This window comes from Dermacentor albipictus, chromosome 7, assembly GCF_038994185.2.
Source record: "Dermacentor albipictus isolate Rhodes 1998 colony chromosome 7, USDA_Dalb.pri_finalv2, whole genome shotgun sequence".
Classification (NCBI taxonomy): domain Eukaryota; kingdom Metazoa; phylum Arthropoda; class Arachnida; order Ixodida; family Ixodidae; genus Dermacentor; species Dermacentor albipictus.
The window spans coordinates 72054474-72123469 of NC_091827.1; the positions used below are offsets into that span (position 1 = coordinate 72054474).

General features: G+C 46.1%; 1 protein-coding gene across 1 annotated transcript; it reads left to right on the top strand.

Moving 5' to 3' along the window:
- Positions 1-806: 806 nt before the first annotated feature.
- On the top strand, positions 807-23250 carry LOC135916079 (tabkunin 1-like). Its single transcript, XM_065449315.1, has 5 exons — positions 807-937; positions 6776-6961; positions 18256-18345; positions 19299-19344; positions 22998-23250. The coding sequence occupies exons 1-4, from the start codon at positions 889-891 to the stop codon at positions 19322-19324; spliced, it is 351 nt and encodes a 116-aa protein (XP_065305387.1). The 5' UTR covers positions 807-888; the 3' UTR covers positions 19325-19344; positions 22998-23250.
- Positions 23251-68996: the final 45746 nt, after the last annotated feature.

Here is a 68996-nt window from a genome sequence, read left to right on the forward strand (position 1 = left end):
CAACTCCAATCTTGAGGCGCTGAAACAGGGCTAGCGCAATACATATTAGAGCGCAAGTCCCGTAATTATTGTTGGAATAGTTTACTAAGAATTGTCTGCATGATTATTCGTTATATCATACACATCAAACGCATTTGTTTGATTTATTTAGTTGTTTTTTTTTTGTTGACCAAGTCAAAACTTTAGTCCTGGTACCAGTTCCAAGAAGAACATTTCGAGGAAACTGTGAACGTTCGTCCGAAGTGTAGAGTCAATAGCATAAGAAGAGTGAGAGTCTAAAAACCTAAATCAGGAAAACTTAGCAGGAACAGTACTTCTAAAGCCACCCCCTATACCCCCTAATTGCACGTTGGACTTAAGAAAAAAATGGCACTGGTGGTGTGCGAAGAAAATAAGGACAGAAGCCACGTGTGCAGGCTATTCGAACCTTATAGTTGTCAAAGTAAGAAATGGTCATCACAGAAAACGTCACACAGCTTTCACTGCGTCGTTTTTGTACGAACGCGTTGAAACAAAGGTTGATTTAAGGGGAAACTACAAGACGTTCCAAGTCGGAAGCTAACTTCAGCGCGACAGAGTTACTGCAAATGGAAAAAGCTGGGTCTCCGGGTACGCATGCCGGCAATGACAGAACACTGAATAACTTGTTGATAGGACGCGTACTCGAGCTGAATCAATGGCTTCCGTGTAAACATTGAAAAGAAACATCATGCCATCGAACCGTAACAGGCGGCGTTTGTGTGGGCTAGCATGAACGAGAACGAAAGAGAACACCTGCAAACGCAACGTATAATTTACGGCACGGACGACTGCCTACTTAAGTGACAGCTGGCGTTCACGTAGGTTCCGAGATCGTAACGCGGACGCCCGCTACGTCCCAACAGCAAAATGAAGTGGGAAGTCTGTGTTTTTCTCCTCTTCCTGGTCATCGTCCCATGTAAGGCATCCCTATTGTACACAATTACGGCTACTTTGATATGTGATTGTTTCTTTTTTTTCAAATTTTGTTGAAGAATGCACTTTTCCTTCAAACTGCACGTTGCTGCCAATAAGCAGATTCATGCTTCTGTTAAAACGCTCAACTTAAATTTGATACCGATTCAGCTGCTCAAAATTTGGAAAATTGTGGTTGCGATATGCAAGCTGTCGAGAACTTCTTTGCACCTTGTGTATATGGCTTTGTTAGCAGTATTATTGCAGCCCTGGAATAAGCAAAAAGTGGCATTTGCTTGAAGCAGCGGCACTGAAGTGATAATAGGAGAAAGCAGGAAGTTATTTTTTGTTAAAGTTTAGTGTTTTATTAAAGTGACAAGGCGGATTCGCCTACCGAGCAAATAAACACGCTATGAAATGTAACTATAGGTATGTCTGTCAGTAAACAGCAGACGAAGATGAATTTAACATGTTTATTAATTACTATTTCACTCGTGACTCCGGCCTGGCGTTCGGCTTTCTTTCGAGGTTAAAGGCTTGCTAAAAAGTCAGCACCCTAAATTCTCGACAGAACTCTGGTTAGCCCCTGCTGACCCTCTCCCTTTCCGCGGAAAAAGGAGCGGTGGTCTCGTGCCACCAATCCCAATCTGCGCGTGTCCTTCCAAGGGTCCGAAACTCCCGTAGTTGTACAGCACTAGACCCATTGCGCACTGGTAGCTATTTTTCACAGCTAGGTACACGGTGGCAGCACTGGTCTGCCTCCCAGAGCAGCGGCTCTGGTAACGCAATTGATAAGTGCTATTGTGGGGACAAGGGGCGCCCACGCCCCGTCGCAAACCTCTATGCCCCCCCCCACCCCCTTCTCCCAGATGAGAACCCAAATAAAACAGAGCTCTTGGTCGTTCTACATTCTAGAAACTGTGCGCTCGGTCGTTCTACAGATTAAAAAGATAGCGGTATTCGAGTTCAGTACCTCCAGTATACGAGGCGGACGCTCTACTATTTCACCACCACTTCGGGACCAATCTGTGCCAGGACCGGGCAATTAAGCGAATAGCCCTTGGTAGACTATGATTATTATAGACTAATAATAGATTATTATAATAAACGATAAAAATAGGCTTCGCCTGATAAAAGTTAAGGATTCTGCGTCCCGGAACTTTGATAGCTGCACTATATAAACCCGTGAATGAAAATAACATGAGAGAATATAGGCTTTAAGTGTTGTCCATAACATAGCCTCTTTGATAACATTTCGAAAATGTTGTTCTGGTTTTTAATACTGGCGCCGTGCGCCAGGTCGAGGGCTCGAATTGTGTTATCTCACTTACTTATGGTTTGCGCAAAACCTCTTCGTTAGTGTACTAATAAACTATGGCACCTACCTAACCCACCTAACCAAGAAGAATGGGCAAGGTTGTTGCAGACTTATCGTTTCTGCAAAATAATAGAAGGTAAATGGAAACTAAAGTCAATCAATGACAATGCAAGTTAGTTTTCCATGAATTGACATGTAATGGATAAAAATGACATTTTAAATTATACAAACACAAGGCACAAAGCAATGCGAGATGTTCTAAGTACCAAATGTATAACACCCGTTACCGTTACTAACACCCGTTAACACCCGTATAACACCCATTACCGTTACCGTAGTGACACAAGACATAAGTGCACCTGTGGCGTAAGTAAAAACTATGTAGGTGCTGCAACTTGCATACTACCAAAGGTAAATAAGTTGCGACATGTTTTACACAAAGCTGTAAATGAGTAACGCCAGGGAGAAGTCCCGCAGTACCGTTTAAAAAAAGAAAAAGAAAGGCAATTTGATGCACGCAGTGTATCGGGTTGTCTGATGTAATTATGAATTAGCAAGGTACCGAAGTAAATAGGGCAATGTCTTGTAGAATATTCTGTATGTACTAAGAGTCTACCGGCGTGCGCTACCTTTTAGGATCGAAGATTTGTTAATTTCTCTATTCAATGCACAACTTTGGCATGACTGATAGAGTAATATCTATCGCAAGATATACGCACACCAAATCAGCAATACCACAAGAGTGTGTGCTCTGGCCGGTTTTGTTTCTAAGTCGCATTACGTCTAAAGGTAGTAGCTTTCTTTGTAAAATTAGTCGTCGATGGTTGCGTCATAACCAGGTAGGTAACACACATATTCCTAATAACTTGTAGTGAGATTTCGAAAAGGTAAGTAAATGGTGTCGTGACTGGCAAGTAGAAGTCAACGTAAAGAAAAGAAAAGCTATTTTGCTCACTGTAAAGCTAAGCTCATTTACAAAATTCTACACATTGAATAGCAGTCCAGTTGAATTTTTATCCAACATTGTGTATTTAGCTGTTCATTTGCCGTCGGCTTTGTCATGGAGCCTAGTACTGTAACAGCGTACGTGAGACACTCGGAATGGTTAAGCGCAACTTATATTACGCCAGTTCAAAAAAAAAATTAAGTTGCGGTATTACGCTTTTTTTCGTCTTTTCCTTCATTGTTTAGCGCTTTGTACATGCAGTGTTTTCATGCTTGTACGTTTCCTTTTAACGTTGATCTATCACGGAGCTAACTTTTTATTTCTAGAGTAACTTATTCTTACTGTTGTGGACAAGTTATTGCTGCATTACTATTACTATTTTTTTGTGCTCTTTATGTTGCCATGCCAAAAGTGTTCTATTTCCTGTATATTGTACTGCGGGGAGCTGGGAACTAGTCAAGCTGACTTGTCAGCTTCTTTCCCACACACCCTCTCTTCATGAGTGAAATAAAGCTTATTATTATTATTATTATTATTATATTATTATTATTATTATTATTATTATTATTATTAAACTGGATTACACCTCATATATGAAGAATTCTTACATTTCGTATCTAATATCTCAATTTGAATCCCCTCATACGAAAAGTTCCTGTTTCATACGAAAAGATTAGGCGCGAAAACCAAGATCAGTGAAATAAACACACCGTTAAAATCGTCTTTACAATCCCGCTGACTGCGATCGCTTCGGCCTGTGTGTCACAATGTTTATCACAGCCCTTCCCAATTAGCAGCTCTTATTGAATCTGCCCATCGAGTCTTTCACGTCTGCACCAGCAATTCAGTATGAAACATTTTCTTCCTATACTAACCTGTTTCGAATGGCGCCGAACGGAGACATTTAGAAGGCGGAGAGTTCCGGGCCCGCCCCACTGAGACCTAGCTTTCGCCGTGCAAGGTGTTGATGAAGGAACGGGAGCACAGTGGAGGCCGCGTTTCATCGTGAATAACTCCGCTTCTGCTGAACGCCTTTAAGTACATTCTTAGGCAAAAGATTTTTGAAATAGCCTATCTTGACTTCAAATACCTTTCTGTACTTCGATACAAAGTGGTTCAAGGCCACTTTTATCATGAGAATAAACTGCCAGGAGACATCGGCTGTATCAGCGACCAACGACGACCTGACTGACAAGCTATAGAGTCACCTTCAGATTCAAACGCTCATCTTTACGCCTCTCATATTTGTGCATATAGTTGCATTGCTATTATGCGTATAGCTTGTATTACACATAGTGTTTACCATGTATCTTTTATTGTACATTATTGTTCTGCCTAGCTGAGTAATTCACTGTTGTGTTTCTTCTTACATTTACAAGTTCCCGCTGCATTTATTAGTGTACACTATGAGATGGTGCTTTGTTTATTTAGTTCATGTGTGTGAACTACTAACCCACTATATAAGACCATTGGGCCTTTTATCATATCATGAGAAGCCCACAAACAAATTCACCAAGCACCACACGGAAGAAATTACTTGTAATTACGAATTGAAATAAAAAACTTATAAATTAAGGGAATTGAAAGTGCATGAAAAATAACTTGACGCAGGCGGGGAACGATCGCACGTCTTCGCATTACGCGTGCGATCACACGCGTAATGCGATGACGTGGTATGACTTTAGGGGCTTAGAATTTTCTGCAAAATTAATTTTGTATAAGCGTATCACCCCACACCTGTCCAGCCATCTGATATACAGAAGACTGTTATCATCACTCCTTTTGGTATGTTCGATTACCTTTGTTTCAGCACTTACTTGACAATGTACTTCGTGGCTTCTCCTGTTATTTGGTCTTTTTAGATTATATGCTCGTTTTCAGCCGCAGTACGGTCGAACACCAGACTCACCTGCGCCAAGTTTTTATGCGAGTGCGGCAGTGCAGTCTCGTTGCTGACGCCACGAAGAGCAAATTAGGCGTCTCTGAGTTCTCTGGTTTGCATCGTGTCAACCATCGTGGCTTCCGACCACTTCCCAGTAGTGTCGATACCATTCCTGAATTTACGTGACCGACAACAATATATGAGTAACCACACGCCACTGCAAATGCCTTCGAACCTACATGTCACCGTGATAGATTGCGTTTTGCTACAGATAAGAGATTCATTTCTTCCTATCGCACCGCTCAGCTGTCCCGCGGCTTTCTGATTAGAACCATGGCCCTGCAGCGTCCGCTTCTTTTCGTTGCACCGGCACCAAAAAGGACGATGAAGTCGCGTGCATTTGGTGTGCCGCTTGCCCTGATCGCCATATGTTCGCCATTGTGACACTTAAATGTATATTACTATATAGCGTGACTGAATGCGTAACTCCATACCTACGAGTGATTGCGTTGTATCGGGCCTAATCTTATTTATTGAATGCTTGATGATGTTCTTTATGGGCTGACACAAGAACACGCAGCGGGATTAAAAGAACTGCAACAGGTTTTTTTAAAACATTTTTTTCCTTAAGTACTGGTCTACTTTACTTAAACTTTTTTGCCTTATCAGGTCCCCGCTGAGTCTGCATAGGGTCTCCATGGAGCTCTTCGTTTGCTGAGACTATCAAAGGAGAGTAAACTGAAACTCCCGTATGGTATGAATAGCAAGTAGCACCTCGAAATTTATAGATTTTCCTGGTCCTAACAGGTGATCGTACGCTTCGAGAATAATTCTCGTAATTGACTGGTGCGTTATGAGTAGGGAAAGGTATTATTTTAAGGACGGCTCTTTTATAACGATTAGCTAAAGAGAGAGTAAATCTAGTTCGCCGAGTAATCTGCTTCGGGTGCCAGTTTTGGCCAATGTGCACATTTATCATACCCCTTCCTTCCCCAGAATTATTAAGCATCAGTAGTTACTTCTCTATGAGCAGCTCAGCTTAATGTATGACCAAGAACAATGGAAGATAATTGCTTTTGAAAAATCTTCCTATCAGGAGAAGATTTAAGCACATAATGGGCGGTATTGGAATAAAACTCTGCATATATTGCGCTACAGTGCATATCACAAGCTGAACGTGATGCTCAGTGTTTTCTCTTATCAAATGAAACTATTTTATTTAGGCTCCCCCACCTAAGAAAAAAACCTGTCTGCCCGCGCTCTTCTGTCATCAAACTATTGCTATATGTAGGATTGATCTTCGTTACTGAAAAACGATATAAATTGCTAAACATGTAGGCGGTGGCTATATTGTTGTGAGGATTAATTTGGTGCAAATTTATAACTGAAAGTGGAAACAAGAAAACGGGAGACAACATTTACCTGATCGCCAATTTGCTTTCCCTAATGCACAGATTATTTCTTGCCCATTAGTAGTGAATTTGCAATTTTTTACTATCAGATGTTAGCAGGTGCCGCGTTCGGGGAATGCATTTCCGATTGCTTAGTAAATATTCTGTCCTTCAAATTATAGCTTTGAAAATCCCGTTGCATCAACCAGTCTGATGCCCATAAAAGTGGAAACAGTTAGAACCGAGAAAAACGCAACCCTCCAGGGCTGGTATTTCGCATTAGAGCACGCTTTTCTTCTTTTCAGGCACGATGCGCAGGCCGGAATGTTCGTTACCTAAAGATATTGGAAACTGCGGTGTTGGATGGCAGCTGTCTTGGCAGTGGTACTTCGACCTGGGCATGGCGGCCTGTCGACCTTTTCTATATGGAGGTTGTGGTGGAAACGCGAACAGATTTGAATCGTGCCAGCTGTGTAACAGCGCTTGTGAAAGTGAGTAGCTGGTGATTTATAGATGCAGTTTGGTGTTTTAGTGAAGCACTGGGATGAGGAGAGTCAATGAGAGCGAAGAAATTTACTAGTGATCAATGTGTTTGTAATGATGTGTGATAGCCTATTATGTTTAGCATTTATGATATGAATTTCTCGCTGATCCACGGAGGTTCAGACGTACCAATCACATATAAGTGCGTGCGTGGTGCCAATAGAACTTTTAGTTGGCCGCCTTTGCAGTTCACAAAAGGAACTTGTGGTAACGCTTGGAGGCATCACACAAAGCCTATCAAGCAGGAACCACTCGAACAGTGCCCTTCAAGAAGGCTATGCCTAAGCAATGAAACTTAAGAGGAACCAAGGCCCTCAAACACCCCCATAATATCACCAGAACAACAAAGGATCTTGTTGCTAGTGAATTCTCAAAAGCGCTATAGAATCTGCAAAAAACATTGCTAATGTGTGCTGCCTAATTCTCACCAGCAACCACAAAACCAATAACTTCTTTCCCGGCGCGCCAGAGCAGCTATAGACGCAGACCTAACTTAAAGGGAATTCTTGTGCATTCTTGTGAATTCTTGTGACCAAGACGAAGTCAAGATCCTGTCCCTGGGGTCGCCCCAGGGGCTCTACAAGCAAACATTTACAGTCTACTAAAACAGACGAAAGTACAAGGTTGGATTAGCTTCAGAAGCTAAGCTGAAGTTTCACCTGCACATCAAGTAACACAGTGTACTATCTGGACTGTCTAAACAATACACAGGTGAAACTGGGCGAACAAATTCATGCAAAGCTCAGTGGCCATCGTGCAGATACAGAACGAAGTTGACCCAAAAAAGCAGCCAGCTACTCAAAGTAACACAGCCATTATTACGACAAAGCAGGGCCCTGTACACTACAAACAAACTTTCCTTCATCTCACAAGACGAAATATGCGGAATCAACCGTAGTACACAAAACCAAGTGCCTAAGCCTGACAAAAATGACTATGGCACCTAGCAACCTAGTATCGCAGAAAGCTGTAACTTAAACATGAAATTATCATGTCATTAACAAAGTCAGAGAAGGAGATTATGCCAGCAGCTAACCTCGATTACTAAGCTACTACTAAGCTTACTAAGCGATTATTAAGAATATTGCCCCGTTTGCCGCTCTTTCCCGCCCCTCCCTACAACACAAGTTAATGTTTTCTCCTTGGCATGAATTCATATTGCTACGGCAGAATATGTGCGATCACGAAAGGCCAGCAGTGTGAAGACGACGACGACTATTAGATGCTAGCGCGGTCTGTTGCCTCTTGGCCTAGCGCAGCGTATTTTCCTTGTAAATATATTTGTACATAGCTTTTCGTCTGCGTCATCCTACGTAACATATCTGGTGGAGGTGGACGTTCCCTGTACCTCGTCACGGAGCTTCGCAGTGGACGGTACGTCGAGCCTTCCTTCATGGCCCCCGGCGACGACAACCCGACTCCGCCGGCTCCGACACCTGCTGCCCCTTCGACGACCTACATCACTCTCCCCGCTACCCGTGATCCTGGCGTATTCTCGGGCCACGATGGGGAAGACGTCGATGACTGGATCAGCCTCTATGAACACGTCAGCCGCAATAACCGGTGGGACCCTACTATTATGCTCGCCAACGTAGTCTTTTACCTCGGTGGCACACCTCGAGTTTGGTATCGCACGCACGAAGATGAGCGCACCAGTTGGGATTCCCTTAAGACACAGCTTCGAGACTTGTTCGGCAACCCCTACGGTCAAAAACTTGCCGCGCAGAAGGCGCTTTCCGGCCGTGTGCAGACGTCAACAGAGCCCTATGTCAGGTACATTCAGGACGTCTTGGCTCTGTGCCGCAAAGTTGACACCCACATGACTGAGTCAGACAAGGTTTCCCACATCCGCAAAGGCATTGCCGATGACGCCTTCAACTTGCTCGTTTGCAACAACGTAGCCACGGTGGATGCTGTTATAAAAGAGTGCCGCCGCCTGGAACTCGCCAAAAGCCGACGTATTGACCAGCAATTTGCCCGTCTGCCCAACACCCCAGCGACATCTTCCTGTGCCGACGCTCCTCGTCCCAACAACACTGCCGATGTTACCAGGATCGTCCGGCGTGAGATCGGGGCCGCCTATCCGGCTGCCGTCGACTCCAGTCCCACCAACGCATCTGCAGTCACGGTCTCACTGATCCAGGCAGTTGTCCGCCAGGAGTTTGAAAACATGGGTCTTCACACCATCTGCTCGGCCCATCGCCCTGATACCCGCCCGGCCCATCGCCCTGATACCCGCCCGGCTTCTTCGATTTCGCCCCGTCCCGCATCTTCTTACCCACCACGTTTCCGCAACCCATCTGAGTGGCGCACTGCTGACGACAAGCCTATTTGTTTCCACTGCCATCGAATCGGGCACATTTCTCGGCACTGTCGTAGTCGCTGGAGTTCCCCGATCCGGTCTACGTATACTGCCTACTCTCACCCCTCATGTGGCCCTTCTCGTCCCTATGCCGCACGCTCCGATAATGCCGCCACTGATTCTCCTGCAACGAACCGCCCCTATTCTCGTTCGCCTTCGCCCCAACGACGACAATATCGCTCTCCCCAGCCCCGTCGCTCCTATTCGCCGACTCCCTTCGGGCGCCGCTCCCAGCCGGAAAACTAGACGATGCAGCGCCTCGAGGTGACGCTGCATTGCTCCCTACGCCGCCAAATCCTCTCCTGACTTTGCCCACTCATCTGAACCTTCTTGACGTGCACGTCGACGGTGTTTCCGTGTCTGCTCTCATAGACACTGGGGCGCATTTGTCCGTAATGAGCGCTGACCTTCGTAACCGGCTCAAGAAAATTATCACGCCCGCCACGACGCCTGTTGTCCGTGTCGCCGATGGCGGAACAGCCCCCGTAATTGGTATGTGTACCGCCCGCGTCTCCTTCGCCGATCGCTCAACAATCGTGCTATTCACAGTCATCGCCCACTGTCCCCACGACATCATCCTCGGCTTAGACTTCCTCTCCGCACATTCTGCTCTCATCGATTGTTCCGCCAGTACTCTCCGCCTTCACCTGCCTGTTCTGGATCCTACTGAACCACACCCCAGTCGCCTCAGTTCCGCCGACTTCGTTCGCTTGCCACCTTCGGCACTGACCTACGTTGACCTAGTGTCATCCCCACCAGTCCCCGACGGTCACTACATCGCGGCTCCTATGCAAGACGTCCTCCTTACACACGGGATCACAGTACCCCATACAGTTTTATCTATTACGGCGAATTGCGTCTGCCTGCCAGTGGTCAACTTTGGCTTGACGACACAAGTGCTGCCACGTGGGATGTCTTTGGCCAAGCTTTGTTCGTTCGAGGATCACTCAGTAGCATCCATTGCAGTAGAGAAGTATCATCCGATACTTCTCTACCATCGCAGTCGACAAATTGTTCCATCGCTGACTTACGGAAAATGATTGCGCCCGACTTGCCCTCCGAGCACGCTCGTGAACTCTACCGTGTTCTGTTTTCCTACCACGATATTTTTGACTTTAACGATCGTCCTTTAGCCCAAACTACAGCTGTCAAACATCGCATTAATACCGGCGATGTTCCTCCTATTCATCGCCGCCCGTATCGAGTGTCACCAGCTGAGCGTAAAGTTATTCACGCAGAAGTTCGCAAAATGCTTGCCAAGAACATTATTGAACCGTCATGTAGTCCTTGGGCGTCACCGGTTGTGCTGGTAAAAAAGAAGGATGGCTCATGGCGCTTTTGCGTGGATTATCGGCACCTTAACAGGGTTACCAAAAAGGACGTGTACCCCCTACCTCGGATTGATGACGCCCTTGACTGCCTCTACGGTGCTCGCTATTTCTCCTCTATTGACCTTCGCTACGGCTATTGGCAGATTGCCGTGGACGATCTCGACCGCGAGAAGACTGCCTTTGTGACACCCGACGGTCTTTATCAATTCAAGGTGATGCCGTTCGGCCTATGTAACGCTCCTGACACTTTTGAACGCATGATGGACTCCCTTCTTCACGGTTTCAAATGGTCCACGTGCTTGTGCTACTTGGACGACGTTATCGTATTCTCCCCAACGTTCGCTACGCACCTCGAGCGCCTCTCAGCAGTCCTGGACGTTTTTCGGCGAGCCGGTCTGCAACTCAACGGATCGAAGTGCCAATTCGGCCGTCGCCAGATTACCGTCCTTGGACATCTCGTTGACGCGAACGGAGTGCAACCGGACCCAGGCAAGATCCATGCTGTTACGCACTTCCCTGTTCCGACGTGTGTCAAGGATGTGCGCAGCTTCATCGGCCTTGGTTCGTACTTCCGCCGTTTCGTGAGGAATTTCGCCGCCATAGCACGACCACTAACCGACCTTTTGAAAAAAGACTCTCCTTTCCAGTGGGGCGATAACGAGGCCTCTGCATTCTCTCATCTAATCGACATTCTCACAACGCCTCCCGTTCTGGCCCATTTCGATCCTTCTGCGCCTACCGAAGTCCGTACTGATGCCAGCGGTCACGGAATTGGAGCAGTACTAGCGCAACGCCAGCGTGGCCACGACCGTGTTATCGCTTACGCCAGCAGGCTCCTCTCACCCGCGGAGCGCAACTATTCCATCACTGAGCGTGAGTGTCTGGCCCTAGTTTGGGCGGTTGCGAAATTCCGCCCATACTTGTATGGCCGATCCTTTTCCGTTGTCACAGACCATCACGCGCTTTGTTGGTTATGCTCATTGAAAGACCCTTCAGGAAGACTTGGTCGCTGGGCCTTACGCCTCCAAGAATATTCGTTCTCTGTCACCTACAAATCTGGCCGACTACACAAGGACGCTGACTGCCTGTCTCGCTACCCGGTAGACGAGCCTGACGACGCCGACAGTAGTACCGCCGACGGCATTTTCTCTGTGTCTGCCTTCGCTAACATCGCCGATGAGCAGTACCGAGACCTATCGCTGCGAGTACTCATCGAGCGTCTGCGCTCTACACCTACCGACGCATCCGTTCGCCGATATGTCCTCCAGGGCGGCATTCTGTACCGAAGGAGCTTCCTCCCGGATGGCCCTGATCTTCTTCTTGTCGTGCCAAAACATCTACGACAGGCTGTGCTCTTTGAGATGCATGACGCACCCACTGCAGGACATCTTGGGGTAACCCGCACGTACGACCGCGTCCGCCGCCGCTTCTATTGGCCTGGTCTCGCTCGCTCCGTTCGACGCTATGTTGCTGCCTGTGATCCCTGCCAGCGTCGGAAGACACCTCAGGTGCTACCTGCCGGTCATCTCCAGCCGATCACCGTCCCTGTGGAACCGTTCTTTCGTGTTGGATTAGACCTGCTCGGTCCCTTTCCCACGTCATCCTCTGGGAACAAATGGGTAGCCGTCGCGACTGATTACGCCACCCGATACGCTATCACTCGGGCTCTCCCTACCAGCTGCGCCACTGACGTCGCGGACTTTCTCTTGCGTGACATTATCTTGTTCATGGCGCCCCGCGACAGCTGCTTACTGACCGTGGTCGAAACTTCCTCTTGAAAGTTATCGCTGACATTGTGCGTTCCTGCTCCATTCAACACAAACTGACTACTTCATACCATCCTCAAACCAATGGCCTGACAGAGCGGTTAAACCGTACTCTTACCGATATGCTGGCCAAGTACGTTTCCAAGGACCACCACGACTGGGACATTGCCCTTCCTTACGTAACATTTGCGTACAATTGTTCCCGGCACGACACCGCCGGATTTTCTCCCGTTTATCTCCTGTACGGTCGCGAACCTACCTTGCCCCTAGACACGGCCCTTCCTCCTGCTGCGGTCTCAACAAGCGAGTATGCGCGCGACGCCATCGCCCTCGCCGACCATGCACGCCAGCTTGCCCGTGCTCGACTTACGGCCTCACAGACCACTCAGCAGTGTCAGCACAACGCCCGCCATCGTGACGTACAGTTTTCACCTGGTGCGCTCGTGCTCCTGTGGTCGCCCTCTCGTCACGTCGGACTTTCAGAGAAACTTCTTTCGCGATACATAGGGCCCTACCGCGTGCTGCGCCAGGTGACGCCTGTGACTTACGAAATTGCTCCTGTGGGCTCAACCTCGTCCTCTTCTGTGCCATCTAGTGATGTCGTACACGTCAGTAGGCTCAAGGCCTACTACACTGCTTCCGAGTCCGATCTTTAGTTGCTCCGGGACGGCGCTTTTGCAGCCGGGGGTAGTGCTACGGCACAATATGTGCGATCACGAAAGGCCAGTAGTGTGAAGACGACGACGACGATTAGATGCTAGCGCGGACTGTTGCCTCTTGGCCTAGCGCAGCGTATTTTCCTTGTAAATATATTTGTACATAGCTTTTCGTCTGCGTCATCCTACGTAACAATATATTAACCAGACGAGCACCTTTCAAGTGGTCAACTCTCACCTCCGCATTTTTTTGGTGGTTGCCCTCTTATCTCTTCCTTTTTTCTCTTTCCTTATGTTTTCCAAACTTTTTTTACGTTTTTTCTTTCACCACCGCCCAAACATTCCGAGGTCCCAGAGGTCAGCATAGTTTTTTTTGCGCCTTCACCCTACAGGGTCACGCCACTTCTGTGTACCGCCGCGAGCACCCCAGCGCCAAATTAGTGGGGCTTTCATCCCTTGAAAGACTAAGGCGCTCCTTTCCAACCATCCCCATTCATTTGCCCCAGGCTCCACGTCACCATCATAACACCTTCAAAGTACCCGACAAGTTGCTGCCGCACTACTCGAATCATTTTTTCAACTTGTGTCCCTTTGTTGCTCGCCCACTGGCCTACTGAACGGCTCTTCAAAACCACAAATGCACGTCCCCTACGGCATGTACGACCTTTGTCGCTGAAGGCTTCCTAGTCTCGTGCACCCCCGACTTCCTCGTATGTACTTTTTATCTTCTGCCGCCTTCCCGCTCTGCCGCTCTTGCCGGCTCATCTTGGAAGCCACGCCTAGAGGCGACGAACGGCAGCGCTCATTTCCTTTGAGTCTCCTCGTTACCGCCGGTCACCCCTGACAACGAACGCACTTGACAACACCCTCCTTACCTTTAAAAAACCTTCAGTGTGACAAAGCCACCTTCGACGAATATAGGTCATCCTCTTGAAACGTTGACCAGGCTTTTTGAGGCAACTTAGCCCTGTTTGTAACTTTTATAACACTTGTGATAAAAGAAAATTTAGGGTCTGAATAGCTCGATGCAATTTCTTTGGCAACGCTTGTCGGTGAGCAGATATCCTGGGATCCTAGGCACGGGTACATGACGGGAAGCGTATTTTTAGAAGGCTCCGCGCAAAAGCACTGAATGCGGGGAGGGTTCCAGAAGAGAACGAATCGCCACTACTCCTTCTTCTCTTCTTAGGTTTAACACAAGTGCCGTTATATTGCCCCTCACGTAGGCGAAGCCCGCCGTGCGAGTGAAGTAGCCACGCACAGGATGCAGGGTTTTATGCTGGCGGCATTCGTTATTTGAGTCCGGGCGGAACGTCAGCCGATGGTGGTGAGGCGCGCTATGTTACAGCTTGCCTCGCTGAGGCGGTGGAATACGAGAAAAGGGCCTGCATAGTGTGCCAAAAGACTTGAGTACTGAGGTGCACAACCAGGCCAAGTCACCAGTGGCTTAAGTAACGGGGCGGTGCGGGCTGCCGCATGTTACCTTTGATGTGCTCTGCGAAGGTAGCATTCTTACTCTTATTTAACGAAATAAATTGTTCGAGAAACAACCTGCGGGAGCGGACTTGCCTCAACAACTGCAGCTACTTAAAAGCTATTCGGCTTATGTGGGCCCTCTAGGAGGTCAGGTTTGCAGTGTCACCGAAGGGACAGCAAGTCTGCATACTCGGGTTCTACTTCTACTACGGCCAAATCATTGTGATTGCACCTGTGCTCCAGCAGTTTATACTCTCGCAATCAAGCAAGTGCGAATGTCGCAGAAGAATGTGTTAGTGTACAGGAATAATTTTCGGAGAAAACAGGCTGTTAACACAGGTTGTGCTATTTGACCTTCCGTAGAGCGCGGGACTTTCCCGACATTCAGGTGGACTTGGGAAATTGAGGGTTCTGTTACATTATGTACTGAACTTACAAAGAAGTAAAATAACAGTAAAGAGTCATCGATGGCCGGCAGCAAATCGTACGTTACAGCACGTGGCAAGAAGAACGTGTCTCCTTTTCCTGTGGTTTTCTTGCTTACAACGCCTTCAGTCCGCTGGAGTCACGTCCCTTTCAACCAATCGGCGAGCCTGTGCAGGTACATTGTTTTTATCTAATCGGCGAGCCCGTACAGATATCATCATTTTGATCGTATCGTAGGGCCCATGCAGGTGGCGTTTATGTTCGGCTCTACCCTCCCATTGCCGCATTCGTCCGGCGTCGCCTCCTCGCTTGGTCGTCCTTCAACGGACTTCCATTGCTGAAAAGCAGCTTTTCTCGGGACCAAGGTCATTTACCTTGAAACGTGTCGACGTCCATATACGCTTTTGAGAATTATTGAAATTTTAGAAATTTTATGGCTTCGTCCCACCCTTTGCTGCATGAAATTTTTCTATCGATGAAAGGTCCTCTGTACACGGATTTTCGTACAAGTAATTTAACTAACTCTCACAGGATGATTTGATCAAGAAACATGCTGCTCGCGATGTGATAATATGCTGTGCACTATCCCTTGGAATATTGCCCTGCTTCTTATTAGCTCAGGATACGCTTTTGGTTAACAGTGAATTTCACCTCCGCTTCCTATTACTACTCATAAGTTCACTTGAGAGGGCACAGGCTGGCGCACTAAGAATTTGACTAGGGCAACTACGATGCTCAACTAAATAGGACGCAATTGCAGAGGCGTCCGCCGGCCCGCTCGAGTTGATCTTCAACATGAGCCAGTTTGAGTGCATGGGAGGTTGCTGCCATCACAGAGAAATCACAGACACATACAGAATTTTTGGGGTTGGTCCGTAACACCGACACCCAATGGCCATCGCCACAGGTGTACGATACAAGGGTTCTTAGCTGGGCTTCTTGGATTACGTGCATTATTGCGAAACTGCGCAGATGATGAGACGCAAGAAAAATGGACAGGGTGATGTCTTGACTATCAAATGGTTCCTAATTGGAAGCAACATAGTAATATAAAACAAAGGAGACAAGCAGACACAGCGTTGTCTAGTCAGTACATTATATTGTGCATTATTCACATGTCCCGTCATCTGCGCTGTTTCACCACAAAATACACAAGCTGACGCCGACCACTGAGAAGCCGTAATGTCACGGCTAAATTTACTGTCATTGGACTTTGCACCAAATCACATACCGGAAGTTCTGCCTTGCATGGTGGCATAGGCAACAGTGAGGCATTCAATCGCTGCAATAACAAATAAGTAAAAAGTACTGCCCGCAGGGCTCGAACAGTTGATCACGCTCTCCTACACTTTCTCCTACATATGCGGATGCAGTTAACATGAATTTTTCACATGCACCAGCTTACACTGTACCTTAAATGGAAATCACGCAGGTGGGAGGAAATATAAAAAAGAAGGCAGTGTTGTTCACCAGAAAGGCGTCTGCTTGGCTGCCATTCTTTGGGGTATGGTAGAAGATAGAAAGATAAGATAGTGAGAGGGAAGGAGGCGGAGGAAAGCCGTGGTAAGCTCACGCACGCACGCGGAGGGCTTGACCGAGGTAAATGCGTTCACATAAGTCAGTCACGCTCAAAGAAGACAAAAGTGCCTTCATATCTCCGTGCGCTGACGAGCGATGGGGACCGTTGACGTCACGCAACATTTCAGCATAACACATAGGATGTGGTCTACAGCAGCTAAGCTGACCAGTATTTGAGAAGCAGTTCAATGCATACTACTAATTAGTGTCGCTAAATGTTCAGCCCTTCCTGACTGAAAAGTGGCACGGCAACTCATAAATAGTTATAGTTATCAGGGAAGAGCGTATAGTAGTCTAAATTGCGACATCAAGACTCCGCTTCCGGAGGTGTCTTAATTTGTGCGTACCATTGTACTACAACGAATTCCTTGCCATTTTAGAATGACCAGAAACGATGACCAGAAACGATGAAATGCATGAAGGCACAAGAGTGCCTTCATGCATTTGACGCTAATATGCGATTCTGGCTTCCACTTCTGCTCTGCAGAGGCCAGGAAGCACTACTCCATGTGTCACGGCTTCATGTGCCGCATACTGACCGATTCCTTTATAAAGGTGGGCAGGAACGAAGCCAGAGCTATGCTGTCATTTACACCCTCGACGAAATAGGCTTCACACACATACTTTGCTTGTGCCATTCATTTACGGCTGACCACAAGACATGACAGTTTGGACTTCCACCTCTTTTCGAAAGAAAAAAAAATGAATGCGAAGGGACGAGTTGACAATGCCCCATGCGTCATAAAATTGCTACTTAAATATTTAATGAGTCTAGTATAGACGCTCGTTTCTAGGGCGCCCGTGATGTGCAGACCACACAAAATGTGTTTGCATGTCATTATTCAGCAGATACTTGATTGCATCAACGAGTAGTGCCTCTCAAGGGCCCCTCCACGTACTACACACCCCATGCGAAAGTCCTCTATGCACTGCTAGATATGTGCCTGCTTGTTGCGATATAATTGACATGAATTACTGTATTATGAAACACGCCATATACGCTTTTCCAACCAGAGAACGTGTATATAGTAGATCACTGTACTTAACCATAGTCACGTGCCAATTACGAATCTCTTTTCTTATACTTCGCTCTTTGCCTTGGGTCATTAAGGAGATGTATTCCCCAGACTGGCCTCCCTTCTCTTCATAAAAATTTCTTCCTACTCCATGCTTGCATAGAGTAACCTGTCGCAGCATTTCAGATGAGCTATTGAGATGTCCGGAGACGTGCAATGTGTTACTTTGACCAGCATTGTTGTGCTAAGAAACAGGTCAATATAAAAGTTAAGGCATAAACTAAAATATTTGTAGTTGCGGGATATAACGTCAGGCCAGTCTCATTCTTTTTTCTACTAGTGTTACATTTGCCTTCAATATTTTATCAAATTTTTTTGAGACGGAATACATTTTCTATTTTCTACTATGATTGGAGTGATGAAATTAAGGAATTCGCGGGTGCTGGCTGGAATCGGTTATCGCAGGACAGGAGTAATTGGAAATCGTAGGAAGAGTCCTTCTTCCTGCAGTAGACATAAAATAGGCTGATGATGAGAATCATGATGAAGAACGTAAAAACTTGATTGAATGATTAATATTTGCTCTACCCATTCTAAGTGCTAAAATTGGCTATGTGTTTAACTAACGCAGCTAATGTCTGTGCGAAGCAGAAGCCTGGACCGAGTCCATTTTCCAGGAGTGGGAAGCACAAGAAGAAGCCACGGGTTCACCGACGACGCCGTACGTTTCACTTTTATATATTGTATGCAGACAGCATTAGGAAAGTGCCTTGTTCTGAGGAAAATATATTAATGCGACGGCGTTAAGGGATCCGCATCGTAAAAAACGAAGCCTTTGCGTCCCGTGCCCTGCGTCCAGCTTCGGCGGTATTGCGAGATATAAATCATTCCGAACAACGAATGTCCAACCACGCAGGTCATCCGTGTAGCGCAAGCATATTACTGAACTTATTCGATTTATCATCGTTAACTGCGTCAGAAAAATCCACACACACGCAACCTACACAGACGATAGCATCGTACTGCAATTTGAGTGTACAAGAAAACATAATTCTTATACACGGAAACTGAAACACAAACTCATTTTCCAGTGTTTCTACCATTCATATACCGGCACGCCCGGTTCCTCGCAAGTTCATCTAGATGGCGCTCGTGTCCGCACAACCACGGTCGACACAAAAGGCCGCGTTTCTACCAGCTAGCTTGCCTTCGCGCAAAGCATTCACTGCCAGCGTTTCCCGGTAAACATTACGGTTACATAAGTGACAGTTGCACGGAAACGTGAGCAGTCCGCGGTTATTGAATGCTATAGCGTATCCATTCTTAATGTAAAGCTTAAGCGCCCTCCACTTTTTTTTCTACTACACAGAATGTATGCGTTCTTTAGTTGAGTGGTACAGCGGGTAAGCCTTAATATGTTTAATTCAGGATTATTGGGTCATGGAAAAGGAGTTTTTTAGTGTTGTGCAAACGTGCTTGGGTAAAATCTAGCGCAGCAATTTGATCAGGTTTGATAGTACAATAACAAAGTGTAACGAGCATGCTGTCATCAGATTATTTATCTGTCTCTGTAACTGAGCCGTAAGAGACATTCCAAAAGTTATTAGCACCCGGCGCATGTCAGCATAATAATTGTGTATGAACTGTGCTTATCTTGAGCTCTCTTCATTCCAGATCCAGACTATGACAGCGAGGAATGAGGGGACGGCAAATAAAAAAGGTATACAAAGGGCCAATGGACATTGCCTGTTGACACTGCCATTTTTCTTAACCACACAGTGGTATCATCTGCCGAATTCGGAGGGTTTCAGTACTGATATCATCAGCAAACGGTGGGCTCATCAAAATGATACGCCATTGCTATTGGACCATTGCTCTGCTTCTAAAAAACATTCACTTCTAGAGAACAGGTTTATCATGGGATTCTGATCAGACTTATGCTCGGAAGTTTTTAACAAAAACCGACACGTCCGGTATGTCGCAGCTGTATGAGGGAGCCTAGTGTTGATTTTGGAGGTATACTGGCAATGTAAATATAGCCGCACTTTGGCACACCCTGCATATCTTCAAAACGCTCCAACAAGTGGAAAAAAGAAAATCGTAAAACGTTATGGATCATTCATTTCTGAGGTGTTGTGGTGTGCCACATAAGAAACATCACCTGCTGTCTTTTCTTCTCAGCGCAATGTCGGATGATTCTTGAAATTATTCAGATAAACATCGAAATGACTCATCGACCTTCCATGAAGGGCTGTCCTTCGGAAAATGTGGATATAGGGCGATGACAAATCTGTCTGTATTGAAGAGTAATCTGCATTTGCAGGTTCTAACCCCCAGTCACCCTTATGCCAACGCGCGCAATAAACCATTATGTTACTCTGGTTTACCACAATTACTGAGCACCTTAAAGTATTCGGAGAACTTTGTTGCAGCTTAAGCAAATCAACTGATTGTTTATTCACTTTGTATTGAAACATCCATGGCTTAGATGTTTCGTTCAAATCTGAAAGTACCACTGCGCTGTTTCACAAGGCGCACTGGAGCGCCATAACCTAAAGCTACTCCAAACATTTCCATTCCAGTTCGGTAGTCAGCCCCCCGCGATTGGTAAAAAAAAGAACATTTTTGGGCCACTTCCACTTCGCCTATCTGCCACGTGACGTCTCGAAAACCCGAATAGCTCTCTATCTGATATGACGTGTATACACTGGTTACGCATGATTGGACTGCATGATTATGCATGATTAGACGCCTTTTCGCCATTAGCTTTCTGCTATTGCGCAAACGTTTTCGGGCTGCACCCACTTCAGCTGCCTGTCACGTGACGTCGCAAAACCATGAAATCTCACGACGTCAAAGTAGCATGTGCGCGTTAAACATGCATTATTATGCCGAATAAAATATAATATTTTTTGGTATAGCGGCAGGCTGCCCCGTTCCGCAAGGAATAAGAGATGGCTGCCGCCGATCGTTCATGCACTGGCTACTCGCACCTGCCGTAGAGCCCGGGTTTCTTTACCTATAATCAATGTTTTCGTGTGGCCGTTTAACGTTGTTGAGCGCTTTCGGCGTGTTTACGGCCTCGCTCTGCCAACTCTTCGTTGCTGACGATCTGCTTTAGCGGCATTTTTAACCTTCCGTTGCTGGCCGCCGCGATTGTCTATCAGCTACCACAAGCTAAGTAAAGGACAGCGGGCGAATAAAAAACGCCGACACCACCGCCTTCATCCAGCTATCTATTATGAGCGCGCTGGCTCGGCCCCATCGAAACCCTCTCCACTTGCACATGCTCCTTGCCTCGTGGCAGCCAATTACGAACGAAAACCGCTCAATATAGGCAGTATTATTCACTTTAAAAGCAAAGTCACCTCCAATAAACTAGGAAAGCGCTTTATTGGCCTGTTAAGGCAACGCTGCGGGTCTCCAGCCGATGCTTGCGTCGGCGGTTATTCAGATTTGACGTGAGGAGATTGGAATAAAACCACATTGCAATAGCTTTACGTTATAGGGCCCCTTCTTACTATATCGGAGTACAGTAAATATCAAGTTGAATCGCTGTTAACATATTGGCATACGCCATTTTTTTATTGCCGGCTCTTTCCACCTGTAGGAAGAAAGAAAGCTGAGCGCGGAAGTCAGGTATTGCTTCTTGCCGTGTGCGTGCTAGGGCCGCAAACGCAAGTAAAGTGTAGTACGTATTGTTGTAATTGTCGCGCGGTGACTGTACGTGTAGCTCAGTGGAGCTCACGTGGCTCAATGTTTGGGAACTGCTGCTAGACCACTTGGAGCTGAATGGGCTGCCACCTTGTCACCGCGATGCCGCCCTATGTCTAGACCTGGAGCGGGTTGGAGGTCAGGATCACTGTCTGCGACCTTTAAGCGGTTGTTCCATTATGGTATTTTTTTGCACCGGTTCTTTTCACAGCCTGTGCGAGGAACAGGCCGCGGGCAGCAGTCTTTCGGGATATTGTTTTGATGCCTCTACGTGTTCGTGATGTGTGGGGCTGGCGCATCAGGAGTCTGTCATGGCGAGCGAAAGCAACGCCTGGCTTCTCGCTTCGAGTAACCTCCCGGACATACGAAATTTACCACCTGGGTCAAATAGATTCAGGCGTATGCTGTTAGAATCAGCATGATCAATGGGTAAAAAAAGTTAATCGTCACTTTCACACACGCTCGAGAGGATAAAAGTGAGAGCATGCGCTCTCACGACAGAGTCATTAAATTACTTTGCATTTTAAATCTAGTGCGTCGTTACTTCCTACTGTTTTCTCCAACAAAATCTGGTTTCGAGTGCCCTAATTTACTCTGCGCTAATTGCCCGTGGCTTAATCTATTTCCTCCTATTTTACATCAAACGTGGCGGGTTCGATTCTCTAACTTCACAATCTTAATTGAAATCCAACTTGCAGGTAAGGTCGGTTCACCCATATCTCCTTGTTCGGTCGTGGGTTCTAGTGACATAGGCAATCCCGCGTTAATTAACAGCAAATGGTTCACGACTCACGACGTTCACGATGTCAACTTGAATCTGACTTCGAGATTTCGCCGGTTCGCCCATATCTCAGGATGAGTACGACTCCCACCACAGGACGAGGGTTTGACTCCCACCAAAGGTCGCGAGTTCATAGGCCTTGAATAAACCAACCTTAATTTTCTGTGCTTCAATTCGCTTCTCTATAATTACCACCAAAGGTATCAAGTTTAACTTTCCGCCTTCAAGAAGTCAATTGGGATTGAACGGGAATATATGGCCGGTTTGCCCGTACCTCCTAGTGGGTCTAACTCCCACTAAAGTTCATGGGTACGAGTGTATGAATTAGGTATCTCTTCATTAAATGTACCTCAATTACCTTTACCTTAACACCACAGTTCATGGGTGGAACCCTTGCTGAAGGTCCTGCGTTCGAGTGCCTTATTAACTTCTATCTGAATTACCTGTCCCTTCATTAGAGTGGCCTTAATTGCCACCAAACTTGTAGGGTTCGACTTTCACCGTAAGACAAAAGTTCGAACCTCAATTCTAGCGCCATTGAATTTTGGTGCGTTAACGCCGGATGGTTAACGCCGGATTGGTTTCGCCCCATGAGCCACCTAAGGCTTCCGCCTTAATAATTCAAGTTTTTCATGAGGGCCTTTAGCAATGAGCCAGTGTAAGGTCGCGAGCAGGCAGGCCAGATTTCATCCGAGCTGGCGAATGCTGATATACATCGCTGTGAGCGATTTGAGAAATAAATTCTAAAAAATAATTTAGCAGAACCTATGGCCTCCCGCGTTGATAGTCGCCTTGCGAATCTTATTATCTTTTTGAAGTTTCCAATCTGTAATATATTCACAACATTTAATTTGAATTCTCGCTTTTTCTATTCGCAGGGTAACATTGAAAATTTCGACACCAAGGGAATAATTATTAACCTATGGGTACGCTGAAACTACTTTCCTGCAAGAGAATCCAACAAGAATGCAACGTTCCGACTAGCCCTATTAGCAGTCTTGATTCCTGCAAGTGCATAAGAAGTTTGGTTTAAAAGAAAACGCCTTCTTGGTGTTGTCACACCAGTCTTGTGATAGTACTGCGTATTATTAGGATAAGTGAGTGCGGAAAATAAAATGTTTCACCATCCTACATGATAACGTACATTTTTAATGATGATCTGCGTATATTGCTAGCGTATAGCCAGGAGGCTGGATCGAATGCGTGATGCTTGTCAACGGTTTCTTTAGGTGGCAGAGCCAATATGCGGTGCTATCCGCAACCGTGCTGCCCTATAAGAGTCTTACACTGCAGGCGACACGCTTTTTCAGCGGCCCACCTTCTTGGAGGGACTTGATGAAGCTCGGAGGTATTTGTTTGGCGTCCCGGCCAATTACAAGGTCGATTATAGTGATCTATTCATTCTTTGTCACCCGGGGCCAAATTGTCCTGGCAATAAGGCGCCTTGAACAGTGAGTGGTTTTCCCATGTCCAGACTATAGGTTTATGTTGTCTAAAGCGGCAAAACAAAATATTATTTAATACTGTTCCTGGCGGTCCTAATGGGCATTCGGATGTCACACACACACGTGTTATCACCCGCAAAATTGTTATACGCGGACTAGATTGAGAAATAAATCAGCGAAAATTGAGCACAATCACACATGATTCGACCTTGCGCAAATTTAATCAACAGCCACATACGCTAACCACAATACCACGCCACGACAACCCCGAGAAAGAAAAAAGAAGGGGTGTTTTAGACACCGTTGCGACGCACCAAGCTTGCCCAAAATAGCGAAGAAGAAATGTTTATATAGCACTCGAACATTTACCGATAGAGTTACCGTTGAAATGCATCAAGTGCAAAAAAGCAACAAGTGGTCAAAGCAGTACAAGTGATAGCCATGACTGTTTCGAAGAAGGCTCTGTATCTGGCAAAGGGTCCATTGAAAACCAATGCACAGTTTCAAGATATTGTAGGCTAGGCACGCCAAGCTGTCTTCAATACACAGGTTACTATTGAATAGCAGCAATAATCCCAAACTATCTAGGACTTATTGCGTGTCCGCTTCGTTACTTGTAAACACCGTGAGTGTGCACACAATACAAATTCACTTATTGCCCCTCTCCCCCCCCCCCCCGCACAATGACTCGCACTTGCAAGTCAGGAGCTGACACCGGTGGCCTGGCTTGGCTTCGACTGATAATGGTGCCAAAGTGTGGATGCTAGCAGTTCTCTGTCACTACCAGCGCTAGAGCTATCTGGCGCTCTCTGCCGAAAGCTAGTATTTTTCCGTGTTCTTGCCAATTTGGGCCGTTGGCCGTGACGCATAAGCATGGAGTAATCATACTACTAGCACGCCACGTGAAGTGGTAAACAAGCTACAGCACAGGCTTTAAGCTCACTGCTCTTCAGTGTACATTTAGAATGAAAGTCATTCATTGGAAAGGCATTTCTGCATCAACGAAAGACACATCTGCTATCAGAGACCGCAGAACAAAATGCTGAATGCTACCAGCAAGACAAGGGTGCGTTTCTGCATACCGAAGACTTAACTTTTATCCACAACTTGAAGTAGCAGTGCTTTACGGCTGATAAACCTGTGAATAAACAGATGTGCTTTGTGAATGGAAATAATACAGAAGAAGCCTTGCTGACTTGTAAGAAAACAGGGCATCCCAGGTACAAGCTTTGATGTAAGCAGCAACTGCATGGCACGCTTCATGTGGCAGCATAGGCTTTCCTTTCGAAGAACGGCATATAAGCAGCTGCCTTTCACATACAATGATTCGTAAACTTTCACTCTTCGTGATTATATTCTAATGCCCGGAGGCAACTTTAAAAGACAGCCAGTGTAAATGTTGTCGGCATTGGTCCTAGAGGCATGGAGCATAATTTCTGATGAGACGGTGATCAAATGCTTCAGGAGAACTGGCTCTTGAAGCTCAACTGACGCCACTGAGGACCACCTGTTACGGGAAGGCGCTATTCAAGCTTAGGCAATGGAGAGCCAATCAGAAGTGTTGATTATTGAAGCACAAATTCTTATTTTGATTCTGTGTTTTCAAAGCTCGAAAATTAGACTGGGCCCATTCATGTAACTTACACTTATGTTTGATTCTTTGTTAACTGGTTTTTCGACACAATCGTAGTGTACAGATGATTAGGGTGAACTAGGTGGCGGTGGACATTTACTGCATGTTTTGCCCTCTGTATGAACTTACCACCCCCCTTTGTGCAATATTTTTAAGTATGTTTGATATAGACGTAAACAAACTCATGAAAAAGCTCGGCAGCTTGTTACATTCTTGTAACACGTGAAGGCAAAAACCTGCTCCACTCATGGTAATGCATTAAGTTATACGATCGGAGGGGTCCAACTTCTGGCAATGCACAACGATCCGCACTGCGAAGTAAACGTATGACAGTGTAGGGCAAACTCCTCAGCGACACATGCGGACTCATAATTCACTACCTAAAGGTTCTTTCGTTCCCTGTTTCCCTGTACTTTTGTTTATTTATAGCCCACTACAATGATCCGATTACATTCTTTCTTTCGCTTCCTCATTCACGTTCCGCAATTCCATTTTTTCTTGCTTGCGTGGAATTACTTGCGTGGAACGGGCCTCGAGTGCTCGGCTACCAAGTCCGAACTCTTACTCTACAAACCCACAAGAAGAGGTCGTAAAATCCTGCGCGAAGAGGAACGGGAATATTCCAAAATACAAATTACATTGGCAGATGGTACTCCCGTACCGCACGTGGAGACAATTAGAATCCTAGGGTTACACCTGCAGGCAAATGGCCATAACGGAGAGACGGTGCGAATACTTCGTCGTTCGGTAGATGACACGATCCGACTCTTGCGTCGCATCACGAATAGCCGCAATGGTATGCGTGAAGAGTGCATGATCCGTCTCGTGCAGGCGTACGCGATAAGCCGCATAACGTATGTTGCCCTCTACCTGAGGTGGATCGGGTCCGAAAAAAACAAACTCGAATGCATGATCCGAAAGGCTTTCAAGAGGGCGGTCGGCGTTCCACTCAACGCGAGCACCTACAAGTTCCTAGAGCTCGGAGTTCACAACTCCCTTAACGAGTTAATCGAGGCGCACGGCATTGCGCAATACGAACGATTATCGAGGCCAAAGGCAGGTCGATGCATCCTCGAATCGCTCAGCATCGCGTACCACACTCAGCATGGAGAAAAGACGGCGGTTCCCGCCTCTGTTCGCGACCACCTGATCATCCCGCCGCTTCCCAAGAACATGCACCCGACGCACCACGCCGGGAGACGCAACAAACAAGCAAGCGACCTTCAGAAGAAGTTTGGTAACAGCAACGAGACGGTATACGTAGACGCGGCGCGATATGGAGGAGGGAGAAGCGCACACGCGATAGCGGTTGTAGACCGCACGGGTAAGTGCCTCGCGAGCGCCACGGTGACCACAGGACACACAGAGGCGGCCAAAGAAGCCGCGATAGCCCTAGCACTCGTCGCGGTGCCGAACGCTGCGATCGTGATCAGCGACTCGCAGGCGGCAATCCGCAGCTTCGCGCGCGGTCATATCTCGCGGGAAGCCGCCCGCATACTCGAAATTTCTGACGACGGTGACTCGTCATCGCCCTCGCAACCCCAAAATTCTACGGTCTTCCTCCTCTGGACCCCGGCGCATACCGATGTTCCGCTCGCGGGCAGCGAGGCGGCCCACGCCACGGCTCGAGGTCTCACACGCCAAGCCGCCGCTGATTATGTGGCCGCCTCCGCCCCCGAGAGCGGGGCATCGGATCTGCCGGATCGGGACCCTACAACAGAAACACAAAAACAAGAAGCACACTGGGCGTGGGGCGATCGCCTAACCACGTTCAGAGACCTCACCCAACACTACAGACTCGAAAGACGCACACTCCCGCCACCGCACGATAAATTAAACAGGAACGAGGCCGTAACGTTACCCTTGCTCCAGGCACACACCTACCCTAGCCCTGCTATCTTACACCACTGCTATCCGCGTTTATATTCAACACACGCGTGTACAACATGCGGACAGAGAGCAACGCTGCGACACATGCCCTGGGACTGTGCCGGCAACAACGGTAATCAAACCAGCTCCATTGGCGACGCGTCCATAATCACGGCCGTTGCCAGGGTAGGAGAAGGCTCGAGCTCGCTTCTTCCCGACGCTGCCCCGGATGCGGGCGCCGCCGGGGACCTTCTCCATAGGCGTCGCCGCCACTGGGAGGCGGCTATCAGAAGTTCAGAGCTGGCAGACCAGCTCTGGGCCGTCTGGCACGCCGAAGATGCCGCTCGAGTCCAAGGACTTCGAGCCGTCACCTGAGGCCACCACAGCAAGAACTGCCAGTTTGGTTTGGTTTGGTTTGGAGCCTGTAGATGTAGCACAACCCACTACGGGGGATTGGCCATGAATCGGGCGGCAGCGGGTTGAAAAAGAATGAATACCTAAATAGGATTTTTTTTTAATGAAAATGTGATATTAAATTAATTCTAATCGTTAATAATAATTTTCATGATATAGTTTCTTAAGCTTAGAAGTTCATATTTTTGGTTTCTTGTTTTGGAAAATAAAACCGTAAATTTAGCATGGAAGTCTCCTTGTTTCCATTATAAAATTATATATGGCATCACATACGTTCCTATTACAGTGTCCTAGTGCCGACGCCCCCAGAGACAGAATGATAGGTAGCGTGATGGCTAATCCAAGTTGGCGGAAGGGACCTTCTAGAAGTCGTTTTCTATGCACGTTGAATCTACGACACTCAATAAAAAAATGATCCATAGTTTCGGGTTCATTGCAGTAAAAACATTTAGGAGAAGGTGCCAAACCAGACCTGTGAGAATAGAAATTAAGCCGTGGTATTCGGCAACGCAGACGCGTAAATGAAACTTCAAATTTTCTTGTTGCACACCACCCGCTGTGCCAAGGAAATCTAAGGTGCTGAAAATCGACGTTATCTAATACACATGATTTGGCATGTTCTTCTTGGATGGAAAATTTTTTAAATCTTGCAGAAGTGACGTATGCTGAGGGTTTTAAGATCCTCAGTACCGGGCCTTTAAGAGATGCCGCTGCTAGTGCGTCTGCTGACTCGTTTACAGTGAGCCCCACGTGCCCTGGCACCCATATCACGTGGATGAGGCGTAAATGTTGGGGAACCAGTGAATGAAATTCTTGGAGAATGATACTTGAATTGGGCACAGATAAAGCGGAGCAAACAGACAAGGAGTCGGTTAAGATTACGGCTGAAGAAATAGATGTCGGAAGTTTGCGTAGAGCGAGGATGATTGCCAATAACTCTGCTTGAAATATTGGCGTAAAATCGGGTAGTCGAAGAGAGAAAGACCAATTTAATGATGTCGAAAAAATGCCCACTCCGGCCTTCTCTTCACTGACAGAAGCATCTGTGGCTATTACTGCATTTATTTGGAGGTTTTCAAGGTGGTCATCTAATAAACCTTTTAGGTATCGAATAGGTAGAAGCTTAGCGTTATTGGGAAATATATCGCCAAATTCAACACTTACTGTCGAAGTAGGTAAATTTTGAAAAGCCACATCACGGATTGATATTTGTAATGGCTGTAATAGTTTCTGCACAAAAACAACCTGGGGACAATGCAGTCTGGGCCATTGATTCTCAAAGAATGCAGTTGGTTCTCGAGTAAAAATATAGTAGGAGCGTCTCTGGGGAGAGGCATAGATGTTTAGAAATGTTTGGACTGTCAGTATACGAAATCGAGTTTGAAGAGAAGGCAGGTGAGTTTCATGATATAAGATATTATTTGCTACAAATTTTGGAAGGCCGAGACACAGACGTAGTGATTCGCGTTCTAAAAGAACCAGAGGACGTAACTTATACGTAGGACCTCCTGAAAATAACACGCATCCAAACTCTAGAATGGGGCGGACATACATACAATAAATCATCAGCAAGGTCTCCCTGCGCATTCCAAAACGACTGCTGCAGACTCTTCGTAATAAACCAAGAGCGCGTGCTCCCTTAGATGCGATGTATTCTATGTGTGTCTGCCAATTTAGCTTTTCGGTGTAAATCATGCCCAGATATTTTAAAGAATGTACCTGCGGAATAATCTCCTGGCCATATGACAGTGTTATTCGGATAGGAAAACTCAAGGGAAAGACAAGGATCGCACTTTTGTTGACATTTAGCGACATTTGTATTCCTTTTAGCCAAGTTTCAATCTGATTCAGATACGACTGCAAAGTTTTATATAGGCTATGTATATCATTCGATACCGTGAAAAATGCGATATCATCAGCGTATACGTATACCTGTACGTCATGATGTGTCGGGATGTGATTTAGTAGAATATTGAATAGTACTGGGGAAAGTACTGCACCTTGAGGGACGCCCCTTGTCTGTTTGTAACTTTTAGATGAAACACCGTTTCGATAACAATAAAACGTTCGTCCGCTTAGGAAATTTTGAATCCATGCAATTATATACTGTGGAAGATTCACACTATTGAGACTATTGATTAAAGTGCTGTGGTCGACACTGTCATACGCCTTCGCAATGTCTAATGTCACTAGGGCCGCATACTGGTTGTTGCGGCGAGCGAGTTGGATTCTACTCTCCAAGTCAACATGAGCACACCAAATTGAGCAGCCGGGCCTGAATCCTATTTGAGAATCATTTAATATTTGGTTCTCGCCTATCCATCTATCAACGTGACCATAAAGAACTCTCTCGATTAACTTTACCAGATTTGAGGTCAGGGAAATAGGTCTAATGTTGTCTATTGAATATCCATCGCCTGGCTTTTTGAGTAGTGGAATTATTTTGGCAACCTTCCAATCTGGATGAATCCATGCATTCTTAATCGAGTAATTTATAAAATTGAGCAAATCCTGGGGATACAATTCGAATAATACTTTTATCATTGCTGTAGTTATGCCATCAGGGCCTGGGGCTGAAGCTGGCAGCATCTTTACCTCTCTCATTAATTCTTCTAATGTGACCGTTACGTACTCATTAGCTGGTTCAGGTGCCGGTATATGATAGGGGCGAAGCGACGTGAATCGGTGCTCTAAGCCTTTTGCAATATCCTCCAGTGACTGCACCAATTCAGTGGAAGTTAAGCTGACTGACTCTACATTAACTGGGGCTGAAACAATCTTTTTAGACCGTAGAAATCGAAATAGGGCTTTTTTATTACTAGACTGCGATAGGTAACTGTAATGTTTGGTGTTATAATTTTCTTTCGCTTTTTCAACTGTTTGCCTGAATGTAGCTGCAGCAAACTTATAGTCATTCCAATTTCGTGGACATTGATTATACAGTAACTTTCTCCAGGCTGCCTTTCTTCTTCTATATTCGCGTGCACAGTCCGGATTCCACCATGGAGAATAAGTACCACCTTTTGTTGACTGCATACTGAACTTGCATTTTTTATAACTGTCACTTAGCACTTGACACAAATTAACTGCCTTAACTTCATCATTTAGGCCAACCTGTTTTTCTAAAGCTGATCGCAGCGAAACCTGAAATTTAGCATAGTTAACATAGGTGCGGACATGTTTTTCAACCAAATTAATTGGGCGCGTTATATCAAAAGTTATTGGAAGATGGTCGCTATTTGTGGCCGAGGTAATAGCAGACCAGGAGGAGATTACACAGCCCGAACTGGAAAAAGTGAGGTCTAACACCGAACGCGATGTGCCGGATACATAAGTTGGGGTTCTCGAATTTACACAATTAAGGTTATTTGACGAAACCCAGTCTAACAATCGTTTACCGCAAGAGTCGGACCGATAACCCCATGATACGTGGTGAGAATTAAAATCACCAGCTATGATTATATCCTTTCTGCATGCTGCAATCGCGGCATCAAGAGGGCCTGTATTGCGGACTCCTGTAGGGAAATAAGCATTGATTATCGAAAATGGGGCGCATCCAGGAAGCGTTACATCCAATGCTAGAATCTCACTTTCAGTGGAGAATGACTGGTGACTAATTTTAGCTCTATGACAAATCTTTGTTGAGATGAAAAATGCTAATCCCCCTCTACAAGAAGGACGATCTAGACGAAAACTGCGATAATTCTTTAAATGATATTTCTTTTCTGTGGATAACCAAGTTTCTTGTAGAATAATCAAATCAGGAGAAAGATCCTCACAGAGATATAAGAGATCAGCGGCTGCAGCAAAAATGGAACGACAGTTCCACTGCAGTACTTTCAAGCTTCCTATGTTGACGATATTCCGGCAGTGTTAACTGCCGTTTGTAGAATGTTATCCTTTAGGAAATCATCCTTTGATAAGCTCTTATTTTCACTCTTTTTAGCTTTTAGTTTGTGTAGGGTAGTAGCCCTCGGGGAGAATGGGGAAGCACGACGTTTATAAGTTCTAGCATCCAAATCCATGGTCTCCATGCTATCGGAACCGGATTCGTGACTCTGAAAGCCCTCATGTTCTACATGAGTTGCGGGAGCTTCGGAGGCATCAGTACTGCGAGGCGAGATCTCTGCCGATACATGTTTCTCTATGTTCTCATCGGAGACTGTGATTTCAGAGGCAACACTTGGACGAGCAGGAACATGTAAAATTTGCGACAACTGAGAGGAGAGAACTTGTCCAATGGTCTCTGACAGGTTTACAAATAAAGTGTCAAGGGCTTTTGCCATAGCTTTCTCAACGGCAGCAGCTACAACATCACCAAGAGATGCATCCATGGCTTTTGAGTGACGAGCAGCAGCTGCAGCATAGCCAGATGATTTCTCTAATGAGAGTGCACGAGCTTCACGACGCGAACACCGTTTCCGTTCTATAATTTGTAGAATTTCGAGCTCTTGGTCTCTCGCAGGGCATTGCGCACAGTCCGCAGGGTGGGAACCTTCACACAAACAGCATCGTTCGCTCTGAGAGGAACACGTTTTTCCATCGTGGCTTTCTCCGCAAACGCGGCACCGAAGCTCTGATCGACATCCCTTAAAACTATGGCCGTATCGCCAGCATTGAACGCATTGCAATGGGCGGGGAGAAATTGCTTCCACCCTGTATATTAATGGCCACGCCTTGATCTCTGACGGCCTATTTGTGCCTGCAAAGGTGACAATAACCGACTCTGTGGGGGTTCTTTTATTCTCACAAACGCGTGAACATCGGTAGACGGAGACGGCACCTGCCGGGGAGAACATCTGCAGGACCTCTGAAGCACACAGGCTCGCGTCGACTCCACGTACTAGACCCTTAACGCAAGCTAGATGAGCAGGAATAAAAGGCCTCACCGGGTGGTTCGCGAACATTTCGCACTTCAGAAGGTCGGACACGCAGGTCTGGTCAGGCGAACAGCAAAGAATGCCCCCTCTGCCAAATTGGCGGACCTCGGTTATGCTTTGGAAATGCGGGGTTGCTTTCCGCAGCTCTTCTTGAATCACCTTGGGATTCTTCACGCGGATGAATCCCCCATTGGTCGGCACTAGAGCCACTGGAACGCTGTTAATGCCACTGCGCAAGAAAGCCTCTATAGGTATGTCATTAGTGGGAAGCGAAGCCGTCCAGAGGAAAGATCTCTGGCCGGGAGAAGAAAGAGACATTAGGAACTCTCAATAAGAGGAAAATACAAAACAAAACTAAAGAAAATCAAACCGCCCGATACTTGACCAAATCCCCGCAGAGAATCAGAGCGGGGAAGCGGGGAACCACAGTCGCAAGCCTATGGCGGCGTCAGATTGTGGTGGCTATTCTTTATTCTTTATTCTTTATTAAAGTTTCTTCTTCTTCTTCTTACAGGGGTATAAGCCATTCCTGATGATGATATATTGTCTCGCTGGACTAAACACTGCTTCTTATGCGTATCGGCCACTGAAACGAGCCACTTAACCCTGTCGCCTTAAAATACATATTATGTATGCTTGTTGCTGAAAAATATGCTGTACAAAATTAGCAGGGCTGGCGTAATGTAGAGATTCCTTTTTCTTCATTCGATATTGCATTCTCATCGCCAGTGAGCACGGATAGTCAGTCACCATAACATAGGCAGAACGCTACCCTTACAATGTACCAGAAATACAGCGATTGCAATAGAGTCATTCTACCATCTCAGCCATAGACTCTTTCTTTGTATAGCGCTCATTTGGCGCATAGGCATTATACTTGAGGTAAATATGCATATCTTTGCCCACAAAGTTTCAAAAACACCGTAGCCACCAGAAACCTCGAACCTAAACCTAAACATTTTCAAAGCTGAGGTCATGGTAATGTTCAATTAGATTATTTAGACTAGGTATGTTTGACCAAATATTGGCAAATCGACAACAGAACGTATTTCAATGACACTTTAAACGGAAAGTGGGTGGTTAACTTCAAAATTTAATGCCATTCGACATTAGCATTATTGCGGCATGAGTGCATCATGTGACGTATCCAAGTTTTTGTGACTCAACCTAGTTCATCAATTTCTTTGGTGGGATCTACGAGCTAAAGAAAAAGAAGCTGGAAAAAGGACTGCTCGCGCAAAGCCACTTACTGATGGGCAAACAATTACTGATGGAGATTTCCTGAAACCTGTGCGCAGGTTCGTGGTAGGTGCCAGGGTTTTTGGTCGTCCCCGTTAGCGCTTACGAAATATACTAAGCACCGACTTCGGTGTGCATCATCTGCTTGTCTCTGAGCATCTTGCAGGATGTCTACGGTGACTGGTAGTATCTCTTGTTGTTTTGCTATTAAACCTCAGACCGTCCACTGCACGATGTTGTCTGCTTACGGGGCATGCCTGATCTCCGATATTTCTCGGTGTTCATCTGGCAGTATCTGCATCGCCGCGTTGAAAAGTGTCGGCGACACCACTGCGCCTTGTGGTGTTCCTATGTTTGGTGTACCTACTCAAGACAACCTGACGTTTTCCAGCGTTATCGTGGCTCAACGATCCATGAGGAAAGCCATCGACTAGTTTAAAGTTCACTGGCCGCAGTTCGTGTAACGGAGACTGGCTAGTATAGCTTCAGCCCCATGCTACAGATACCTCCTTCAGACCCAGTGGAATATTTGCGGCCCCGCAGCGTAGCGATGCTGTATTCAATAGTTCGTGTATGAGGTGCTGAAGCACCTCATTCATTTGCAGGAAACACGGTGCTTGGCATAAACTGAATTACTTCGAGATGTTTGCGTAGTCTGCCTAGCACCACACGGTACATCAATTTACAGATACAAGATGTGAGAAAAAGGGCTGTTAAATTCTCCTGAGAGGGCCTTTTCGCGGCTTTGGTATCAGATTAATATCTGCGTGATTGAATTTTGGTCGAGAGGTTCCTTTAGCCAAGTGCACGTTGAAGACTTCCCGTATTTCCTGCTTTGTTGCGTCGTCCAACTTACGTAGCTAATTGTTGGTGAATCCGTCCTTGCCTGAGGTGCTGCTTCGAGTGAATCTTGCAGTCGCTTGCGTCAGCTATGAAGGCATAATGTCCTGGCTGAGCTCACTGTTTTTTGTCCGGTGAAGTAAGCTATGGGCTGTGCTCAGAGTATCGGCTCATCAATCTATGTGATTTGTGGAGTACACAATAGTTTATCACAGGTGCCTCCATTATTGAGTAGTATTCGGCTCATTCTGTACTTGCTTTCTCTCTTGCTATGGGTCGGAGGTAGTAGGTGTCCGAGTAAGGCCCACGTCGTTGTGGCGCCCAGCATTGATTAGATGGATCTGCAGAGCTGGTCCCACTTCTGTCGTGCAAGTTGGCCCGTCTTGCTCTCTGCGTCATTCATTAGTTTAGGCTTGCGAATTTGTTGCTATGCTTTTCGCCACGGCTTTCGCCTTCTCATAAGTTAACTATAGCGAGCTTCCTATTTGCGTAATAGGTACAGGGCCACTTCCGGATTGTTCATGGTGAGTGCGACCTGCATGGAGCTTTTGCCCGCCTTTTAATCCAGTTCTTTACCACATACCTCTTGATCACTTAACGGTTGGGCTTCTCGCCTTTTCATTCCAATCCAGAAATTTTCCCAGTCCCTGAAATTGCTGGAATGTATCTTCCGTCGTGGAAAATTTCCCAAGCATATCGCGACGCCAATGATAGCGTGGTCAGGTCCTAGCATCTCGACAGTCATTTGCCACTTCGCGTTCCGAAGTCCAGGTGAAAGCGCAAGACCGTGACAAGGGTTGTGTGCCGTGCTGTTTTCTACACTGATTAGGTAGATGGGGTCCGTCGCTATGGCAAGTCGATGATGTTGTGAGGGCCTTGATGAGTGAGTCTGTGTCAGGCCACGACTAGGCAGTTTAGATTATATTTAAAGAGGATCACTATGGTGTGCCAGAGTATGAGCGATAAAACAGATATAACAAATGTTGTAACAGATCTTATAGCGTGTTGTCAAGCTGGAAAATATGTGATGCAATTTATCTCCCCACACGTTCTCATCCACTTTGCGAATTTGGTTGATGTCCGTTGGAAGATTTAAAACTGAATTATTTTCGCAGTATGTTCCATGAATACTTGGTTTTCTTTTCTTTTTCATAGAGGTGTTGAACGTTTCAACAACAAGGGAATAATTGTTTATGTTTGAATAGGCTGAAACTCTCCATTCGTACCAGAGCATGAGAGTTTGGGAAAGCGCAAAACGCCTTCTATTTGTTGCGTCTTGTGACAGTAGTGTACAATATTGTTAGCATGAGTAGATGGGAATAACAAAAGCTTTACCATTCGACACGATAAAATACACTCTTAACCATGTCCTCCATTACCTGCTACTGCACAGCAAGGAAGCTGCACCAAAAATCAATCGGACTACCAAGGTGAAGCAAATGAGTGGCTAAATCAAGACATTCAAATATGGGAAGTAGGGGTTGCCATGCACGATCTCAACAGCAAGTCTGCCGCTGGTCCCGACCGCGTTACAAAAAGAGAGCTGAAACATCTTAACGAAGCGGCCATCGAGAACCTCAAGGCATACTTCAACAATTGCTGGCGAGCCGGGTCACTACCCAGGCAGTGGAAAGCAGCCATGACCATTTTGATTGCCAAGCTGGGCAAGCCACCCAACATTGTGAACCTCCGGCCGATATCGTTTAGGTCATGTGTGGGCAAAGCGTCGGAGCATGTACGCATGAACAGGTGGCAGAGGTACTCGGAAAATTCGGGGCCTCACCCAAACACCGCCATCGGGTTCCGAAACAAGCTCGGAACTTAGGACGGCATGATGCAACTGAAAAATGAAATCATCGATGACACTGCCAACACAAACGACAAGCGAGCCATCTTGGGTTAGACCTGCAGAACGCTTCTGATAAAGTGAGACACTCTGCCGTCCTGCGTACGCAAAGGATTTTTGGACGGAGTGGACCACCGAGGTCATCGCTAGTGACCTGCGGTTCCAAAAGAAGCTCGGCAGTGTCGGGACCCGTCATGGCTCAGTCATCTCGCATTTACTTTTTAGCCTTGTAATGACAGGGGTAACCGAGTTGCCCTCGCTAGTCGCGGGGGTCCGACACACCATCGATGCCGACAACATAACACTCTGGGTCCCAGAAGGAAGCGACGGAACATCGGGAGCACATAGCAAGAGGTGGTTGACGTTATCGAGGAGCAGCTGGACGGGTCTCGGTTCGTCTGCACCCCAAGCAAGTCTGAGATGTTGGTGATTCTACCGAAGCGAGCTGATAGGAAGACGAAAGGCAACGAACCTGCGAAAGAGCAAGAGGCAATAAAGATTAAGACGAGCGGTGGTCACACGATTCCGGATGTCGAGAAGATCCGAGTGCTGGGGAGGCTGATTGAGCACAGACAACTAAATGGCGATACCGCCAACCGTCTCACAGCCAAAGGCACCACGGCCATTCTCCTCAACAAGAGGCCGTCACACAGAACAGCAGGCATGAAGGAAGAAAGCCTCATCCAGCTAGTGGAATTTTCCCCTATAAACCACATTGCATACATTGCTGCTGCTTTCCACAACTGGAAGCAGTGTGAGCGAAATATGATCAATGCGCGCATACGCAAAGCGTACAAGGCAGCAGTCGGAGTTGTCGACTGCACACGTAGCGACAAGTTCCTGGCCCTGTGGGTGCATAACACCCTGGAAGAACACCGAGGCGCAGAGGACCGCCCAGTATGTGCGGCTATCGAAAACAAGTACGGGCAGACAAGTGCTGCATGACCTAGGCCTGGGGCCAAAGGAGAGGTGACTCGAAAATACAGAAGGGCCTGTACCAGACGCCATTATCAGATGGTTACGTTATGCGCGGTGCCAAGAAAAATGAACCCTGAGTTGCACAAAGAGCGGCGGGCGGCAAGGACCAAGGCGTCCATCGATCTCCATGCCAAAGATAGGTGTACCGTGTTTGTGGGCGCGGCAGAGTATGCAGATGACAGAAACGCATTCGCCGCAGCTGCCGTGGAAGCATCGAGCGCTGCAACGAGAACTGCGGCGAGTATCCAGACTCGAGAGGCGCATCGAGCCGAAGAGGTTGCCGTTGCACTGGCCATCGCCAACTCAGAGTGCAGAACTGTGTTCTGTGATTCCAGGACGGCAGTGAGAAATTATGCCAGAGGAAAGGTGTGTGGTGAAGCCACGCGTGTGCTGTTTGCGGTCGATCTCGCAAGTTAGAATCAATGTGTCGTGATCAAGTGGTTTCCGAAGCACATGGCCAGTGATGTGTCGGATAGCGGCAACCCAAACCACAACGACATGGCGAACGCCGTAGCACGAGGACTAACCAACCGTGCCACTACTACTGGGGTCAACCCGTCGTGGTGGTGGCAAACCAAGGAAAGAGTGACCTCCTAAAACAAAATTGTGAAGTGGTACAGACCAGCGAGATGGACTATGCCACCCCTTCATCCGGGCTTGACCCTTAAGGCAGTTGTGTTATATCGAAAACTTCAGACGGGGTCGTTATTCACCACAGTGCGGATGAGGCACGTGTGTCCTAGTGTTTATGTTAGTGACCTGTGTTGTGTGTGTCGAAAGGAAAGAGCCACTGCAGCTCACATCCTTTGGGACTGTGCCAAGATTCCGCACGAAGCTGCAACGATGACTACAATCCCACCCCGGCTTGAGGCCGCAACGAGGTGCGACGATCACGAGGTCCAAGCCCACGCCGTCCAGCAAATCTTGGCGGCCCTGGAAAGGAAACGACCGAGCGAAACCGGAGGGAGGCTGCCACCCCAAAGGAGTGGCAGGCGCGGTCGACCAAGGGGAGTAGTGCGGCCACAGCCGGAGTAGACGCTCTATTCGCCTGGAAGGCGTCATGGCTTAGTCATGGCGATGCCTGCCTCACAGGGAAAGGCTAATTGTTCTGTAGGCCTTCCTAATAAAGTTGCTTCACTCACTCGCTTATGAATGGTTTCTTCAAGTGGCCCACCCCATTCATGGAGCCATCCGTAACCGTCCTACGGTGTAATCATCCCACACCTTAACGCGTCACTTTTTCACAGCCACAACAACACAGTCGTCACTTTTTCACAGCCGTCACAGCTACAACAACAATAATTATTGCTGGGAGCATGCTCCAAACAGATTCACGCGCATGGTCAAAAATACAACTGTGATTATGTACACTGCGCACTGCCGACTTACTGACATGATAAAGACCTTTACGCTGACATTTCGGAAGTTTTCCCAGCCTGATATTCACTCATCTCAAGCTACATTTTGCCGGCTACGCAGTATACATACGTAAACAGTGATATATTTGTATGAATGCATGATATTTAACTTGATCGGAGCAGATAATGATAAATACTGCTAACATTACGGCACTTTAGCCGTGGGGCACTGTTCCAATAATGAACGGAATTCCCTAAAAGGTCAAAGAAAGTTTGCATTGACTCCCAATTTCTCAGGGAACCTCTTTTACCCAAAACAGTCATTAAGCTGAAAAATGGAGTCTCGGTGCAAATAGAACAAAGGATCTTGGGAATGTGAAATAGGTCATGAGGGATCACGGGTTCAAGCGTGTTAGTGTGGTCTTCGTAAATGCGTTGTAGTCTTTCACTTAGTGAAGTGTCTTAGATATAATTTCTATGGCACGTATGGTCATTACGATTATGTTGAATAGGAATGGGTTAATTAGACTGAAGTGAATGTGAGTGTTGGGGTGGTCGATATCACTTAAAACAAATTAATGTGTATCGATCTCTGATGTACCAATAGACAGGTTCTCTTCGGATTTGATGAAGTGCCTTATAGAAAAGTACTGACGCGTACGTGGTAAATGTCAGTATGCTAGTCAGCAATGGTGCAATCAACTGATGTAAATGAGTGTGGTGGTTCACTACACTTAAACACCTGGTGCTGTATTAATGAGAAGGTTCTGGTTCGGGTGCCAGGTATCGTTAATGAGTGTGTATAGTAGTTAGATAGTAATTAGTAGCTATTGTCTTTGCGTATTACGTGTATTATTTATTTGAGGCTCATATAGAGGCACTGCATGCCGCAGTTAGAACGTCGTATAGCGATGCGTTAACTAGAAATGAATTTCACGGCGTCGATCAATACGACCTTACATTCTAGTGTTATACGCCGGTGCTAAGAGACACCGTATGGTGGAGCGAGGCTATGCAAGCGTTTGTACGAGCTGGGATTTTGAACTGTGCAACTACAGAACAGTTCCGCCTTAGTGCGGCCATCGTCACGAGCTATCGAAACCGCTAAATCATACCACGCGATCGCAAGAAAATAATGAAGGGTGACACCTACGTGAATATGAGGAAATTTAAATATTTCTGCAACATATGCACCTGAACAGACGTGTCATAACGAGGCACGCTCATCGAGGCGTGTGCAGTGAACGCTGGTAAATCCCCCCCCCACCCCATGGGTCAGGACTGGGGGCGAAAATAAATCTAGTAAGGTTTATTGTTCTGCAGGAAACATATTGACGCTGATATATCTAACCGGAAATAAAAAGATACAGCCCTGAAAAGATTATGTGTCCATACTAGTACTTTACATGTGCATTGAGAACGGAAGCTTGCACGGCTTTTCGAAAACTGAGAGGCCTTTTGGAAGCTTTCCGGTCCACGTTTGCTTTGAGCAGTCAGCCGTATGCCGACTATTATAAGCTACTCACACAACACAATTAAAATCTATATTTCACTCGGAATAAATCGTTAACTTTATGGAAGCGAGCCTTACTTCATTTTATTAAGCTGTTTTTTGCGACTTGCGCAAAGGGCGTACGGAGGGGGGGATAACGTTCGGGGCACTCTCTTGCGCGTGACTATGTGCCATCGCGTATCGGTTTACTGAGGCTTAATTTTAACCGCTTGGTTTTCAGTAAAGTGAACGCACTACATCGCAAACAAGTGCTTTTCTCCCAGCAGCGCAGACTACAGCAGACCCCATCTGGCAGGCAGCTCCTGAAAAAACTAGGCTGCGCCAATCAACTTCAAGAGATACAGAGGACTGAAACAATTCCGGACGAGTATCGCAGCACACTAAATGTAGCACCCATACCACGGAACATGGATCCCAACCTACACAAAGCACGCAGAGAAGCGAGGGCTGAATACCTACAAAAGACACTAGCACGCCAAGAAACGACGGTATATGTGGACGCAGCCACATACGCCAGAGCAGCGGGGCAGAGCAACAGCAACGCGGTAGCAACGGTGATTGATTCGAACCTACGCGAGATCACCAGCACATCACTACAAGGCTGTACGATAGTCGAGGCTGATGAAGCGGCCATCGCTCTAGCGGCAGCGGTGGGATATCGGTCTAAACGGTCTTTAACAATGCTTACAGACCCAGAAACGGCGTGCCGCAACTACCTGCTTGGCAGAATAGGGCACGAAGCACTCCGCATACTCCGCTCCGGAGACCATATAACACAATGACAAACAAAAGAAGAACCAATTAGGCATACGATAATATGGACGCCGCGACACGCGGGTGTGGCAGGGAACCAGGGATAACCAGGGAACCAGGAATAAGCAGGGAACCACTTATTACCGAGCATCCGGCGTAGGGGACCTCGAGGGGACCGAACCTGTACCCCAAGACTATTCGGGGATACTAAATTACTACAAGGGCTGCAGAAAGCGGTATCCACCACCGCACAACTCCCTTAGCAGAGAGGACTCTGTCGCGTGGAAGCAGCTACAAACGGGCTCGTGCCCGAACCTAAACGTACTAAGCAAAATTTATCGCACAGAATACAATGAAAAATGCCCCTGGTGCCACGAAACACCCACGCTGTATCACATAACGTGGGCATGCCAGAAGCATGCCCGATACCATACCAAACCCGAGTGCAGAGCAATGGGAGGGAGTGCTCTCCAGCGATCGCCAGGTCGACCAACAAGGTCTGATTCGGCGAGCACAACTGGCAGCAGCATCCAGCAGAGCCCTGGACTAAGGGCAACCGACCGTTGTGCTAGAAGATGGACGAAGCCATCTGAAGACCACAGAATACCAGCGAAGCTAGAGCTGATAAAGTTTTTCACTCACTCACTCACTCCATACAAAGCCTCTCTCGAGCGCTTACTGAAACAATGAAAACAATGAGAGAGCCCTCAGCATGCGATATGCGGCTAGACATGCCGCTAAAAACTGGCACTCTTATTTTTTTTTATTAACAGGGGTTCCATAGTGGCCCAGCTTTTAGGTATATACTACTGCCACAGGACAATTATGTTGGTTGAGAATGACTTGACGGACTATAGCAGCTGCATCCTGCAACAGATCCTGCTATGTCATTTGGAAATAAGCATGCGGCAAACAATACACACGTGTACGTGTAAATATTTATTGTAAAATTATTGTAAAACCTAGAGCAATATCTTGTACTGACGGCAGCATAAAAAAAACGAACAATTTTCGTCGTGTGCTCGCTTTCGGTCAACTTTATTCTCGGCTATTTAACGAATGTCCATAATTTTTTCATTGACATTTAGCAACTTGTTTGCTGCGGAACATCTCAAAAACAATTCGATGTATTGTATCGCACTTAGCTAAACTTAAAGCGTTTGGGCGTACCCACATGGGTACCTGAAATATGTTACGTCGTATGTGGATAGGCATAAAACGAGGGCTTTCTCAAGAGAAGTACCAGGAGGAAGCGTAAAATTGCCCTCCGCTATTCCGCAGTAGATCGCCTTTTTCGTATTGGTCCACACAATTAAAGACCCAGGCAAAGGCCCCGCTGCTGGTGTGTCATCCTCACGAAAGAAAGTGAAAGCAAGTTGTTACTTTGGAAATTATTCTTGTATGCCTTATTATTATGCACATGACATGAATTTGTCTATCTGCTAATTGTCGTTCTTTTGTTTACAGACCTCAACCTCTGTGTAAAAAGAAAGCATTAAATAGGTTTGAATTAAGAAATTATGTTCAAAATCTAGCAATAAATCTCCCAAATATCTCAATGCCAAATAACTTACCATGGCCCCGAGAAAAAATTTGCCTGGTTTCCTCGGAAATAATCGTAAACTGCCAGGAAATCTATTTTGGCATTGCACATTTGACAAAATATGCTTTTGACTCATCGATATGGCAATTTTTCTCGGAAACGAAGCTCTGTTTCAAATGTCGGCTGTAAGTAAAAACCATAGCCAAGTCGCAATGCGATTAGAATCAAATGCAAGGAATGTAGTTTTGCAATATACTGACAATTGCTTCGTTAAATAACGAAAATTGCAGGCATGGTGGGTGGCTCTGCTTGCACCACTCTAACGTGGAAACCAGCAGCAGTTTCATCCTGTCTTTGTGAAATGAATGTGTCTGTCCTAGCACCTTCTACAAACTCTCACGAGAAAGAAATAATGCAATGTTATCAGTACGTTAGATAGCATGTGATAAATCTTCACATTTCAAATGAAGCAAATTCTAACCTAGCATTATTCAAATTCTTAGTTTTACTGAACAGCGCATAATTGAGATAATCATCCACCACACACTGCAAAGTGGAGTAGTCCCGCGTTTTCCATGATTATTTTTATTTATAACAACAGCGCATATGGGCACGTTGCACTATAATCACTGCTTTCTGAACATTTCGTTGGTGTCGACTGGAACAGACAGTGCCAGAAAATTAATAGCGCAACCTAATACATAGGCAACGTTTAAAAAACTGGAGGACGCTTAAGCTTCGCCTTCAAGAGTGGAACGCGACAGCGTTCCCGTCGACCCGCCAAGGAGTGTAAGACAGTGGGCTACGGCGCAGCGACTACGCGCCCCGCATCGGACGTGGTGAGCGTCGAGCAGCGCCGCGTTCGGCGCGGCAACGAAATGTGCGCCTGAGCAAGCGACGCATGCCTGAGCCTTACAAACAGCTTGTTTCTAAGGCAACACCGCATTCACTAGAGACGCTTTTGTACCGCTTTGAAGCATCGAGCTCGCGGCTGAGTGACAAAGAAAAAAAAACTCGTGGCTGAGTGGTAGCGCCTCCGTCTCACACTCCGGAGACCCTGGTTCGATTCCCACCCAGCCCATCTTGCAAGTTGTTTTTTATTCATGAAGTGCCTGCTGGGATTTATCGCTCACGGCCAACGCCGACTACGCCAACACCGACACCGACGCCGACGACATCGGCTTTTCTGCGACACGAGCTCCTTAACGCTGTCGCGTTAAAAGTCAAAGCACAATCGCTTCAGCATGTAACGTAACTAAATGCCGTTGCTTTTATTCAGCGGTGGAAGATTTCTGGCCAATCCAATATAAAATAAATAAGTACACACTCAGAAAATTTTGCCGGCACTTCGCCTGCCTCGTCAATTTAGTGCGTGTTGCTTTACTGCAGTCGTCGCATCCTGCTCCTTGCACAGTACATATTTGGGCTCATAGTGTCGTTGCTTGTAGCATCGGCACAACATAAGATGATGCGCACAAGCTAAACTTACACTGCTCAAAACCAACACGAACACAAAGCCTCGGTGACACCTGTGAGCCTCGACGACAGCGCCTGACTGGACGAACACACAGTCAGTTAAGCATCACCACATGTGCGCTACTATTCATAAGATGAGAACAAAAATCGGTGCGCATGTAGTTGTTTCTTGTGTCACCTAAATATTATTCTGCCAGCTCGATGTCATACTATAGCAACGCAAAAATTTGGAATTGGGAGCGCTAAGAGCAAGAACGTTCGTGAAGAAAAAATCTAGGTGACGGTTATCCTTCGCCTTTGAGAATAGAACGCAATAGCATTAAAGGACTTCTTATGGCTTCGCATGCTCTTTGCTCACCATGACCTGCGTCTTGTCGAAGATAAATTTCTTTATTTCAAGCAATCACTTGCTTCTCACTACAATGACACTGTTAACATTAAATCCTTATTTGCATTTCATCTTATTGCTATTTACGTTATATGACTTAAGTGGAAATTTTCACTTTTACAATGTTTTTCTCCGATGAGTCACTGCTTGGCCATTCTACGCTACTTTACACAATTCTTTGTTGTCTACATTGTTTCGTTCCACTTTCTACCTCATCTTACGAAGGACGCAATGTTTCTACACACTACAAAAGTTTATTGCTCGCTTATGTACGCACACTTTGAATCTTCAAGCAGATTTATAGCTTGCACACTCACACACATACTTTGGGCAAACATTTCTGACACATCCATCACAGGTGCCTCAAGAGCGACCGAGCACTCCAGCTGTACCTAGCGCTAACGTCTCAACCCCGCACTGCCCACTACTGACATCCACAATGAAGGAATCAATACACGCTTCCTTTGAGGACGCGTAAAGCTTGACACAGCCTTGGTACACCTGCGCGGCCGTCGGCAGCGAAGGCCATGCGGCGGGCTCCACATTGCTTGTGAACGAGCGATGATGGATGGATGGATGCTATGAGCGTCCCCTTTCGAACGGGGCGGTGGGTTACGCCACCAAGCCCTTTCTACTATACTGCCTAATATCCAACCTAGGGTATATACAGAAAAAAAAACACTCTGAACTACCGCGCCTAAATTTTCTGCTACCCTATTGCAAACTGTGCTTTTGTACGTCTCCGTCCTTTGTCGTTTCCCTACATTTCTTCCACCAATCCTCCAATCGCCTCTTACTAATGTGTATTGCGGACATGTTTGCTTTACCACTGTTCCCGCTGAGCCCAAGGGCTTCAAGGAGGCCAGTGGTGCCTAAATCGACCACTGGGTAGACGTCTTCACATTCTAATAAAACATGCTCCGTCGTTTCCCTAGCTTTACCGCAGCAAGCCCATGCTTCTTTTTCCTTCTTATATTTCGCTTTATAGGTGCGTTATTCTAAGGCATCTGATCTCGCTTCGAAAAGTAATGAGCTCCCGTTGGAGTTATCTTAAATGGATTCTTTGCTGATTTCGTTATTTTCCTCTTAAGAAGTTACTCATGGCAGGTTTCTTTTCCATTGCCGCTCCCCATGAGAACATTTCAGCCTCCCTGATTTTCCGCTTGACCTTCTTTGTTGCTGTGTTGCCCACCCACAGGCCGCATACTTGCTGGTAAGCTTCCTAGTTCTTTTTCTCCACTCTGAATCAGTTTTTTCCTGTACAGATACCTGAACACTCTCCCAGCCCATTTACTTTCTTCCGTATTCCTCAGCCGTTATTCATACTCAATTTTATTGCGAGATTCCTTCACTTCAAACCTTGTCCAGCCCACATCGCCCTACACAGCTTCATTTGTAGTTTTCCCGTGAGCGCCCAATACGAGGTGACCCACTGACCTTTGGTTCCCTTCGAGTCCTGATTGTACCCCTGATTTAAAGCAAACAACCGCATTTCCAAAAGTAAGTCTGGAACCATTACACCTTTCCACATACCTTAAAGGACCTCATACCTATTGTATTCACATAGCGCTCTGTTATTCATTATGGCTGCATTTCTCCTCCCGTTTACTGTTATGCATTTCCCCGTGTTTCCATATAACCATTGCTTTCGTTTATCCATATACCGAGATATTTATATTCTGCTACCAGAGCTATTTCTTGGCCCTATATCTCCAGTGTCTGTTCACTGTTTTCATTGAATATCATAACACCTGATTTTCTAACACTAAATTTCAAACCTAAATTGCTGCCTTTCTGTCCACAGATATTTGCCAGACGTTGAAAATCACTTTGCTTGTTAGCTAGCAACACAATGTCCTGCGCATAAAATAAACCTGGGAGTTGCTGCTCTATTACTGTACCCACCTGTTTGTGTAAGAGAATAAACCCTACATTACTTCCTTCTAGCGACCTCTCCATTCTCACCAGTTACATCAAAAACAGCAGCGGGGATAAAGGGCACCCCTGGCTGAGTCCCTTGTTGATATAAAATTTTTCCTCGCGCCTCATTCCTTCCCATTCAACGCAAGCGGTATTTTCTAGGTAAATCTCTCTCAAAAGCTGTAGACAATTGTTACCTAAGCCTTCCCCTTCCAGCCTATCCCACAAAATGTTGTGGTGTAAGTTGTCGTAGGCTCCTGTAAAGTCTAAAAAGGCCACATACAATGGTCTACTTTTTTCTTTTGATATATCAATACACTGAATAAGAACATCAAGTTATCATCCAAACGTCTACCTATTGTGAAGCCATTCTGATGCTCTCCCAAAATGCCATCATTCTCTGTCCACGCTTGAATGTTTAATTTGATTGCCTGCATTGCTAGCCTGCATATTACCGATGTAATGGTCAATGGTCTATACGAGTGAATTCTGTCTTTCTCCGCCTTACCTTCATAAATTTAATTTAGTCTACTTTGTCGCCAACTGTCTGGTATTCTTATATCTTTCAATGTCTTTTCCACTGCTTTTACCAGAGCTTCCTTACTTATTGGTCCTAGTTCATTTATCAGCCTAACGGGAACCTCGTCTAGCCCTGTGGCTGTGCGCTTAGGAATTTTGTCTTCCGCTTTGTTCCAGTTTAAATTTGTCAGCACCAGCTCCTTTCCCACTTGGGTTTCTTTCATGCTGTTCTTCTCTTCAAATACAACCCCGTCATTGCCATGGAAAGATTCGGCTGTTACTTTTTGGATGTAATTTATTGCCGCTTCTCCTTCCAGTCTGTTTTCATCTTCGTCTAGGATATGTTGTATTTTTGTTGACTTCCTGCCTAATAATTTTATGTGATGCCAAAATATTTTAGGAGCAGCCTTTATTTCTCACGTATTCCTGACAACCAACGTTCACCTTCACCCGTTAATTTTGCTTGCACCAGTATTTGATCCATAGACTTTTTCTCCCGGTATATTTCCCATTTACTAGTTACTTCATCCTGCGGCGACTGCACCTTCTTTGCCTGCCTATGCTCTCGAGATTCTTTTTGCCGTTCGGCGATCGCTTCTCGTATCTCCTTGTTCCACCAGCTTTTCGGTTTCTTTTTGCCTTTCCAACGAACATATTGTTTCCCTTCCCGTATTTCTGTCTTTATTACACTTAGACGCTCAACTTATTCCCACTCTTCACTTGGCCATTTGCCAAGTTTTTCGTCAACTCTAGTGACAATTTTTGCTATTTCTTCAGCATTCGAATTTGAACTGGCCATTTTCTCTCTGTGCTCTCTTTCCCAACCACATACCCCATTTTCAAGATGATGCGTTTATGGTCACTCCCTATGCTGCTAAACCATTCCCCATCGATGACCATTTCTCTCAACTTATGATTAATTCCTTCCGTCATCAGACAGTAATGAATGGTGGATTGCCGGTTTCCCACTTCCCACCTGATATGTCCTTCACACTTAGGCCCTGTATTCACGATAACGAGGTTATGTTGCTCACGAAGGTCTAGCATTGACTTCCCGGTATTGTCGGTATAGCCATATAAATCCTGTAAGTGGGCATTCATGTCACCCAATAGGACAATTTCAGCACCATTCCCAAAACCCCTAATATCAGAGCTTATGCATTCTACTAACTCTTTAATATTTCCTGTGCAATCTTTCCGGTCCACAGTTACGTAACGCCCAGCCAAGTTTATTTCCCAATCATTGTACCTGATAACCAAAGAATTTACTCTTTTCCATTTGGCTCCCTGATGGATGAGCGTTCCCACTCCCCCTCCCTTTCTTTCCGACTAAGTTCTCTTGCACGCTTCCCATGCATAATTATCAATAACTCCCGGCTCTTCTGGGTCTCTAAGGCGCGTTTATGTAACCGCATGCACCCCTATTTGTTCTTTAAGTTACTGCTCCTCAATCTCTGCCCACTTTTCCTTTCTTCTGCCGCCCTGCATGTTTATGTAGCCTATTGCATGATGAGCTCTTTTTCTTGCTTTCCTCCTTTTTCTGCTATCGATGGCGATGCTCTTCTGATGTTCCCCTACCGGACCTTCTGACCTCCTGAGCGCCCTGACCTCTGAGCGCCCGCGGGCCCCATAAGAAAGCAACATCGCCACCATCAAGTCGCCAGTTGTTTTACTAACATCGTTGTTTTACTACGTTGTTTTACGAGAGGTACTGGGATCGCCACCCAGCACCTCCACCAGAAATGTAACGATGTTTGTAAAGCAACGATATTTATTAAAGGCGAACTTGTGCCCACAAGTAAAAGTCACTGCGGTCGTGAAAATATCCGCGGCAGTCGCGTCCTCAAACTGGCCTCGAACCGTCTTCCTCTTTCTCCTCGCGTGACACCTCGTGCGCGTGGCGCATGCGAGCCGGGTCCAACTGGCTGCCCGTGCCACGAAGATCGCTGCCTGTTGTTGCTGAACTGTACGGCGTGCACAGTGCCCAATGCAAAGGGCGCGCAACTTGAATGTCACCAAGTTTCTAGTGGCGGACGGACGGAAAAAAAACTTTAATGGAAAAAGGACCTGCGAGGTTGCCAGCCCGGGCTCAGGCCACCCGGGCATTGTGTGCGGTGAGGCATAGCCTTTCCACCACTGCCCGGGCCCGCTGGATAGCCCATAATTGGTCGTGTAGTTCTGAGCTAGTCAGAGCGCTTAGCCATCGCTCCTCGAGAAGGTCCGGTTCTATCTTGTCCTCTACGTATACTGAACCGATCTGTGTGCATTTCCACAAGATGTGTGCCATGTCTGCGTGTTCGTGTTTGCAGAGCTTGCAGCTTGCGTCTGGATATTGTGTTGAATTTATTCTGTTTAAGTGTACTGGGTTTCGGAACGTTCTGGTTTGCAATCTTCTCCAATCTGTTTCTTGAGACCTGTCGAGTTGTTTGTGGGGTTGTGGGTATGCTTCTCTTTGTTTCGTGTAGTGTGTCAGTATGTCGTGGTACGTGACCAGTCTGTCCCTGTCGTCTTTTATCGCTTCTTCGTCGTCCTCGCCTCCTCCGTCTTCTCCATCGGCTCCGCCGCAGTCCTTTCCTCTTCCCCAAGGGTTGCGGGGTGTTGGGCCGTCACTGTCCGTGCCGCGGTGGGTTAGTGTTCGCGCGACTCGGTGCGCCTTCTCGTTGAGGTTGGGAGGGACATTCATGGTAACTTCTCCCATATGTGCCGGGATCCATTTGAGGTATTTGGGTGTAATTGTGCCGTTCTTAAAGTCTTCTGCTCTGTGGTTCAGGATTTTGGCCGCCTCGGTGGAGACCCAGCCCTTTGTGAAATTCCTAATAGCCGTCTTCGAGTCGCTGATTATTGTTCTAGTGGCAATATCAATGCAGAGCACGCGCCTTTTAGCGAAAACCGATACGCACAGGATCTAAATCCTCAAAATACCGGAAAGCAACGATGACGTAAACGATAACAGCGCCTCTAGTGACCTCCGCGAGAACCAGAAACTTTCCATTCTCCAGGTGTGCTAGGGGTAATGCGAGCACTTGGCCTATTCCTTGGCCTCTCCGCGATTGTGTAGTTTTCATCAGCTTTGTTTACTGAATGCCTTAACGGGATCAGATAAGAAATACATATTCAAGTAACGAACAGATCGCGTGAATCACATCACAAAGTAAAGTCAACGTATTGCCTGTCAATCCGACAGTCCATTCGAGGGTTTAGGCTTATATTTTTTAGTTCCCCTGCAGTGACATTAAAAATTGGAAAGCGCGTTTAGCGACACATAATCGATCCCAAATGATCAATCGCTCTTGATCACGGATCACTAAAGGCCAACTGAAAATCAGCCACTAATTACTAACTACTGCTTCATCTATTTATAGTGAATCTTATCATAAGATTTTCGGTATTCACAATCACTATAATTCTAATTCAATGAAGCATCTAAACTCAAACATAACACCTATAATAAACATACTAATTACAACAAACACTGACTAACGATATCAGAAAGTCGAACTGCAAGAGTCTCATCGATATATCACACATACACATGCACCCAGTCCTTTAGGTACCATGAAGTGCTACAGGACTTTACACCACTGGAATAACCCATTAGGGACCAGTTTCCTTTCTTTCCTTGCTATATTTAAATAAGTCTAATATATTAACTTTCCTTTGTACTAATAATTCAGATGCAAAGGATTATCGCTCTTGCCTAATTAGTTTTTGAAATATAGCCCGTGACCATATGGTCACACTGGGCCCTTACGCTACAGCAAAATACGGTAAGTGAAAAACATTTATTTCAAGTCATGAAACATCACAAAAAAGATACATAGCGAATAGTCGAGCACTTATTTAGTGTGATATGGATTAAATCATGGAACACACATGCCGTCGTCATTCTATGTGCATTGTGTGTGCACTGCGCTGTTGCAATTATCTCATGCACACCTCCACCTCTTGCCATTAGGTATTGGTGCAAAAAAGTGGGCCACTTGGTCTTACCGTGTACCAGTCAGGACATCACCAGTCTTTGGGATTCTGCGTTGACGAGGTCCTTCATGCTTATTGTCCCATCGCATCAGGTAGCTATGTGCAATTTGTCTGCGTAATGCCACCTGCATGCCGTTGAACCCTGTGCTTCGAATTAGCGCCCAAGCGTCGCTGATAGATACGTCACAAAGTCAAACGAAAATCGGACACCACCACTTTTTACCACGAATTAAAATCCTGTGGGCGCCTACATTTGCATACATCTGTTCCGTACCTCCCATAAAATCTGTACTGAGCAACAGCGCTTTTTGCGCGCCACCTTGATTTGCTTCTTCTGAACATGAGGGTACCTGTCTGCAGATGACATTGGCTGCACGCCGTGAATGGTGCTTACGATTGTTACTACACAATTGTCCATTCAGCAGACAACAATTATGCCATTGTCGTTCAGCACGGGCTTTTCGTGCCCGCGAGGTTGACGCTTGAGGAATTGTGGTCGAGCGATAGGGCACTCTCTGGGAACACGGTTCTGCTTCACTGTGCCCGTGCCTTCATAGCCCTGTGCCTTGAGATGCCATAGTAATGCCATGCCTGTGATAAAATTATCAAAATAGAAAAAGAAAGGAAGGTTGTGCGTCTCTGCTGCGAGTTCATCCACCATTTGAAGAAGTGGTGCCGCTGCTCTTCCGAAGTCCTTTTCATATTTTTCAGATGTTCCGGGATCCCCTGCTTGCCTTGATACACTTCGAAGTTTACAAGGTATCCGTTCTTGGCTTTTAGGCACCATACTCTAACCCGAAGCGGATAGGCTTTCGGCGTATAAACTGTTTAGAGCGATGACGACCATAATACTCAATCATATTTTCGTCATAGCTCAAGTGACGCACAAGTTGAAAGTGCTCCAGAAGCCTTGCTTTCCATAGTGCCATCAACCGACGCAACTTTGCCAACTTGTCACTAAGCGTTAGGCTTGCATTTCGCACAGTGTAGGAATCGCATTATCTGCGCGAAGCTATTTCTTCGCATAGCATTGTGGGCCATCATGTTGCGCATATCCAAGCCGCTGTCGCAATAGCACTTTTTCCCTGGCAAGCGGTTATAGCCGGACAAAACAAGCACTTCAAGAAAACCTAATTCTTCTTGGGTAACCTCCGGATCGGGCGTATTGAAAAAATAATGCATACTTTCTTGTTTGTTCGTCTAGCAGCTCCACGACGGCTTCGTCAAAAACGATTTCGAACAACTCAACAGTTGAAAACGCAACACATTTAGGGTAGGGAAATATGCGAAGGCTTTTCTGGAGATCACCGTTCGTCTATTTAGAAGCTGTGGATAATTTCGCAGGAATGGCCACATGAACTACAGCAGAAGAAAGCCCTCATGTTCCGTCACCTTGCCTGCCGGGGTCATCATCTTCCGAGTCGGATCCACCAATGCGGCGTCCGTCAGAGAAGACAGTTTCACTGCCGGCTCATAGCTGCCGTCCGATTAGATTGTCAATGAGCACGCCTTAGTCTTCATCGGCCGACTCTTCATCCGAATAGGTGCTAGCCTCTCGCGGGTCGATATACATCACTGACCCGTCATAATCATCTTCTTCGAGTATCTTCGCTATTTATCCTAACATCAACCTATTCAGACAATAAAATAAGAAATAACCACTGCGGGAACGCACCAGCAGCCGTGCAAGAGATGAAAATGCCGTTAAAAAAAGTTAGGTAGCCTAAAGGCCCAGCGTGACCATATGGCAACGCGCAAGATAACAGGCTCGTTCATGGATAAACCAAACATTAATCTTTCACAAATACTCATCGAAGGTCACAGAGGTTTTGCTAATGCAAAAACGCTCTAGAAATTACCCTTCATTCACACCAAAAGTGCACCCTACTACCCTTCGAACAATGTCAGCGACTTCTTTTTAAGGGCGTTGCATTTCTTTGCGGATGCTCTCGCCATTTTGGAAGCAAAATTTTGGATGGCGCTTGTGCGTCGCATTTACCAGTTTACAAAGACCCTTGACTGCTTCTCACGATTCCCGTCAACTGCAGCTCATGTAACACTAAAGGTTACCGGTAAAAGCTGGCAGCAAACGCTATGCAAGAAAGCGAGTTTTCTGGTAGAAACGTGGGATCTTTCGTTGCCCGCGGATGCGCCGAGGTCAGCGGCTTTTGCATGGTGTTGTTTCAAGGAACCGAGTGAAGCACGCCGCCTACGAGTGGTAGAAACACTGGAAAAGGGGTTTGCGTTGGAGTTTCCACCTAACATAATTGATTTTCCTCGTATTTTGAAATTAAAATTCCACGCTATCATGTCAGTAATTTGTGTGTAAGTAGTACTTGACAATTTTTCTGACGCACTTTCATTTGAGAAATTCAATTAGTTGAGTAACGGCTATGCGTTACACGGAGGGATTGCGTGGTTTGTATGAGTGGTTGTGAATGAATTTTCGCTCACAAGATGGCCGGTACCGCACGCTGACGGCAGATTTTCTCTGACCCCGAGCCCTTAACACTCTCGAGTAAAATTCGTGCAAACTCGTGTCTGTAACCCAATCAAGCGTGATGCCTTTCCCGTAGGAATGTATAAGGCTCCATAAAAAAGGCATGGGGTAGGTACCGCACGCTGACGGCAGATTTTCTCTGACCCCGAGCCCTTAACACTCTCGAGTAAAATTCGTGCAAACTCGTGTCTGTAACCCAATCAAGCGTGATGCCTTTCCCGTAGGAATGTATAAGGCTCCATAAAAAAGGCATGGGGTAGGGGTGGGCCAAGTTGAATTTCGGAATTCATCAATCGAATTTCGGGATCCTAATTGAGATTTCGGGCGCCAATATTGGGGTGGGCCAATCCTAACTTGAAGGTGATAGGGGAGTGGCGGTGACTGTGGGTGGGCAGTTGGGGTAGGCGAACCTGAAATTGTGAGTCTGCCAACTAGATATTGGTAATAAGTGACCTTAAATTTACTGGTTATAAGGAGGTCGGCAAGCTTCAATTTGAGTGGTATATGGGCATGTGCCTTCATAAATTTGGGTTGATATATGGCTGGGCTCACATAAATTTGGGGTTGCACGAGCGAATAAGTTGGGGTCGGCCCACGGAAATTTGTAGGTGGGCCAACTGCAATTCGGGAGTAGGTTAATCAAAATTTCGGGGTGGATTGGTTGCAGGCCAACCTGAATTTGGGTGTGATATGGGGGTGGGCCAATCTGAATTTGCGCTGGGACAACCGGTAAAGAAAAGCACAAGCTATACTTACCATACTATACTACACTTGGACCATGCAACCCATAACGTTTCCCTGTGCTCGAAGGCACAACTTAGGCCCTTTATTGAGCGGACCCGAGTGCGGCAGAGATCTTTGGCTACATGGGTGCGAGGTCGTCCGGGCTAGGCTTCACTAAACATATCATACACATTCACTAAGCATGTATGAACCGTGTTTTCCAGCGAAACCTGACATATCGGTGGCCGAAAAGCCGCGAAGTTTAGCCGCAACATCACCGCATGCTTTCGTGCATGTTGGCTTCTTGCTCAACCGACAAAATGCGGACAAAAATGACACCATGCGTAAAGTGTATCTTTTCAAGGCATACAAGATGGCCCGCAATCTCGAAGACCGTGGAGTTTGGTTTGGTTTTCTATCCCCGCAAAGAAGTGCCACCATGGAAATGCAGCAGGCTAGGCGACTATTTATTTCCCTCTCGTTTGAAAGGAATGTGTATCAATCATCACCATCATCATCAGCTTGCAACTCTTTGTCCACTGGGTACTAGCCTTTAGGGCGTGTTAGAACATTGTCCGGCCAAAGACATGTTCCAGCGCGTAAGGCAATTGAAATGAAATGAACAGACATAATAACACGACAGAAAAGATAGAGCGCTGGACCTGCACTGTACCTCTTCTGTCTAGCCATGTTCTCTGCACCCGTTTTCGTTCTTCTTATGCACATTTCTATAACATTAATTTTTCTGAATTCCAACTAGCCCACCCCTGTGCCATAATTGCTCATGCAGCCAAGATACCACCAGTGCAAGAAACGCGTTTTGGCCTTGCAATATCCGGCCGCCCTGACGTGATACCAAACCCGAAACTGGCCAGAATCGGCCAGTAGTGGGCACCGCCTTATCTCGAAGGGTCAAAGGTCATTCAAAAGCTTCCCAAATGTACCATGCTTTGTTGACTGAACTTGATGGTTTGCAGAACGGGAACAAAACCCCTACATCAAAGGCACCTGCCGCTTTGTCCTTTTCATTAGCACTGTAAAATGCATTCGCTAAGTACAACTAGCTAGTTCAATTAAAGTTACTATTTAATGATAGCCTTTCGCGCTCGTTTTCTTTTCCAATACTTGTAGCAATTCTCGCGCTAGCGTTTTTCGTCCACCGCCAAGTTGTACTACACAGGTGACCTAGAAGCCTATCAGCTCCATCACCTCGTGACGCCACACTTCAACGTGCGTTTGGCTTTTGATAAACCTGTAAGATTAAACTATATGCAACAATGCCATTTCTTGCGGCCCTAGCCAAATTGGTAGATCATCGCACTTGTGTGCTGAAGTACCAATGTTCGAAGCCAAACGTTGGACAGAGTTCCATAATGTGATACGCATATTTGGTATACTTTCCGCACTTTCTGATACGGTTCCAAGTGGAAAGGAAGCCGGGCTCAAAACCAACAATGGGACAGACTTCGCTGACTGCGTATATGACATTCTGTACATGGCATACTTCAACGAGCTTCTTCGGCGCTATTTTGGGTCTTCGGTACGTAGGATCTGCTGTGCCACTCCTCAATGTACCTCTTTGATGCCTATGTGTGTCACTAGCTAGGTGTCATAAGGTAACGGCGTTCTTCAATGACCATTTTTCACACCTGATCCACTGTTTAGGTGACGCAGGATACCTTCCCCATACGGGTGACCTCTTGGCTTTGGCGAAGCACCACTAGATGGCCCATTTCGGCCACAGCGAAAAGTGACAGAGAAACAGGGCTCCATGTATATCTCGTACATGATGCGTCGCTGTGGTAGCGATCCGGCGTAGCTAGATATTGCATGAATTCCAATTGATTTAACGCCTACATTTAATGTGAGTCGGGATCAACTGGATATGTTTTGCGGAGTTTCACAGCCTCTACTTGGCCAGAGATTTGCCCGTGGCGGACCAACTGCTTCCCGCCGAAACCACACCATGGTAGAGAAAGTTTTGCTTTAGGAGGTTCACTTCTCAGCATGTTTATTGAGACAACACTACTCTCAAAATGTAACTGAAACACATGTGAGGCGCGATATCATGTCTGGCACCACCTCGTTATATTTTATTAGGTTGTGAATAGACTGCGAATGTCACAAATACGGTCTGAAGAGATTCTTAACCTGTATGTGCCTATACAGCACGGCATCACCAGGGTAGTTGGAGAAGTATCGGAGAGGCCATTGCCCTGTAGTAAGCGTAGCTAGGCGGATGAGGGTGATGATGATGATGATCATGATGATGATGATGATTATGATGATGATGATACAACATGGACTCCACTAAGCTAATGCCATCAATGGTGCTTCCATTGAAAAGCGAATGTTCTCGCAATCGGCAGGATATGATCTGTAGTCGCCAGTCAAGAGGCGTCAGCCTCGCGGTGTCCCTTTTTCTTCGCAACAAACAATTATCTCCCAATTAAGACGGTGCGACGGTACAGGACATCACAGTATTTAACGTAGATTCGCTTGTGCAACCAGCACGTGCACTGCCAGCAAGCAAGGCTGTTTTCATTCTTGTTTATGAGATATCTAAACCCGAATGCGGACTTCAGAGCATGTGCTGTGAGAATACTGTTACGCTGTCTACTTACAGCTTCTTGCGCATGCGCGCATCATCTAAAAATAAAGCGAAACTACAAAATGGGTTCAACCTTCGCACACCACTGGTAGATAGCGTCGCAACGCTTTAAGGCCATGTGTTCAGGCTGAGTTCTCAGGCATTCGCAATTATTTTTCTCTTCCGCGAGTGCATTAGTGGAATTCGATGGTTTTTCTGTCAGCAGGCCAGCGTTATATCAAGGTTGTTTTTTGGTAATTGCCTTACACGTAGTTGTGTAGTTGTAGAAGTGCCAGGACCACCATGTGGTCTTTGCACATAGTAGTCATAAGTCTGAGGGTTTTCAGCCCCTCTGCTTCTCATATGGCTCAAATGACTTTTGCGCGCACAGCTAAAATTTTAGGGGTTTGTTAAAAACAAGCCTTGGTCTCGACAGACAAATTGCATCGTAAAGTATCTCCAATTCCCAGGCGAATATTCCGAATTCAACCGAATATTCCAAATAGCAACCAATAGTTTAACTACGTTAGAATAAGATTGGAGGTATGTTAGCATATCTGGTTCAGAAAACTTCTCAAATACAAATATCCTAACAATGCTGTTGTCGCCATAACGGCAATGCAAAACATGATGTCCAACGAAGCTCTTGACGCAACCGCTACAAGTGCTGAGGGGCGTATTTAAATGCTTTATCGTTTTAGCGTAATGACACTAATGGTAATTTAGAGTAATGTTAATATTGACAACATGCCGCAGGAGGTCGCACCACCATTTCTTTTTCACTTTGCCACTCCTCGTATTCACGCTGCTCCGGGGGAGTCCTAACTATGCGTTAACTACCCATAGTGGTGCCACAACAAAAGCCAAATCAGTGGCGACAATGGTTCTTTTGTGCAGAAAAGGCTTGTGACGTCACTTCCCACTTCGGAAGCTGCCATCGCTGTGGCAGCTTCCACAACAGTAATTTTTACCGGGAAGCGTATGTGGGGAGGGCTACGTGCTTCGCATTGTTATGAGGAGCACCTTTGCATCAAATATGTGGATCCGATGCTTGTTTTGTTGTTGTTCTACATTGAAAGGACTTATGTTTTGTATTTCGTATGCGCGATTTCGAAGAATTAATAGACATTTCGTTTACACTTGCTGAGCGCTTCAAGCGTGTTTCACCTCTGCCAGGGGTCGGCCCGTTCTGCCACTACCTTAAAAAATTATGTGGTTTTAGATGCCAAAAGCACTTCCTGATTATGAGGCAGGCCGTAATGGAGGGCTTGGGGAATTGCAACCACCATGGGTTCACGAAGTTTGCAATGTGGGCTTGTTGGTACTGCATCTTCAAGGGGAGTACGCTAGCACGATTAAAAGACGGGACAAAAGAAGGCACATAGGAGCACACACAGCACTAACTTACAACAATGGTATTATAGAAAACCAGGTCGCACTTATACACTCAGCCAACATGAGTCAGAGCCACGTGAATAGATTAACAATCAGAGCGATACATCTTGTGATATGTTAAGCCATGCGCGAAAATTTCAGTTTTTTTTTTCAGAGCGAGCCAATGATGGTTTGCTGATACATGAATTCCCTAGGGCATCAATCTGCTCGGCTTTTATTATAAGTCTAGTCAGTTCGCACTTATTTCTACCGGTAATGATTGTTGATTTGAAGAGAGGGGAGCACTTATGTTGCTTACAATGAAAGGAGTGTATGAAGGGAGTGCAATAAGGGAGGCTGAGTGTATAAGTACGACCTGGTTTTCGAGAATACCATTGTCAGAAGTTAGCGCTGTGTGTGTCCCTATGTGTCTTCTTTTGTCCCGTCTTTTAATCACGCTACCGTACTCCCCTTGAAGACACCTTGGGTTCTTCTTTAACGTGCACCTAAATCTAAGCGCATGGCTCTTTTCGCATTTCACCCCCATCGAAATGCGGCAGCCGTGGTCGGGATTCGATCCCGCAACCTCGTACTCAATAGCCCAACACGATAGGCACGGAGCAACCATGGCGGAAGCCAGTACCTTCGTGATCCATCCATACTTTTTCCACGGACGAAGACACGAAAAATGCTGACCAACTAAGGTTGGCAGCTTAAGTCTAAAAGGTCTACTCCTGCCATTAAAAATATATTATCATATTTTCATACGTACAGAAAACGAAATTCTTCGAAGCAGACTTGAGCCAGCACGAACGTCAATGCGAGCCGCTATAGAGGCGCTGCTGTGTTTTCTAAGAAACAATTGATTTGGCGGTAAATGGAGAATGTGCCCTTTGTAGCACTGCATGTCGCACTGGGGCACTGACATTTCTTGTTCTCATGGTGCGCTATCACAGATTGTGTGATAGCGGCCACATAGACAGTTCTACAATATTTGGTGTGTTTTTCTTTTCAGCCATTTTTGTACGAATTTTCCCGTTCCCAAGTAAACGATATACTCACCATAAAAAGAAACTATCTGCAATATCGGCAATGTTAAACAGCGAACCTTGGCAAATTTCGGCATATAGCTTTTAAGCGTTACGAGGGACACTGCTACGTATATTTATGAAATACAGAGTAGAATAATAAGCAATAAAATGCTGTCTCTAAGGAACCGCATTACGTTTTTCTTTTCTTTAATTACAATACATGGCCTTGCATCACATTGGGGATATGTATGGAATTTTTCGTTTAATTTACGGTAATATATTGATCTCACTTGTTTGCTGTGTGATAGTAAATTGTATGAGTTGCATTTTCATGTTAATTTGGTTGATTTTATAACGGACATTCCCAAGCCACAGTCCTGTAACCTGTACGAAATTTAGCTATTAGTACGCGTTCTTTCTGTTGTATATTGAAAGATTATTTTGGGGGGTCCAGCTTATATTGTGCAAATAATGTGTCCGTAAACCTGCGATCTTTTTTATAACTAGTGGACGTCTCTGATTTATAATTTTCGCATTTCAGAAATAACGATGCCCGTTTTATAATTTGTATAATTTTATATTTTGTATCCAGACGCTCCTGATTCTGCTGCTTCAACCAAGGGGACCAACGGGAGCCCTATCGACCACAGATGCGCAGTAGATATGGCTTCTGGATGTCTACGGCGTAACTCGTGAATCAACCACCAACTTATTGGCCTTGGAAATCATCCCTGGCGGCACTACTACTGCCTCAGCCCTCCCCCCGGAAGTCCTCACTGCGCCACTAGCGTCAACCCTTGTGCCTGGTATAAAACTGTCCTGCATCGGGTGGCTCAGCAGTGGGCAGGGCAGCAGCGTCAGAATGCCGCCTAACAATCCGCTCCTATTTTGTATCCAGGTGATAAATAATTTTGGAAATCGCATCCGCCGTAATGATGTATTCCTTATCTTGCTGCCGTTCCCACGGCTCCTATGTGACTTGGTTGGCAATTCCTGCACTTCTATGTGGTACTTGCGCCTTCTGGGTGGCGATGTCGAGTCCAGCGCGGAACACACACTTGACGAGCTGGCCGCTCAACTGAAGCTTATCGCGGGTGAAATAAAAAATGGCTGAGCAGAGACGAATAAGAAACTCAATGAGCTTGATAAAAAGCTAGAGAAAATTGCTAGCCTTGAGGTTAAAGTGACTGACTGTGTCAACAGAGTAGCTGAACTTGAATCTAGTATGGAAATTATGGCCAAAAAACTACATGCCCTTGAACATAGAAGCCGTCGTTCTAATCTGATCCTATATGGTTTCGAGGAACAAGAAAACGAGTCGACTCCAGTACTCGAAACAACTGTATTTAAGGAAATGTTTGAGGATGTACTTGACGTAACGATATCGGGAGTCGATCACATTCATCGTCTTGGTAAGCCAAAGCAGGGTGATGAGCAAAAATCCAGGCCTATCATAATGAAGCTTGTTGACTACCAAGACAAAACCAACATAATGAAAAACTCCTCAAAATTGAAAGGCTCCACAATTTCGGTCGGCGAGCATTTCTCCAAGCCTATCCACTAAATTAGAACGAAGCTGTGGGCTCACAGGAAAGAAAATTGTGATCGACAGGAAAAAGCACGCCTTGTGTACGATAAGGTTAAAGTAGAGGGAAGGCTCTTTGTTGGGACGAAAGCAGCAATAAAATGATAGGTGTAACAACAAACTCCAAGCAAAAGGAAATGAAAGAACAAGTACCAAGCGAACAACGTATCACGAGAAGCCGAAGTAAGGAACAATAATCAACATAAATGCTCGCAGTCTCGTTAATAATGTAGATCAGCTAGAAGCAATACTCCTGGCACATGCAGCTGATTTCGTCAGTATCACAGAAATGTGGCTGCATTCCCGTATTGCTGATAAGGAAGTTGTACCCCCAGGATATGCGATAGTACGCAAAGACAGGGAATCACGTGGTGGGGGTCTCGCGCTTCTTTTTAAGGAAAGGATCCACTATTCTACTATGCCCGCTGTAAAAAATACTGAAGCTCTGTGGTGCAACATGCATCTTCAAGATACAACCGCTAAAGTGGGTGTGTTCTACAGGCCCCGGCATGCTGAAAGTGTGTGCCTTGAATCTTTGCTTGACTATATGCAATCGCACGTGCACGGGGGCTCGGTTGTACTTGCTGGTGATTTTAACCTTCTCGAAATAGTGTGGTGTTCCCTTGTCCCTGAAACAAAAGCTCAAAGCATCCTACTGGGCATTATGCTTGGCCTCAATCTTGGTCAACCTGTTTCAGTCCCAGCTCATGTACAGGAAACGTCATCCTCAATCTTGGACCTTGTCTTTGTCAGTAAGTCTTCCTATAAATGAGTAGCCAGTAGGCATACTTGATGGACTATCAGATTGCAAAATGGTCTTATGCCCATTGCCATTCACTAGCGCACCGACATTACGTGGCCAATTAAAGCTAATACCCGCCTTTAACAAAGCCAATGATGACGCTATAATGACGTACCTTGCACACGAGTACCCTGAAATTCATGATTTTTGTACCGATGAATGTTATAGTGTCGATGCGGTTTTGCTAACATTCAAGTTTCATGTCATGCATTGTATGCGTAATTTGGTCCCACCTGTCTACAAGTCAACTCACAAACGCAATCCATGGACCACGCGTGAAATAATTCATGCTAAAGGTAAAAATTAAGAGGTTACGAACAACTAGCAAGCAACGGAATGTTTCAGGCTACCGTTCTCAAGTAAATTCCCTTACTAAGTTACCTATGGAAAAAGTGCGTAACGCTAAACATAAATTCTGTGGCTCTACATTGCACAAGTTTATTAAGAATGTGCCTCACAAATTCCACCTGTATATGAATGCAAACCTGACTAATTCAGCTTCACCAGATGCGCTGGTTCAGGATAGAACTCATGATTTTAGCGACTATTTTTGTTCGGGGCTCGAGATGCTCATTTAAACGCGGCGGTTTCATCCGCGTTTATTTATTGCGTGTTTGTTCAAAGTCTAGCGTATACTTTGCTACAAATTTGCTTGACATAGCCCACGGCATTCATTGGCGAAAGGTGTGAGTGCAGGTTTTTTGTTAACCTGCCACTTCACGCTGCGGCATCTGACGCGACCTGTGTCGTCGTGATTATAAGTGCGGAATGCTCTGCGCAGAAATGTCGCGCTACGTTCGTTCACTCATCGTAACTAAGTGTCTGACTGTCGGACGGGAAGCAGAATTAGTAAGTCGAGTGTTTTCTAAATGATAACTTTTCCATACTAATACTTGGTGTTACACGGAATCGCGAATGATTCTGCTAAAAGCTTTCGCATATGTTGCTGTACATTACGACTGTGTGCGGCAGCCATAGTACTTTTCATCTACTGAGAGATAGGTCTTGTTCGGTCAATTTTGTTGGTCGCAGTATTCTAGACGAGTGAAAGTGAAGTTGCTTTTAATATGTCTGTGGCACTGTCATTTATTTCTATCCTATTCGCTTACATTACTAAGGAACCTACTGGAGCACTTGCCGTCAATAACGGCCTAATTATATTCATATTAGGAGAAACGTCACTCCTATAGTTTCATGACTAGCTAGCACTTCGGCTGAGGTCAGTCCAAAGCACGCATCCGCCTCAAACGAAAAATAACTGCTGGCGTGGCGGTTGAAATGCCGGACGCTAAAGAAATTCAAGCATTCGCGCCAAGCAGCATAAAATCTTGACGTCACGACCATTTCCGGTTTCAAAGTCACTTTTTATTTATTATTTTTGTTTGCTGTTAGTTTTACCCCTATACGAAGATGGTGACGCACGCAACAAGTTGTAATTTTCTTCACATGTGGGCGTCTAAGGGAGCTTCGCCACATGTTTACACATACCTTGCCTTGTGTTCAGGCTCCGTTCTCAAGCTTCCGCTATGATTTTCTTTTCTGTTCTGCGAGTTCGTTAGTGCAATTCGGTGGTGTTTATGCCACTGAGTCGGCGTCATTTTAAAGTTGTTTCTTTGTAGTTGCTTTACACGTAGTTGCGTAGATGTAGAAATTGTACCATGTGGTTCTCGCACATCATCTGGTCATACTTTATTAGTCTGAGTGTTGGCGGGCTGCCAAGCCTCACAGAACGGCTCTGTAATACTAATCTAGCTCAAATGGCCATCTGTGCGCGGCAAGAATTTTAGAGGTTTCCTAGAAAACACTGCTTAATCTAAGAAGAGAAAATGCATCATAATTAAGGTATGTACAGTTGTCACGCGAATAGTCGGGATTTTCGAATACCAACCCGTAATTTAACGATTTTAGAATAACATTGGAGGCATTTTTGCATATCTCGCTCAGGAGACGTCGTGTAATACACATGTTCAAAAATATTTACTCTTCAGACCAGCCCAACAAAACTGCATGTCCAATGAAGCTGTGGAAAACCACCACTACAACAGCTCAGGAGGTGTTCAATTGTTTATTGCTTTAGCGTAATGGCAGTACTGATAATTTAGTAATTGGGTAATTTAGTAATTCCATAAAGGGATCCTCCTCAAGCATACCTCATAAGTGAAGTCGCATCTGTACAAGATAACGGCGCTCGTTCCCTTCACTCCTCATATTTATTTACTGCTAGCACTTCCTCCTTAAAAATTTATGTGCACTATCCCCCTTATTGCTCCGTCATCGCATTGCCAGCCTGTCTTTATTTCACAAATGCTTTCATAGCCCTATGCGCCTCGCACCTTATATCCTTCCCCCTACACGCAATCTCACCGTACCAGTCATCAGCTACAGGTTTCCGTCCACGCTAACACCACTGCCACGTTTTCAAATCCTTCTTTCTTCGCACAGATGCACACAGGAACGGCCTTCCTAACAACGTTTCTGTAATTGCGTGCCCACCCAAAGCCGTAGAAAATGTAAAAAAAAGCTTCCTGTAAGTATGACAATGTAATTTGTTTCTTGTCACCCCTTATGTAACACCTATTTATAGGAGCCTTTAGGGTAATGAAATTAAAAGAAATTTTGACAGCACGCCGCCGCTAGTTGTATCAGCGCTTCTTTTTCCCTTTGCAGCTCCTCGTGCTCGCGCTGCTTCACGGGAGTCCTATTATAGCGTTAGCTATGCATAGCGGCGCTACAACAAGAGGCAAATCAGTGGCGACGATGGTTCTTTTATGTAGAAAAGGCCAGTGACGTCACTCACTAAGTCGCACTAAGTCGCAAGCTGCGGTCACCATGGCAGTTTCCGCAATGGCAATTTCTACCGCGAAACCTATGTGGGCAGCGTTACGTGCATCGCATTGTTAACAAGAACCTCTTTTCCTCAATTGTGTGGTTCCTATGCTTGTTTTGTACATGTTTTTATTTAAAGGAATGCTTTTCTGTATGTTGTGTGCGAGATTACAATGAATGCATGCACATTTCATTTTAACTTGCTGAGCGCTTGAAGCATGTTTCGCCTCTACCATGGGTTGGCCCGTTCCGCCGCTACCTTGGCGATCAGTCCACCTGTTTTCTACGGACAACGGCATGAAAAGTACCGACCAACTAAGGTCAGCAGCTTCGCTCTAAAAGGTTTACTCGTGCCATTAAATGATTGTCGTCATAGTTTCATACGCACAAAAAACCATATTCTTCGAAGCGGACTTGAGCCTGCACGAACGCTACTGAGAGCTGCCATAAAGGCGCTGCCTGTGCTTTCTAAAAAAACAAATAGTTCTGCGACAAATGTTGGCTATGCACTGTGTAGCATCAGATGTCACATTGGGACATTGACCTTTTATGCCTATATGTAGCGCTATCGCAGAATTCTGATAGCGGTCACGTAGACCGTGTTGTGTTGCTGGTTATTGTGATGGAGGACAGAAGTTTCCCGGGAGGCGAGCGACGTTTACTGCCACATGTTACTTGGTGGGTGGCTCACCGAAGTTGCGGCGCCCGCCTTTTATTCGTTTCACGTGCTTGCGCATTATAGACCTGTAGACAAACTGCTGTGCTAGGCCGGACACGATACCCCTCCTCTTTTATATTGGCAAATGTGCCAAGCTAAACTCCAGCTTGATATCTATACGGTGGTCGATGGTCTCCATTCGGGTAGTGTCTTGCGCCAGCCGTCTGCATCTCTTACGAAGCGATAGGGCCACTGGATCGATGGCTGATTAAAACGCCAGGAACTTGTATCCGTACTGGTCAGATGCCTTGCAGTATTGATCTGTGGTTTTCACGAGCAGCTGGTCTTTGTGAATATGTCAGGTGAAACTAGCAAAGAGACAAAGGGGAAAAAACCAAAGGGCCGGACCAAGGTCACTCCAAATAGGTCGCCATGCTTCGGACGAAAAGCGGTTCAGTACAAATTGTCCCCGACATCAGCAAGGGTGGTTATAGGAGCAGCGACTGAAGCGCGACTATGTTTGGAGGGAACAAACATAGGGAAAGAAAAAAAGCGTTTTTTAATTCAAGCGAGACACAGTTAGATTCATTCAACGAAAATAAAATGCCTGGTCAATTTTTATACTCGTGAAGGGTTAAGAAAATGCAAGTTCATTTTTTTGATTAATAATAAATGCATCCCTTTTCAGCGCCCATCGCTCTAGGGGGCATTGACGCCACTATGCAAATGCACGTCTTGAAATGAGCAGAAAGGCGCGCTCGTAAAGTTCACCTGTTGAAATACGCCCCCTTCACACGTTGTGCATTTTCGCTTGTCGAAGTCTGTCTAAATTTGGTGACGCGTGTAGCATCATCGCTTCTTAATCTGTTCAGTCAAAAGTAGTGAGTTACGACAGCCAGATTATTGTGTAGTTGTTTTCGTGTGACGGCGCTGGCCGACGAACTTGGCGTCCGACGATAGGACCAGCACTTTGCACCTGTAGCTTTCGTCGACCTCCAAAGAAAGTATTTTATGTGCAGGGGCTCAATTTAGATAACCATATGGCTGGCCTTTTCCTACATCGCTTTCCGCGCTGAAAGCTCGCAACGCCCATCATGTCGAATGGCGGGATATTTGAATATATAGCTACAAAGACAGGCCAACAAAACAAATTTCGCGCCTTCGAAAACAAAATGACGTCACTTCTGCTTTTAACGGACACGGCGTCACATTATTTTGTCTTCCACCGGAAGTGTTCCCACCATATACAGATAGCGCTACGCCCCATGAGCTGTCGATGGACTGCCATGTTTTGAACGTACGGGTTCCTATCGAAGCTTCGCTACCAGGTATACTCACCTTGGCCGGACTGCCCCACAAGAATACCAGGAACAGAATTTCGCCTTCCGCAATAACTGCGAGCCATGAAGCGGTAGCCAACTGCTGTATCACGATCGTGACGAGGCCGAGCCACGGCTTGCCTGAACTGATTATACGCAACACTGGCTCCCACCACTGGCTTGACCACATCGAGTCTATTTTGCAGCCTTCGCCCTGGAATAAGTTAGCTGGTGACTCATTTGCTGTGGCATCAGGCGAGTTGCGATAGGTGAGCGAAAACTTCTGAAGCCTCAGATGTAATGTGTCCGCTCCGTTACATTTATGAAGAGCGTCTTAAAGTGTCTCAATAAAACGCTCTGCAGGCCAGTGTTAGCGTGGCTGACAGGGTGCTGTAAGTACGTGACGACAGCCCAATTCTTTCACAAAATATTTGAACTTTTCGGAACAGAAATGCAGGTTGTTATCAGTGACAATGGTTTCTGGTAAACTAAATTGCGCGAACAGCTCCCTCAATGAGTCAACTGCAGCATCCGCCATTGTCGACCGCATAACAAACCCTTCCGGCAACTTGGAGTGCGCGTCCAGGACTATAAGAAGCATGGCGTGCAAGAGGCCAGCAAAATGTACATATACGCACTGCCAAGCTTTGGTTGACAAAGGCCAAGGAAGCATGGGTGCTTTGCACGGCTCGCAACATTTTTCTTGACAACTAACGCAGGCTTTGACATGATGCTTAAGGTGCCCCTCAATGATTGGCCACCACCCGTAGCTGCGCTCTGGTTGCTTGCTGTGAACGATGGCTTTGTGCCCGTCATGGCGTTCCTCCAGCGTCAACATGCGTAACTTTTCCGGCACGATCACTCACATCCCGAACATGACGCAGCCTTGGTTTACTGTGAGCTCACTGCGTCCGCTAAAAAAGTCTTCAAATCATTTTCAGCCATAGACGAAGGCCACCGCCACGCTTACGAATTCGATCACTTTATAAAGCAACGTGTCACTTGCTGTCATGGCTTGAAGCTGGCGTCAATTGCGACCGCAATGAATAAAAGTTTCGTCTCTTTCTTGTGTTTCCTATTTCACAATTGACAGGGGGAGGCGCGCACAGAAATTGGCTTCGCCGTTCTCGCTTGACCTATTGAAGATAAGCGAATGCCGGTAAGCTGACAATGCGATAGCCCAGTACTGCAGACACACTGCTGCGATGGTCGGAGTGTCGATAGTCGGGCCCAAGATTGTTTGAAGTGATTTATGGTAGGTGGCTGATGTGAACGAGCGACCGTAGAGGTAGAAATGAAACTTCTTGACTCCAAATAATTTTGTAAAGCGCCTCTTTATCAAGCTGGCTGTATTTCTTTTTCACATAGGTCAACGTACGCGATACGAAAGTGATTGGCTTTGTGCTGCCGTCAACTGAAACATGAAAAAGAACCACGCCTAGACCACTGCGCAATGCATCGCGCGATGGCTGCAACGGTTTGCACGGGTCGTAATGTGCCAAAGTCGGCGGACAGGCTAGCAAGCGCTTTGTCTTGGTGAACGCTTCTAGGCAACACTCATCCCAGCAACACCAGGAGTTTTTTTTTGTAGCAACCTAAAAAATTGTTGCCCCATTGTTGCTAGGTAAGGAAGGAACTTGCCGTAAAATTGGACGACTCACAGTAATGACTGCAGCTGCTGCCTGTCGTTAGGGGATGGAACCTAGAGAGGTGCATCAACCTTCTCAATCGTTGCCGAGACACCTTGAGTTCTGATTCTGTGTTTGAGGCAGGGAAGTTCTTGTTGGAAAGAGGAACACTTCTCAGTCTTGACGTGAGCGCGTCTTACAAAAGTCATTTCAACACAGCTTCCGCATTGACGAAATACTCTTGGTTATTTTTACCATTCACCAAAATGTCGTCTAGGTAGCAGCAAGCTCCGTGCAAGCCCTTCAGCATGTTGTGAACTATTGTTTAGAAAATCCCAGATGCGGAAGAAATCTGAAACGATGGTTCTTTAACACCAAACACTCCTTTCTGCGTATTCAACCTGAAGTATTGTTTTGACGACTCCAACATGACTACTTGCTGATAGGCCTGGTTGGGGCCAATTTTCGAGGAAAACCTAGTTGCCTACAAAGTTGTGAACAGATCATCCGCTCTCGGTAAAGGGTAGTGGTCAACATCAGGGCGTGGGCTAACGATCTTCCTGCAGTTGCCGCAAATCCGTACGCTGTCATATTGTTTGATTACGGTTACCGCTGGAGTAGCGTATTCTGACGTCGAAGCCGGCGATATATTTCACAGTTGCTTCCTCTTAGCCAATTGATCGTCAGAAGCTTTTTGTAATGCGAATGGAACATTCATGGCTTTTAGGAACGTCAGCTACATATCACGCTTGAGGAAACGTTCTGCGCGCTCTTCAGTTATTGTGCTTGACTCTTCTTTGAAGGGCGCTCCATACTGCGCCAGGAATGCGTCAAGCCTCTCTTTAACGCTGATATGCGTCGTATTGTCTGAACTTGTAATGTTGTTCAGGTTCCGGATTTTCGCTCACTGCAGCCGGACTGCATGGAGCCAGTCCCGGCCCAGTAGAGTTGGTCTCTTGATGTTGACTATGTAGAGTGGTATACTTACAATTTGGTCGCCGTGCTGCACTGTGACCGAAGATGCCTTGGGGATATGACAGTGCACCTGCGTAGGTACGAAGCCTAACTCTAGGAGGCTCCAGTAGGGCCGAATGAAAGAGCCGAAGGAACTACTTTGTGGACATGGCGAAAACAGCGCCCCCGTGTCTAGCTCCATGTTCATCAAAGCCGCCATCGATGGTAACCTGTATGGTTACAGGGTCGAGCTGAACTGCCGACACGCCGTTTAGACTGAGGGTCAAAGATTTTC

Excerpts from the sequence above, each read along its gene's own strand:
- LOC135916079 (XM_065449315.1), top strand. The coding sequence starts at position 889 with ATGAAGTGGGAAGTCTGTGTTTTTCTCCTCTTCCTGGTCATCGTCCCA. Across the intron at positions 938-6,775 it reads CTTCCTGGTCATCGTCCCAT|GCACGATGCGCAGGCCGGAA; the intron begins GTAAGGCATCCC and ends TCTTCTTTTCAG. Across the intron at positions 6,962-18,255 it reads GTGTAACAGCGCTTGTGAAA|CTAATGTCTGTGCGAAGCAG; the intron begins GTGAGTAGCTGG and ends TAACTAACGCAG.